This window comes from Scomber japonicus, chromosome 17, assembly GCF_027409825.1.
Source record: "Scomber japonicus isolate fScoJap1 chromosome 17, fScoJap1.pri, whole genome shotgun sequence".
In the NCBI taxonomy this organism is placed as follows: domain Eukaryota; kingdom Metazoa; phylum Chordata; class Actinopteri; order Scombriformes; family Scombridae; genus Scomber; species Scomber japonicus.
This window is the reverse complement of record NC_070594.1, coordinates 21,537,409-21,608,352: the sequence shown is the minus strand read 5'-3', so window position 1 is coordinate 21,608,352 and position 70,944 is coordinate 21,537,409. Positions and strand designations below refer to the sequence as shown.

Genomic DNA, 70,944 nt, shown 5'->3' with positions numbered 1-70,944 from the left:
CCATTATTCTGCATTGTGACAGCTGCTGAGTGCTTGGAGACCGCATGAAAAAAATCGTTCAATGACTGTGTGGCAATCATGACTTTATGAGATGAAGATCAATATGCCTTTCCACAGAGGAACGTGCACTGCCCTGTTCAGTCCATATTAATGCACACTGTGGTCCAATAAAAGCATAACTGGGGGGGATGAGGGAGGTGGGGTCAAAATCATACAAACAGCTGCTTGGTAATTTTTTCTTGTTTTAACTAGATGGCTGAAGATAAAAATCCATATCAGCATCTTAATTCTAGACTGCTGCTGTTTATATCTCAGCCCAGAAAATATGTTTCAGAGATAGAAGAATGCCTCTAAATAACACGACTTATGGTGTGTTTACCTCAAATATGAAGTGAAATTTATGCAGAGCGGGATTACATGTCACTCAATGCAAAGATACAAATAGGTGTGAATTTGCGTCAGTCTACGAAGACGAATCTAAGTTCATTTTGTTGTCGTCTGGAAAATGGGGGAGTTTTGTGACACGAGTTGATGCATTTAATCACAGCAAAACAAGCTGGAAAGAGTTGATGATGCAGTGCTTACAGGTAAGTGTCGGTATGACTGTAGTTAGCAGGAAGACTGAGTCTTCAACACAGGTGGTTCTCCTGAATTGCTGAATTACAATCACATATATTATGGTTCTACATAAAAGCTGTTTCCACAACCACAACAACTGTCCTGTCAGGTCAGCTCCTCTTTCCTCATCTCCTCAAGGTGCATTTAAAGGGACTGGAAGATTCTTGATGATGGTCGGAAGGAAATCAGTTTCCGGGTCACGGTCAGAGGAGAGAGGACGGGAGGAAGCATTAATTAGCTTAATGAAAAGCACCCATGTGTGGGCGTTGGCTTTTCCCTGCAGACAAGATGGCTGGCTGAATCAATGCAGAGTTCAGGAACGGTCAGCATCATGAACACAAATTGCATAAATTTGTCCAAAACATGCGTTCAAGTTAAGTCTGATAAGTTGATTTATCAGCAAGCACACAGGGCTCAAGCTGCCCTCCCGTTGTCCCGGGGAGGATGCAACGTTAAATTCATTTTGGGATGAATGCGGGACGAGAGTTGAACTGAAAAAAAGGACAACCAGGACACTGCGTACAGTACATGCTCCACAACTTTATTTTCCCATCAAGCTGTGCCTTCAGACTATGTCAATAATCTTTTACATGTCTTCAACTCATTCACTGTGATTAGTTAAACCATCTTCCTGTCAAGTAAAAATGTTAACAGAGGGGTTTAATTATCATCTCTGAGGCCCGCTCTAATGATGCATGCTAGCCCTTACAGCCACAAATGAACTGACCACACAGCTCTGGGCCAACAACTCTGGCACGGTAGCTATTAAATGATTAACACTGGGCTTAGAAATCTGAGTGAGGACTGATTTACTGGTAACTGAAACATGTTTTCAAAAACAATGCCCCTGCGGCAGTAACCACAGCGTTCCCACAAACATTGTAGGCCTGGTTTTATTAGTGGATACTGGGGCATATTTCTCATAGTGCACAGGGGAAGCTCTCCTCCTCCTCAGATTCTCTGTGTAGAGGAGACTACTAAGCTCCTCTGTCCCATCAGACATTGGCTGATTACCACGATGTGAATTACACAGCATCTGCACTCAGTCGCCAGTTTATTAGGTACACCTACTGAAAACTGATACAACAGCCCTCAAATCAACCCTGCCTCTGTGAAGGTTATAATGTTCATTTACTTGTTAAAACTGTTATGGAGAAGTGCTGTTTCACCACATTCTGCAGGCTGATTGTGGTCTAGATGAACTGTATGACCTTATGCATTTAAAAGGTTTAATCTAGCTTCAAATGGTATCATTGGGACTGCCAACAGAGCCTAATCAATGGTGAGTTTAGGCATAAAAGCTTTGATAGCAACTTGTTATTACATTTTAAACAGTATTGGAGGGAATCAATACTGCAGGATGAAATGAAACAGGGGTCAAATCAGTGATTGATATAAACATTAACAGCTGATCTCTGAATCTCATAACAAGGACATTATTTTATATTACAGTTATGCCATCATACTCAATGGCAAGGGTACAGCATAACTGACAGAGCAAGATTTCAACCATGTTACTCAGTTTTGAGAAGTAATTAAGTCCTAATCCTTATCTGAACAACCCAACACAGCTTCAATTTCCAGTCATTTAAGTTTTATAATTGGATTGTCACTACAGTATCAGGAATAACAGTTTTAAAGCATTTAGATGTATGAGATGCCCAAGACGATGGCCAAACACTTGTAGGCGTATCAACAAGAAGATTACACTGGATTTCTTAATCAGCATGAATCATTCTTGTATGCGTGTTGGCCAGTAAAAAGGTTAACACTAAATTGACAGTTTTTTAAATAGAGTTTGGCGTGACATTATACTCAAGACTCCAAGAGCGGCATGTTGTTTTTTTTTGGGAGGGGGTGGAAGGGGGGGTGAGTCTGATAATCAGACGGGGGCCCAAATATTCCAATATATTAATAACCATAGCAGTTTTGCACAAGCCCTGGCAGTACATGCAGACTACACCGGCTTGGTTGACGTGTGCCTCAGCGGACATCAAAGCAAAACAGTCTCACGACTTGCAGCGGCTCAAAGTCTTTCACAAAAACTAGCTACCAGCCTTTTACATTTGGATTAAAAGGTAGAAAATCCCGCAGGAAAAAAAAGGCACAACACGAAAAGAGAGCACATGTGGCCCCTGTGTTAGATGTGGACCAGGGGGTATTGCAGGGGAAAGACACAAGGGGCCATATATCTTATCTGGCCAATTAGCTAGCCTGCTTTAGCCAGCAGTGGCCACAACAAAATGAATTTGCCATCTACTCCACTGGCGAACCAATGTTAGCTTCAGCAGCTACTCACCCAGTGGAAAGAGTCCAGGATGTCCAGAGAAAAACGGAGTCACAGCCGCCCGGCAGGTTTGTCAACGCAATAAAAAACCTCGTTGTGCTGAGATTTGACGACTACAGGGTCCGGACAAGCCTGCGGTGTCGCTGCGTTTTCATCTCGCACCTCTCACAGCACCATTAAAAGCTGCATTGTTGGAGCGACAGCAACGCAGCAAAGCATTGTGGGAAACAGTGTTGATTAACTGTGCTATTCAGAAACATTAAAGATTGGTGGAACGCTCCCCCTGGTGGTCAGAGAGGGTACTACTTAGTGACTCATTTAAAGGACAGGTGCGATATTTAAGAATGTCTTAAAACAACTGCCAGGTGTCAATAGAAACAGTGAAAGAGGTTTTCTTCGCTGTAATAATTTTTACACTGACTATTAAAAGATCCCCTTCAAATGTACTTTCAATGTGCACTCGCTGGCCTCTTTATCAGGTAGGTACACCTGTGCAATCTCATTCAATCTAATACAACAGCTCTTTCATAAAATCTACATTTATGAAGTTTATACATTTTCAGTTTTTGTTGACATGGTCAATCAGGTGATGATTCTACTTTATGTTTATCATTGAGGATCATAGTGGGTGGTGGTGGTGGTGTATTAGGGCACCATTAACATAGATGAAGGGGGCAAATATTAGGAACACACCAGTCAATATAATTCATCCCAGTACACAACCACCACCACGTTAGTATGATAATAAACATAAAGTAGAATTATCAACTTTCTGAAAATGTCAACAAAAACTAAAAATGTATGAGCATAAAAATAAGTTTTGATGAAAGAGCTGTTGTATTTGATATAATTAGATTACACAGGTGTAGTGTAAACGATGAGGGCCGAAATCCACAGTCATTTTGTGCAAAAATGCAAACAGATGTTATTTCCAGTAACTTTGTACTTTTTGTGTTTCCATTTGTTTTATTTGTGCTCGTCTCTATTACATATTCAGCACCGTATTACAATGCATATTTCTTTGCCTTCTTGTTAGTATACAATGAACTGCTCATAAAATTAAACATAAACACTACAACAAAGACAATAAACAAAGATACTATAAATGGGAAATATGCACAACCAATTGTTTTTGCAGACATGCTTTGATGAAAAGCATGAACAACTAATTAATTTTTTCTCATCATAGGGATATGGGAAATAACATCACAAGAACTTGAAGAAACAGCCAATTAAATCTACTACTGAAATAATAAGATTAAACTGTACATAACACATTCAGCATGAAACTAGTGGACATTTGATTTTTTTAAAAATAGCCTGAAAATAAAAAATAAAATAAATATAAAACTAGTGAAGTACAGCATAATACAAATAACTCCTCATAACTGAATAAAAAAAATGTGTATAAAATAAAGTTATGTAAAACAATATACAGGCTCTTCCACTTGACACTGAATATTGTAGACTGTGTCCTGGTGTGAGTGTTCTTCTGTTCATTTTATATTGTGTTTGTACACGTATATTTGTATTTATGTCTGTTAACCAGTTTGATCTGTCACTGGCAGTGCATATTATGTAGTATAGTGGTTCTCAGAGTGGTCTCTGAGGACCCCGAGGTGTCCTCGAGAGGGGTTCAAAGGGGGCACAACAAAAAGAGGAATAATTTATTTTCACTATAATTCCATTTATAAGTAACACAATGACAGAATGTATAACTATTTTGTTCATGTGCTTCATACACCTCTATAATAAAATATTTATATACTTAACAAATGGGGGTCTGTGGTCTAATTTGTCTCAGTTTAGGCTTCAGGGGTCCTTGACGTGTCATGGCAGAGTACATCTATAGGCGGCGGTAGTGAGCCTGTTAGAGGGCAGTTTGTACATAATTAACTGTAGAAGAAGAGAGTGTAGCCGGCGCAGGGTGATGATGTATGTGAGGTACCGACTGGAAAATGGAGAGACAACACATGTCTGCGTTTGCTTTGTATAAGACGTTGTCAACAGACCTACCTGCTCCTCCACCTGCTAAAAAGCCTTCACTGCAGGTACACACTGTTAAATATATTATAATATAATATATAATAATGGTAATGACTCAGTCTTAGAGCTGCAGCAGGAGCATATATACTGACACCAGCTCAGCCCTCCTCACACTCTGCTGGCTGCAAACATCCTGCTCACTTCTCCAGTGTACACCTCCTATCTTCACTATGTTCAGCCTCATGTTAACTTGTGTGTGTTTTTTTAGGTGGCAGCCAAGAAGAAAAAGAAAAAGGAGAATGGGGTTGCAGTCTCTAAGACCATCACAGTTAAAGCACAGATAAAGACTGAAAAGAAGAAAATAAGAAAGAAGATGCCAAAGTGTGCAAAAAAAGAAGAGAGCCTCAAGAGAATGACAGATGTAAGTGTGTGTCCACAATCAGCGGTCATTTAAATGTCATGGAGTGCAAAGTCACCATCATCACCATCCATGAAGATTACAGTGTGACATCATACCCTGAAATGAGCATACAGTTACATTTAAGCTTCACTGAGTCTCTCTTTTTTGTTACACAGGAGGAAGAGGAGTGTGTAAATGGAGACGGTGAGTCACTAGATGCTCTGCTGGTCCAGCTGGCGGGAGTCAACAACAGCAGGGAGAGAGCGAGCCAACTTTTCCAGTGGATTATCAGTCCGATCCCTGCCAAGGCCTTCTTCAGGTATTGAACTCTGCGTGTTTGTGATTACATCGTTGTCATTCAGCAAATGATTTTATCCAAAAGTGATTCACGAGCCAGGAGAAACACTCTCAAGTAGTGAACAAGGTATAATTGCAATAAGAAAGAACACAGTTTAACACGTTTGTGGAAGTAGAGAAGTACATAATAAATACCTGAAAACAACTGGAAAATAGTACAGTAATCAAGATTGTGCCAAAAGGTTACTGGTTATTTGATGCTATATGGCTCAAATTCACTTGATCAAACACAAGGATCCTACAGTGACATTGTAACATCATCACACTCTTTTCTTGAAACATTCACTGGCTATAATATTTTTTTCTCCTTTTTAAGGGATACTTGGGAAAAGAAGCCTATTCTCGTTCAGCGTAAAAATCCAGATTACTACAAGGGACTGTTCTCCACAGCAGAGTTTGATCGCATACTCAGACAGGTAATAATCTAAAAACATGACTGATCCGCTCATACATCTCATATTATTAGGTATTTTATCATCTATAAGAAAAATAAATGTCATGCTGATTTACATGTTTGTGGGGCTGATTTTTTTAAGGAGGATGTTCAGTACGGAGTGAACCTGGATGTCACAAGCTACACTAATGGCAAGAGGGAGACGCACAATCCTCCAGGGAGAGCTCTGCCCTTCACTGTGTGGGACTTTTATGAGGTATAATGACCACAACACCATTTTATACATCATTTTTTCATTTTTTTTGTTGTTGTTTTTTTGGTTGGTCCACAGTTGGAATCAAAGCAAGGACTATGTGTTATTTGATATGCACTGTAAGCATTATGCTACCAGGGAGTGATTATTTCTAATGTTAAATTACTGTGACTATGTATTTTTATGGCTCCGATGATATTCCTAATAATTGGGCCCTTTGCAGCAAATTAGCTACACCATATTTGTCCACAGGGGTCATTAAAGTTTCTTCTTCTTTTAAAATTTCCCAGGCGTAACTTTATTAAAATGCAGTTATATGACTGCTTTTATTAAGCAGGATGTTATCTTTAATGTTTTCTATGCTGCAAGCTATAAGGCATTTAACGCTGGGGGGCATTAGCCGCATCATTACACCACCTGAGCGGCAATCTCATTGAAGATTAGTAACTGAAATTATCTCCATATCTCCAGAGTGGCTGCTCCCTCCGTTTGCTGAATCCCCAGGCTTTCTCCTCCACAGTGTGGAACGTGCTGTCCACCCTTCAAGAGCAGTTTGGCAGCATGGCAGGAGCTAATGTGTAAGTACCAGGAGGAGGGTAAAATAATTGCTGGAAGCCTTAAGGTGTAATGTGTCCGTTATTGTTTCAGTATTAAATTATGGTTTTATTCAATCAGATACCTGACGCCTCCTGGAACACAAGGGTTCGCACCACATTATGATGACATTGAGGCATTTGTGGTTCAGCTGGAGGGGAAGAAGCATTGGAGAGTGTACAACCCCAGGTGAGATACAGCAGGTTAAACCCACAGGTCCAGGATGAAACACTTTCTGTAACCTCTACATTTATATAATGTGTGGGTCATAACACACCTTGATTTCATGTAGTTTGGATTTTTTAAAAAGCAACATTTATGGTGATGGCTTTTCATGTTTAATGCTCCCCAGCCTTAGTTTAATAATGAAATTGTTTTGTGACTGTTTTCAGGACAGAAGATGAGGTCCTGCCTGTGCTTTCAAGTCGTGAGTTAAAAAGAATTCATTCATTTTGTAGTTTTGCTTCTCGTAGCGAAAGCAATTTGTCTCAGTTTTGTCGGGAACAGGTTTAAAGTTAATTATTTACGCTCTCAGCTTTAAACACAGCTACTCAGAGACAGGTAACACATTGCTCAGTTGTAACTAACTGCTTTGCATTTCAACCCTCCAGCCAACTTCGATCAGGCAGAGATCGGGAAGCCCATCCTGGAAGTGGTGTTAGAAGCAGGCGATCTCCTCTACTTCCCCAGAGGATTCATCCACCAGGGCGACTGCCTGCCAGACGTTCACTCCCTGCACATCACCATCTCCTCCTTCCAGAAGAACAGCTGGGGGGATCTGCTACATAAGGTAATACAGTGTGATGAAAGCAAAGGCTCGAATCAGAAACCTTTGTGTTGAACAAAAGACAGCAGCATCAGGGTGTGATTTCATTTCATTTCAAGAAGAAATATACTGAATAAGCTTTACAAGTAATAACCAATGGCACAATCAGCTGTGATTAATGTGAAGTAACAGTGATTTTACTTTTTGGTGCTTTATGGAAGCTTTTACATTTGCTCATCTAATAATCAGTCTTTGCTTGGAAAAATACGATAAAATATGCATTTATGCTACTGCAGTTTTTCTCTAGTGGAGCAGTGGTAACACATGTTTTAATAATTAATGAACATACAAACAAATTTAAAGATTATCTAAGGGAAAAAGAATAATTTAGTACCACTCCCACTGGGTTGCTAACTGGTAATCTGCAGGTTGAGCAAGATGTTAAACAAGCACAGCAATGAGATGTTTCACTTTACTAATCATTATGTTAAAGAAATATGTCTGTATCTTTATTCAAGATAAAAAAAAAACTGCAGTATATAAATAGAAAGGTTATATTTTCAGGTGGTTCCAGCAGCACTGGAAATAGCAATGGAGGAGGATGTGGAGTTCAGACAGGGTTTACCTCTGGATTATCTGACATACATGGGAGTACAGAATTCTGACAAGGTAATTTTGTATTTATCACCTTCAGCCAACATTACCATACTTGGCTTTTCACAGTTTAACCACTAATAACCAAACTCTCCATTGCACAGGATGATCCACGCAGGACAAAGTTCTTTTCAAGAATTGAGAACCTGATGAAGAAGCTTACAAATTATGCCCCGATAGACGCCGCCGTGGATCAGAAAGCAAGACACTTCCTCCATGACTGCCTGCCTCCCATGCTCTCTTCAGGTATATGATGATACATCAGGGTTGGGAATTACCACACTATAAAATTCAGAAAGTACAGCTGGTGAGCAGCACCAGAGTACGCACTGATCCCAGCTCTGAGATACAAAATCCATCTGCGTGTAACATATTCATGCCGTCTCCCCACAGAGGAATTAGCCAGCAGTGTGCAAGGAGCCCCTGTTAGGTGGGAGCGTGGGAAGGTTATGGACGCAGGTGCACGTATCACAAGCCAGACCCGAGTCAGACTCATCCGTGCCGGCTGTGCTAGGTAATGCAACTTTTTTTTTTACTGCGTTTCACACCAAGTTTTGGAAAGAACTATTCAAAATGTGGAGCGTAATGTTTTTAGACTGTGTGAGATTTAATGATCCATAAACAGAAATTCTTTTTTAGCTCATAAGTGTTCTCTCCTTTTTAGGTTATGCAGTGATGGAGACACTGTTCATCTTTACTACACCACAGACAACTCCAGAGTTTACCACAAAGAGGAGCTCAAGAGTTTCGAAATAAAGCCAGAGGTAGAGATGGGATCTGCACAAGTCTTATGTTCTCTAGTGTCCTAATGATGTTGTCACCATCTAATATTTGCTTTTTCTTTCCAGCACACAGATGCCATAGAGTCCCTCATCCATTCATATCCCAAATTTGTGAGTGTAGGAAGCTTCCCATGTGATTTGGCAGAGGACAGGGTATGTGTTTTTTATTTCTCTTACCATCCACTTTTTTTATTTTTATTTGAAATGACTTACATTAAAGCCTGTTTTTATGAATTAAGTGCTTTGAGTGTTTCCTTAAATGCTGCCCTTTTTTTCCTCCCCAGATCTCTTTGGCTGAGCTGCTTTTTGAGAGGGGGATTATCCACACCGCAGCGCGTCTGTAGCGGTCTTGCGTGAATGGATTCAAATTGTCTTCGTACATCTTTTCAATGCTTAACACTTCTCGCCCCGTGTTGTCTTCATTGGCTCTACTGGAGTGGATGTGCTGACTGAAGTCATTTATGAATTTTCTTGCCATTCAGCATCTAATAAATCTGTTTTCTAAAAAATGAAAATGATGAATGAATGTTATTTCATCACCCACAAATCACTGACAATGAATTTTGATGAGAAAGAGCATTTTTAATTATTGAATCATACAACTCAAACAACAGGTAACGGGATTCTTCTTAAATATTTATAATTTGAGGAGCACCCATCAGTCATTCACACCCACAGACGACAGGACAAGTTCCAGGGCTGGTTTGTCTACTTCCAGGTCACCTCCTCGCCAGTCTTCAGCTCCCTGTAGAGAAGAGAAGTCAGACAGTTTTCATCACACTGTTCCCATACCTCATCTGTAATTAGATGACCTTCATATCATTCAGTTCAGGAATGAAACTTCTGCTTTAACTTAAAATACTGAGAAGATTCTGATGTGAAAAATGACAAGTTAAACACAAGACTAGAGGCTATATTCAACTTTTTGGTTCTAATCTAAAATGAGTCAAATCTTAAATCATGTTCTAAATATTTGGTTAGGAAAGAAAAGTAAATTGAGTGACTGCATCTGCAACTTCATGTATTCCCTGAGTCAATAAACTATCTTGCAGATTTAAAAACCCCATACATTAAATCAAGTCTGTGGGGTATACAGTCACAAACGTCATCACATGACTTCCTTCATTTACTGAGCTGTTTTACTTTTGATTCTTACCTGCTATATAAAGCACTTTTGTTCCTAAAAGCTGTCAGCTTCTGGTCCTGTTGTTTGTCGAGGTACCATCCAATCACAAAACCCATGGGCACCAAGATGTTCACCCAATGCTCGCGTGCAATGGCTACAAAGTTAACCATGGTTCCTACACATGTAAGCAGAAGACACATTGCAACGTTAATACTGAGGTATTGATGTTTGCTATCAGATATCTATTTAACACACTTAGGGAATCAGTTTCATCTACAATGTGAACACACCAAGTTAGATCATGGTATTGCTGCAGTGGAGATCTGTTTAACACAGTCAAAACAAACCAGTGCAACTATTGCATGGTTAAGAAAACTGAATACATGCATGAGCTTGCATATCATAAGGCCAAGAAAAGGTTTCATGAACAGTATCCCTACAATCATCAGTTCTACAATCATTCCACTTGATACAACTGTAAACACAGGCCTATCTATCAGCTACAGTTTGGTTAAATTTACAGATGATTCAATGATACAGCACGCTCTGCCATCTTATATTTTAATTTTTAGAAAGCCATAATATGCTTGTTTTATCTCTGTAATGCTATTGTTATGGATCATCTTAGTAAACTGCCCCCAAATAAAGCCATTATAAATTGTATTTTTATGGTTTAGTTTGGTTATTGTTTCTTATCTTTTGTTTTTCTTGATCTCTTTCTCCTCCTTCTATATTTGTCCTCCTTTTCTAATTGAATAAGGCATGCAGTGCAGAGTGCCCTGATCAAGCATCCTTGAAGGTTTTTCCACCTGTCACTCACATTTTTCTGTTGTTTCAGTGTGTTTCAATTTGTGTCTTCAGCATAAACACCAACTGTACTGTACTGGATCTGCATTAAATCATTTCTTGATATGTCCAATTGTGAACCTTGTAAACTGTGCTATCACCTGTTTTAGGACAGTCCATCTTGAGGCTGCTACACACATAACACTGATCAACTTTATTTCTGACTGGAAATTAATAGCATTACAGAATTGAAGTACACCTGACAAATCGTGATAACCTCATACCCTTATATTTTCCAACTTATATAATTCCAGAGAAGTAATTGCCAGATGAGAGTCATATCTAAATCTCAAGGTCCATCAATTACACATATATTGCAATCAACAGCGGCTGTAACACAGCGGTCACATGAAGACTATAAATGCAGTGTGTGTTATTTCACTATTTGCACGGTCCTGATATTCTTACTACTCAACAAATAGAGCTAAACACTGAAAATATAGCTATCTTCTTTACTTTTGAGGAACCAACTCATCGCACCAGAGCTAGTAGCACCTGGCTGGCTAATCGACTAGCAAGCTACATTTAGCAAGTATCATTTTTCCTTTGGAAACTGTTTCTCGGGATACAAATTGAAAAGGGTGTTTACCATAACAAATGCTCTATAGTGTGTATACGCCCAATAAGCAGACACAACACGGGAATATGAAAAACATTACCTTATGTTTACACCAAGTCGTGGCCTTCAGCTCTTCATTCAGCAGGCAGAGGACATTGGACTCTACCAACTGGGCAAATACGACGTGGTTACTTAAACGATACAAATACTATTATTAGTGTACATTCTAGATGAATGAGCTAAAACATAATTTACACACGATAAAATTACAATATTAATGTAAAATACGTATTTCTATTTATCTATAGTAGGACAAAATTATTATTGGGTGATTCCACATAAAATTATTTGTATTTGACACCGCCCACACTTGGTACGTTCCTTCACCCATGATGCTGCTCGACAAGTGTGTTCATAAACGCTAGCCAACATGTCTTAAAGCTGGAAATATAGAATAACTTCGTTTGTTGTGTTTCTACTCCCAAGTAGCATACATTTATGCTATTTCATATTTATTGGTATGTTTGTGTGTTCCTTTTGTCGATTCAAGCAGCTTAAATCCGCTAGCTAAACAAATGTAGCTAGCATGCTAAACAGGCAGACTTTGCCGGGTGATTTTCTTACAATATTTAATTGTGCAACCTGCCAACCAACTGTGCTTACTTTAAATGTACTCACTGTTAGACTAGGGGTATATTTCACAAGGCTAACGTGTGTAACATGGTATTAAAATATCGTACTATTTAAACGCACAATTGGACTACAGTTTCCCTTTGTTTTCTTTACTTGTAACATACTTGAATTGGATATGTTGTGGTCGGTCGCTCATATTGTTTTGTTCATTAGGAGGGCTTTAGGTTATAGTCTAGCATAATCTAATAGTAACTCATTTGTATTTGCAGCTTGACAATTTAAGACAATGACGTCCATTATCAAGCTGACAGCCGTGTCGGGGGTCCAGGAGGAGTCGGCCCTCTGTTACCTGCTGCAGGTGGATGAATTCCGCTTCCTCCTGGACTGTGGCTGGGATGAGAACTTCTCAATGGACATTATTGATGCTATGAAACGGTAATTGTGGCATCCATCTGTTGATTACATCTCCTCCTGCTATATGAATTATAACAATATTAATGTGTGATGTCCATTACTCTCCACCCAGATATGTCCATCAGGTTGATGCTGTTCTTCTCTCCCATCCTGACCCCTTACACCTGGGAGCCCTGCCATACGCTGTGGGGAAACTGGGCTTAAACTGCACTATATATGCCACAATACCTGTCTACAAGATGGGGCAAATGTTCATGTATGATCTATACCAGGTAAGAGAGTGCTGTGTGGTGATGTGATGATGTACCGTTTTTAGTCTATACAATCATTTCCATTGCTGTGATTATCATTGATTTCAAATAGGACACAGTAAACCAATAGAGGATCAGGCTCGTGTCTTTCCTGTTCTAGCCACTCTGGCCCGTGACCTTCTTAACATTAGCCATGAGGTGTGCCTGGCTTATGGGTGTCAAAAGATTGCAAGCATCACATTCTATTTGTTAGTAGTGATGTATAGAAGTTTTGTAGAGCAGCAGTCAGTTTAGGTGGCCTTTAAAAGCCCAGGTATAACAGGCCTTGCACTCCAGAAATCAGTCAGTCAATTTCACTGCGAAATATAAATGAAAAAGTAAGACATGGGACACTGAGCTGCTTCAAGAGTGATTTCCAGTCATCTGTCTTAAACTTTGAATAATGCAGAGTCCAATAAAGCTGCAATGTACAGATGACTGCGCAGTAATTATATCCAGAAGTACTTTATCTGTACTGTATTATAGTGCTAAATGTCAGATTTCAGGAAACTTTGATGTTTACCATCATATTTTAACCTATAATAACTGTGGCATGAAACATCTATGTTGCTGCGTGGGTGGGTGCATGCATGTAAAATCATTTATAGATACAGCTTGAATGCATGATTACTATTTTATAATGTTCCTTTTCTTTCCGCTTAGTCTCGAAACAACAGTGAAGATTTCACACTCTTCACCCTCGACGATGTGGATTGTGCATTTGACAAAATCCAGCAACTGAAATACTCTCAGATTGTCAATCTGAAAGGTGAGTTACAGTCAGGAGTCAGCCTTGTGTATGTCTCGTAGGCACGAAAGTGTATTTATATGATTTGTATTTGATTTGTACCTCACAGGGAAAGGGCACGGTCTTTCCATTACACCACTCCCGGCTGGTCACATGATCGGAGGGACTATTTGGAAAATTGTGAAGGACGGGGAGGAGGAGGTTGTTTATGCTGTGGACTTCAACCACAAGAGAGAGATGTGAGAACAAAGACAACACGCATGTAAAGAAGAATATTGTTTTTAGTTTGACTCTGAGTTCATGCCTGTTTTTACTCTGTTTTCTTTCAATTCCAGCCACTTGAACGGATGCATGTTGGAGAGCATCAGTCGTCCTTCTTTGCTTATCACAGACTCCTTCAATGCTACATATGTACAACCACGTCGCAAACAAAGGGATGAGCAGCTCCTTAGTAAGTCATCTTCACAGGTCTCTATAGTAATAGTATTTAAATTACATATTAGAGTATTCAGTCAAGGTAAGTAATTATGACTTTCCTGACTTGATTCCAACATCACAATTGAAAACTTAGAACCATTTTCTTCTTCTCTATCAGAAAGTGTTTGTCTTGCTTTATATCCTTTCATCTTAAACCCTTTGTACCTCTATTGGTCAGAGAATAGCCTGTACTCCTCCTTCTATGTCTGTAACACTGAGAAATGTAATATAATGGGTGAATAATGCATCTTATTCTTCTTTTTTCTTTCCTCACAGCCAATGTCATGGAGACTCTTCGTGGTGACGGTAATGTCCTTATTTCCGTGGATACAGCTGGTCGCGTGTTAGAGCTGGCTCAGCTCCTGGACCAAATTTGGAGGACAAAGGATGCTGGACTCGGAGCTTACCCGCTCGCCTTGCTTAACAACGTCAGCTACAATGTAGTGGAGTTCTCCAAATCCCAGGTATCAGTCACAGAGATTCACCGTGACAGCATATTATAATTTCATAGCACATTTAAAGAATATCTGTACAAGTCATCGCTTTTACCCGCTGTGTGTAGGTGGAGTGGATGAGTGACAAGCTCATGAGGTGCTTTGAGGACAAGAGAAACAACCCCTTCCAGTTCCGTCACTTGACTCTGTGCCACAGTCTGGCAGACCTGGCCCGGGTGCCCAGCCCGAAGGTGGTGCTGTGCAGCCAGCCAGACCTGGAATCTGGCTTTTCTCGAGAACTCTTCATCCAGTGGTGTCAAGACACCAAAAACTCCATCATCCTGACCTATCGCACCACACCCGGAACCCTGGCCCGCTACCTCATCGACAACCCTGGAGAGAAGATGCTGGATCTGGAGGTGACACCGGCAGTCATGATGCTGATTTGCTTTGATGGGGGAGGGGGGGGTGTAGATTAATCTCTTCTTTTGTCCCGAGGGGGGGGGCTTCTGTCCCCCACATTCAGACCTAGCTGAGGAAACAACAATATGTGTCATTCTGTCATTTTCACCATCATGTACTATCTTTCATACTCTTCTCATCGTGACAGGTGAGGAAAAGAGTGAAGCTGGAAGGCAAGGAACTGGAAGAATTCCTTGAAAATGATAAAATAAAGAAAGAAGCTGCTAAAAAACTTGAACAAGCAAAAGAGTAAGTCCCAGAAGAGATACACATGGGTGCATAAGGGGTGCACGTCTCTTATTGCTGATGCTTATGTTTGCATGCTTTATTCACTTGATTTATATAATTTTACAGTCTGTTAGTTTATTTAAATGAAACATGGGACCAGAGTCATGACGTGTGTTCATGCAGTAACATTTATAGTCAAAAAAATATACAGCAAAAATACGTTGAAAAAATGTAAATATGTGGACTACTAATGTTTATTTTGATGCACTCGCAGGGTGGATGTGGACTCCAGTGACGAGAGCGATATGGACGACGACCTGGATCAGCCAGCCGTCGTGAAAACCAAACACCACGACTTGATGATGAAGGGCGAGGGGAGCCGCAAAGGCAGTTTCTTCAAACAAGCCAAGAAGTCCTACCCGATGTTCCCCACACACGAGGAGAGAATCAAATGGGACGAGTACGGAGAAGTCATCAGGTACGGAGAGATGGACGTAGACATGGGAAGCCTTACACCTGATGTGTATGAATTAGCAGTTAGTCCGTTAACCAACATGTTTTTTCACAGGTTAGAAGACTTTCTTGTTCCCGAACTGCAAGCCACAGAGGAGGAGAAAAGCAAATTGGAGTCAGGGATGACCAATGGTGATGAGCCCATGGACCAGGACCTCTCTGTCGTCCCCACAAAATGCATCTCCAGTGTAGAAAATCTTGAAATCAGGTCAGTGATCATCTTGCTAGTACTCTGTAGGAAATGCTCTCCTCTTGCTCATAAAACGCCTGTTAGAGTTGATCAGTGGCCAACAGTTCAGTGTGGCGTTGCACTGTGCTGGATGGCCTCCAAATATGAATGAGCATAACTGTTTGAGTGTGTCGCTGAAAAAGGACGATGTCAAGTCAGCAAACTCCTCTTCCATAAATTACAACTCCGTCAAGAAATCCTGTCTCGGCTCGTGTTAAAGTAATGCTCGACAAATCAGCAGTATTAAAAGTATTTTATCCTGTCTTCACCTTCCTTCCCCTCCACCTCGACAGAGCCAGAGTTACATATATAGACTATGAAGGTCGCTCCGACGGTGACTCCATAAAGAAGATTATTAATCAGATGAAGCCCAGACAGCTGGTGATCGTTCACGGGCCGCCAGAAGCCAGCCTGGACCTGGCCGAATCCTGCAAGGCCTTCAGCAAGGACATTAAAGTCTACACGCCCAAACTTCAAGAGACGATAGACGCCACCAGTGAGACGCACATCTACCAGGTCAGCCAGTTCAGCTTGGTTTCCATTTAAATTCCACAGCCTCATTTGTGATTGGCTGTTGAGTTTACATCTTATCCCTTAAATGTGTTTATTAGATTCATAAATTGAACATATTCTGCTTTGAAGTTGTAAAATCTTATAAATCTGTCATTATCAGGGCTTTTATTTGTGTTTTAATCCTTTTGGTGAACTGCTGCAAGGTTGATTTCTTTAGCAACGCCCACGCTAGAGTATAAAAGCAACCTCTTCACCCTCTATTATCTATTTGTGGTGAAGGTGCGGTTGAAAGACTCCTTGGTGAGCTCCCTGCAGTTCTGCAAGGCCAAAGACACAGAGCTGGCGTGGATCGACGGCGTGCTGGACATGCGCGTGGTGAAAGTGGACACTGGCGTGATGCTGGAGGAGGGAGTGAAAGAGGAGGCGGAGGACGGCGACCTGGCCATGGACATCGCCCCTGATCTCAGCGTGGACCACAGCTCCACCGTGGTGGCAGCCCAGCGGGCCATAAAGAACCTGTTCGGAGAGGATGAGAAGGAGGTGTCGGAGGAGAGCGACGTCATCCCCACGCTGGAGCCGCTGCCTTCGAATGAGGTGAGGGAACAGGGAACATGTGCTGATTAGTCACAGTCCAGCAGAGCTCGGCACTGACGGGATTAATTCTTGGTATGAGTTTGGGGGGGAAATGTGTGGAAAATAAATTTGTGGTCATTAAGCTTTTAAAATTATCACTTTGGAACAAGTTTAACATTTTGTTATTGCGCTATTAACTGGGACATACTGTAGGTCAATAGTATTGAATCAGTGAAGCGTCCCACCCCAAACTGATGGGATCATATAAAAAAAGAGGGAAGAAAGCCAAAGATGGTGCATTGCTTTAATTAAGCATCGAGAGATTTTCTTTCGAGTGGAAGCATTGCCGACTTTTCCACTCATATCATGGAGGTAACCTCATTTTGAGGCACTTTGCGTTCATTTTACATTCATGCAAATGACTTCTGCTGGTGGAAAAAGATACGAGCAGCAGAGGACTTTTCGGAGACAGTGGACCAAAACTCTTATTTTCATGCCCTAAGAAAGACTCAGTGTTGTGAGGAAAAGGGTTCAGACACAATTTGCCCAAGGTGAGTCGCAGATAAGAGGTTATCCCAAAGCAGACACACATGGGACTCATAACTGCAGATGGTCCAAACTTTTTTCTTGATGCTTGTATATAATTGTGGTTGTCCACAAGGGCGGACAAGCAATTCAGACAGCCTCTTTTTAAGCAACTGTCTCCCACTCTCCCTCCAGATTCCAGGGCATCAGTCGGTGTTCATCAACGAGCCTCGCCTGTCTGACTTCAAGCAGGTCCTGCTGAGAGAGGGCATCCAGGCCGAGTTTGTGGGAGGAGTACTGGTATGCAACAACATGGTGGCCGTCCGCAGGGTGAGTGTCCTTCCCCCCGGCTCAGTGAGCGTGCTATCCATCAGCTCCCTGCAGCGCAACTCGCCACTCGCACTAAACAGGGAAAGTGGCCAGCACAGAAGACATATGGCACCAGCTCGTTTTACGCCAGAAAATATAACATTGAACTTTTTGGTTTTATTCCATATTGATTCATATGAAGGCTTAGTCACATGAGTAATGGTATACTGCATAGCCAATCAAGAATTAAAAACTCTTCTAAGAACTACACACTAGAGGAGTAAAAAAAAAAAACATCCTTTCATATCCTGTCTCTTGTTCCTAACACTCTTACATTATTCCCTTTTAAGGCATTAGATTCAGCTTGCAGAGTTTGCTTGAGGACAATAATGCATCACTGCAGCAAACAGAAAAAACAACTAACACATTTCCAGTGACACGAGTATTCATTGCCACACAATCTGTCGAGTGAGCCATCAGAAGTAGCGATGCACAGCTGAAAGTTGTCACCATAAGACACGCTAATATCGTTGCAAAGATAGTACGACACGTTCGGCTTCTCACATTGTTTGATGATGGATCGCACATCTCGAGCAAGCAGTGCTTTTCGATGCAGTGGGAAGGTTCTTTTCAGTGCTGCAGGGAATACAGCAGCTCAGCCTGGAGTCTAGAGACTCCAGCTATACTGTGTGTGTGTGTCTGTGTGTGTGTCTGTATGTGTCTGTGTGTGTGTGTGTGTGTGTGTTATCAGATGATGGCTGTCAGCCAAAATCAGACAATTGACTTGGCAGAGATATGTTGTAGTTTAATATTTAAAACCTTTTAGTTTGGCCAGCAAGATTATTCTTATTTACCAACAACATCAGATATAATGTCATCTGAAAAGAGATGATGAAACACAATTGGTCAGAATTTCGCAGAACATTATAAGTAAACAGTGTCTGAGTGTGTTTTGTGATGGTTGGGAAATAGAGTTTATTTATTTACACACTATTAAATAATAATATAATAATACCACAGAGAGAAACAAATACAGACTGTGTAAGTAGGATAAAACATTAAAAAAAAAAAGGCATTTGAAAAGATCTCAACTCCAAAAAAAAGCATAAAAAAGAATCACAAGCAGAAGTTAACAACTCTCAACTAAAGGGGAAAAGTAGGAATGAGCCAGGATACCAACAACAAAATGCATAATTGACAAGAACTTAAAATAGATGTAACCCAGAAAATGAAATCAAAGAGAACTGAGACTGTTGAAGGAGCACGTATGTCTGTGTGGGTGTTCTATTTAACTGTGAAAAACTTGATTCATTAGACACTTTTGATCCCAAGCACACAGGAGCAGATAGAGAAAATGTTAATTTTAGAGTTGTGCAGTGTTCAGGCCTGTGTATCTACCATTTTAAAGGTGAAAGCGTGTCATACAAAGTGTTAATGAATGTTATGCCAGGACCCTGATGAGCTGTGCATCTTTGTTCTCTCCTTGTCCAGACGGAGGCCGGACGCATTGGGCTGGAAGGCTGCCTGTGTGACGACTACTATAAGATCCGGGAGCTGCTGTATCAGCAGTACGCTGTAGTATAACAGCAGCAGGACACGCCGCAACGGAGCTCACCGTGGCAATACAGAGACAATGCTTTATGAGGACTCTACCCAGAGGAGAAGAGCCTAACACACTCAGGCTACCTCTGCCCCCATGGGCGACTCCAGCTGTTTCACTGCAAACATCGGTGTACATTTTCCCCTTTTTTATATGTATTTTTTCCAGATAACATTTTTTTTATTGTTAGTTTACCTCTGCAAAGTGAGAGGCAGATGCTTTACCCGGACTGACCTTTATATGTGAAGACTTTACAAATCAGAAGTTCTCATATTCCTAAACCAGCCCTCCCTCTGTACAGTAACATCCCCATGCACTGGATGAACCGAAGAATGCTTCCCTCCTCTTATTCATTAAAAACAGTCTGTTTTTTTTTTTTCAAATATGCATTGCTGTGAAAGGTTTGTCCCAGATGTTCATGCTAGAGTTAGCACTGGGTATTCAACCTGAGTGCTTTCTGGATACTGACAAGAACTCAAAGCTTGTCAAGTGCTGATAGATGGTATCGAATGCTTTCCCATATTTTTAGCCTTGTTTTGGTACACTTGGATCAAATATTCCTTGTTCAATCTGGACATTTTTGCAAATTTTATACACTAGTTAATTCAGGTAAGTTCTTGTGTGGCCACTTATCTTAAAATGGCATAACAAATGTATTATTACACTTCCATAAAGATGGAGGACTTGCAAGAAGTGGACTTAAAAAAATAATGGTCAAAATTGAATCTGCAGAGGCTGAGAATTTCACTCCTTTGTATAAACAAATTTCCTATACTTCTCAAAATGCAACTTGATAGATTGATACACTTTGACCAGACTTTACCTTGTAAATGCTTCCAGCTACCATTTGTAATTTGCAGAATTTCTGCTATAAATCCAAAGCGGCAATAACAGTGAACATAACCTTGTTAACACAGGCTGAGTAGTACTCCTCATGACAAGTAAACAGATTAGTAAAATTGGTTGAATTCCCCTTTAAATGCTGTAAAAGTGTAGAAGTTTGGTATATTTGTTACATGAAAATGTTTTTGTGTATTGCTCAATTTATGACATTGAAAAATATAATTTTGGTATCTATACTAAAAGTTTGATATCATATTGGCATCATTATTGAAACATTTCAAACCATACCCAGGCCATTCCATAGCTGATGTGGTGTTTTTCATTTGGCATCTGCACCATAACAGCACATCACTGCCTACTAGGTCAACTAGTTACTGCAGTAACACCAGATGGAGACATTTTTCAGCTGTATCTAACCAGCCTTTGAATACCCATATCAAATCTGCCCATGCAGCAGGACCATCTGTATTATAGTGGTGAGATGACATTGTCCCCGAAGTGATAACTGGGATTGAATATAACTCAACCTGCTATGTAGTGAGCTCGGATTAACACTCTTTATATTTCAGGCAACTGTCTCTCGCAGCAGAAAATGTTTACCTCCCTGGCTGTTTGTGACAGGGTGAAAAAAAATAATGAAATGGTTGAGCAGTTTGTTTTCTTATCTTTTTCAGGCACATGGATATACAGCCTCACCTCTGCTGTGCCCCAGCGAGGTGGAACCAATGTATTAGAAAGTTAGGCGATAAGGGGGAAGGGGAGGGGGGGTGTTGCTGGCGTGAGGATGGAGGGTGTCATCGCCAGAGCAGTGTGTTCCAGTTTGCCGTGGTGGCACATTGACTCGGTTGATTACATTTGCACCACTGTGTGAATCCCCGGGGTAGATCCTTAACGTAGGCAGCTGTGGAATGCCACTTATATGGATATACCAAAACAAAACAGCCCGCCTCCACACCTCTTCATCACCCCCAACTCTCCCATCTCACACGTGCCGATAGTGGTGGAGACTCCTCCTACACTGATAGCCTGTTAAGCAATCACAGGGGGGCACACACAAGTAGGACAGTGAAAGTGAGCAGTGTTAAGGTGTGTGCGTGTGTGTATGTGTGTGGGTGAACATGCACATGGTTGGAGGAGTTAGACACTTGAGCACGGATGGCTGGCTGGCGTGCAGGCCTGTTTTTATACAGTTGCATAACATACAGTTTTGCACTTTAGAAACATTAAAATTTAAATGCTCTTTTTTAATCCATGGCTCACACAGACACACACACAAAAAAACTTCAGAAATGCATCAATGATGCCTTTATTTATTTTTTTATTTTTTTCCTCTCCCTGAACCTCGGTAACCTGTGACAGACTGAGGCTGAGTGAGAGATAGAGAGTTAAAGTGGAGGAGAGGGAGAGAAGCTCTTCTGTGCCACAGAGCATGCCAGCCCTGCCCAGTCACTGCTTTTCATTTTGATAATTGACCGGCAACGCCAGAAATGTCCATCAGCTAATCCTCTTAGCTTTCATAATGCTGACTCTGTCACAGAAGCCCCTGTTTTAATGTAACGAGCAGCTAAGCCCAGAGCACAGGGCAGAGTCGCCCTGGGCCACTGAGGCCACTCTGCCCTCTGGAGGCCGGCGAGAGACCTGCTCTCAGCTCAACAAGTGCCCTGCCAATCTGTCAGACCTCGATAAATTACAGATTCATAACCTGGCTTCAAGGTGAACAACCCTCTGCCTTTCACACTCTACTCACTGGCGCAATGTGGCAAAAGCTACAACGAGAGAAAAAAAGGAGCATCTTGGTGGTGTATATCCATTCATCTGTGTGGATTGGAGGATGAATGAATATAATCCCTTTTGAATTCCCGGTCTCCTCACTAAGCAGACCACTTAATGCCAATGACATCAATGTAATAATGTGAAAGGGGATGCATTTCTATGAAACCACACAATATTCAAACATAGCATAAGGCACAAAAATCCTATGATACCCCATGCTAAAAATGGAACTTGATCTTTTCACTCTGGCCAAATGGACATCATGCTAAATTTCTTGTGTGTTTGCAAAGTAGTCCTTTGAGATCAGAATGATTACTAAATGTTTTATAAAATTGTGGAGTCTAGGCTTCCATGCCTTTATCTCAGCTTTTGAGAAAATGCAAAATAATTAAATTATGAGGCACGATTTTCCAAGATCTTGCAATATTTAAATACTCAAATTAACAGAGAGAATTACTTATTGGAGACTGTATTTATTTTGCAGATGGAAAGCTTAAAGAATTATGCCTTCCTTACTAACAAGTTGTTTATAGTTTAATTTGGTATGCAAACTAAGACGTAACAAACATATTTTGTGGTTTTATGGGGAATTACGTGCATGGATTCAAAGAATTTCTTGAGTACCAGGGAGACGCTGTGCTTGGCTCAACAAGGAGTAGGAGTCCACCTCCTTAAAAACCACAACAGCTACTAAGCTAGACTAGCTCTGTCCTTGATGCTAAGCTATTATTCTCACTCTAGCTTCATGGATAGCACACAATCTACCCCTCCACAAGAAAATGAACAAGTGTATTTCCCAAAACATTCAACTGTTCCTTTAAAAATGTGATTGCATTGCATTTAACAATATTTTAGTTAAAATTATTTAGGTCCTTGGATACTTCTTGGGAGTGAGTTTACTGTTCTTGTTTTCAATCTCTTCATTTTCTCCCCCTCCACTTTTGCCCAATCAACATTTCATAATTCCCCTCAAGGCCTATCGCTTTCTTTTGTCCTCCATCTCTTCCCCAATTCTTCTCTCTATGGGTAATCCCTCTGTGCCAGCGTCTTCCAGTGGTAATTGTCCTTTAGTAAAAGGAACCATTTATGCCCACTCACTCTTTAAGACACATAGAGAGGCTGTGTTGAGTAGGAATCCTGAATTACACCAGCACAGAGGTGATCCTCTTATGCAACCTGCTCTTCACACCCATCCGCAAAGCAGGAATTGCTCACGAGCACAAATCCACGAAAGGCACTTGCTGCCAGATTATCCACAGTCCACAATACCGCAGCTGCCATGTTGCCTTTTTGATGAAACAATGCGTTTTGTTGGGCGCATTCATGGCTGGGACTGATCCTGGCAGGCTTTCTGGCAGAGACATGTGGATGACTTAGCGATCATGTGTATGTGACTGGATATTTAGGACAGATCACATGAGATTGTTTTGCTTGGCCGAAGTACAAACAGTGCATTCTTCTTCTCTCGGAGCAAAACAAACCCGACCAGCTGGTTGTCCGTAACTTGAGGAGATGCAGGCAATAGGATCAGGGAAACACGTTCTTGGATGAGGGCAGTAGCAGCAGCAGCAGCAGCAGCAGCCTCTTAGCAAACTGCATTCAGGCTGACATGTGGTTCCAGCCAGTCAGCAGAATGCAACCTGGCCGGCCTCCTCTTTCCGCTCAGCACATCAGAGGGAAGCAGCCCTATCTGATGTGACATGGCTGACATCACCTTGAGAGCTGTGAGGAGACCCAGCCGATGATTAATTCAAGCTCAGAAAAACATGAAGAGGGTTAGCTCTTTGTTTACCCCTGAAGACGTCTCTCCTAAACACAGGTCGACTCTCTGGCATGACACAGGGCCATGCAAGAAGGCTGAATCATCTGCAGGGAACTATGTCGATGTGAAAACATGCAGAGGCCAAACCGAGCAGTGTGAATCCAGAGAAGTGACTCAGCATTACAAGCGTTTATCTGCGTGCCGTTCAGTTTAGATGCCGGTGCTGTGAATGGTGGCCTGCAGACCTCGGTTAAACAGAAATCTCCAAATTATTCTGCTTTCCTTAACTTGCTTTAGGGTTTAGTGTCACCCGGGAGGAGAGGTGTCACCCATAGCGCCCCAAATCGCAGTACTAAATACAAAAATGTCTTTTAAACAGTCTTTTAAAACTGTCACTCACATGTTTTTGTTTGGCATTTTCTGGCTGTGTGATGTTGAGGACTGAATATAAATGAGTTTCCAGAGTCGGGCCAGATTTAGGTCACGAAAATAGTGACTTGAAACTTAACTCAGACTGCTGTGAGACCTGTCTTGACTTGAGATGTAAAAGTAAAAACATTCAAGTATCAAGTTTTTATCTCATTAAATCTGGTAGGCTATAGTATAAAATACAACAAACCCTGAGTTGTAATTATTAGGCTCTGAAATGAACTTAAGAAAAAAAAACATTATTAAAGCCTTGAAACTAAATTTTTTAAATCAGCTTTGTACATGGAGCACTTAAACAATTGTTGCCAAATTTTAAATTAAGTTTCAGTTGTTTCATATTAGAGATTTCTCCCTGTGACTCAATTGGAAAATGATGACATCACACCTCTGTGCACCAATTAGAACAACACACTAAGAACAATATTTGCATTAAAATCCGATGACAGTTCTGACTGCTGCCGGCACTGTTAATAAAATCTGATCGAATCACACCTAATTATTCAATATGAAGCAGATTAGCTGAGTTGTTGAGAATTAAAAATAATAATAATTCAGTACTCTTACACAATTGGAATGTTGAAGCCTCACATATACTGAGAATGGACTGAAATAGTGAACATTTTGAGGATTTTAACAGTAATTATTGTGATTAGTCTACCTTTTCATATTTTTTTGATTCTCTACAGCTCAGGATGCTACAGTGACTTGTTCATATAGTGTCTTATTGGGTGATACAGATGTTTCCTGGCAACCAATGTACACGCTACTAAAGAAATGAAGTTAACTAGATGAGACAGTTTGTTTAAATCTTAATAGTGCAACCTGATTTATTAAATCATAGGTTGAAACTAGCTGGTAGTTATAAGAACTTAGGAGGAATTTATGGAATAGAATAATGGGTTTACAGCTGGTGCAACTGGCTTCTGATCTATATGTGTAAAATTGATGGAGTTCCCCATTAAAAACATTTCGGTAAGTTCTCCTTGAAAAGGCACATTCCAAACCTCGTGCCTGCTTATGAATAATAACACCATGACATTAACAACTCCTACTCCAGTATGGAGGTGTGCAGGGTGGTGAAATCACACAGCAGGGAAATCTACCAGCTCATTGACTTTATTGCACACCCTTCCACCCCCGGCTCTAAATGAATAAAGCAAAAAGACCTCATCTTCGCTTGTCCTCTGTTTCAGAGTACTGTTGGCAGTATTAACACAGACTTTGCAGCCTGTCTCTGCAACTCTGGTGCTATCTTCCTGGAATGAATGAGCTGCATGCTTCTGCTGGCATAACCTCTGTGGTAAGTCTGAATGGGTCTCTCCACTGTTCTTTGCAAGGGGAAAAGGTTGCTCTTTACAGTGCCTGCCTAGCCTTCCTTTTCTGCTCTGCAGACAAAAGAATAATGAAGCTATTTATGTGCAGCTCATTACAAAAGACTTTCTCAGACATAGCCAACCTTTTTCCTTTAGCCACTGTCCATCGTCAGTCTGCATAGCACCCCAAACAGTCAAACCTTCATCCAATTTCACGCAGTTCTGATGCTGAAATGAATAAAACTGTTCTAAAATGTTGTATTGATGTCTTTGGCCCAAGCAGTCAGGGCAATATTTTGATAGATGAACTTTAGTTTCTGTGAGGGTAGTAAGCAAAGTGAAAAATAAGGTTTGGTGGCACCAGAATAATAAGTGAAAGCTTGGAGGAGTAATTAACATAAAGGTAAATCAAAAACTGGCGTGTTATTGATTAAATCAGAAGTGTTAATGAGATGTTTATTCTAAAGAAACAAAAGCACATATTAGGTGTAAAGATTATTCATGTACAGGAGATGGGCAAAATATGAACACCACACCATATAATGCAACTCTAATGCAACACTATAAACTACAGCCTTGAAATTAGCACAAATTCACTCTTGACCTTGAAATTGGCAATTTTAACTTAAAGGACCAGCATGTAGGATTTAGTGGCACCTAGTGAACGGGTTGAAAATTGCAATCACCTTAATAACCCTATCCCTATGTAGGAGAACTTAGTGTCCAGGCAGTTTAAATAAAACATGAAAGACCCTCTCTAGAGCCAGTGTTTGGTTTGTCCACTCTTCACTACTGTAGAAACATGGCAGTGCAACATGGCGGCATCCATGGAAGGACACCCACTGGCCTCCGTAGATATGAAGGGCTCATTCGAAAAGGTAACAAAAAATCCAATTATTCTTATTTTCAATTTCAAGTGATTATGATAATATTATATTCCATTTCTGCCAAGTTCATTCTGCTAGATGCAACTAAATTCTACACATTGCACCTTTAAACCACCAATTTTACAAATTAAAGTGTTATGGAAGTAGCAGATATCCGAGAATAACTCTTTCTTCCAAAAAATGTAGCTGGAGAAGCAGAACAAGACTAATCAAACGGATAAGGGCAGAACAAAAGATCCAACAAAGAGTGAACTGAAAAGCGGGGCTAAAATACAACTGAACTAATGAGGGAAATATGGTGCAGATGGGGAGATCCTCAGGAGAGGGGAGTGAGGTGATGAAACAAGAGAACAAGCAGGAAGTCGATTGGCTGGGGGGAAACATAGGGAGCAAGGCAGGGCTAACGAGGCTGATGCAGGGCAGGTGTCTAGATAGGCAAAGGGGGGAAATCAGTAAAGGAACACGGGAAGGAAAACACAAAACTTCTTATTAATAACAAACCAGTACACATAAATGTCCAAGAATATGACTTTAAACTCAAGTACACAACACTATAAGCTAAATATCATGCAGATAAGCCAAACATATGAATGAGCAAAAGGACTGGACAACACAAGTGTACCACAGTAACCCAAAAAGAACAAAAACACAAAAAATCCCCCAAAACCATGAGTCTATGACACAAAGCCTTGGGTAGTACTACATTTTTTTGTGGCTCTAAAGGAACTGCACAAAATCTGATAAATTGGCTGGACTTATATAACTCCAGTTAGTGTCAGTTAGTGTTGAAGACTACAAGATAGAAAATGAAGGAAAAATCTGGGGGTGGTGGGAGTATGGGGGTAGTTATTAAGAAGTAATGTTACCTCTGCAGCCTGTGCCTCATATTTGCTGAAGGCTAGCAGCTCAAGGCTACATTAGTCACCACTATCATGTGGATAATGAACGAGCCTGGAGCCACCTCATGTGTTTCATTAATACAATGAACATTCAAGAGAAAGTTTTCATTGCTAGTCAGAAGGAGCCTACTGTACACTGCTCTGGCAATTATTATCCGTTATGTAACAGATTTGTTTGGAGAGATAAAGAAATGAATCATACTCGGCAGAAATGAAACCCATGTAAATGACTGACTTTTTGTTTTCTTGTGGCACTTATTACCCTGTATTTCATGCAGTTACAGTAGCAGACGCTGCATGAATCATTATGTTTGGTGCTGCTTTTGGCTGTTGGCTATCTTGGGTTGACTAAGTTGTCTTACATTGTCGACAGCTGTATGGGTGAGTTTTCATGTCCTGGAGATGAAGATAGCAGTGCAGGAGATGACTGCCGCCTCTAGAATACACAGATTAGACTCCTCTCTGCCCTGTTTACTCTTCACACCTGAGCGGGCATACAAATAAACCTGTGGTGCTGCTACAGAATGCTCAAAACTCATGATGAATATTTCATTTTTCTTTGCAGCTGACTGACGAGCTTTCTCGAGGAGTAAAATCAGCAGCTCTCCAGAGACTTTTCCAGTGTGTGTGCGTTTTGTGTATGAGGCCATTGGCTAAAGAAGGCTGTGCAATAATTTGGCAGGTTGAAGACAAAGGGTTCAGAGCTTAAGATGTTTCTCCCTCCATCTGTTTACTTCCCTTCAGATAATTAGTGAAATATTGCAATGCCAGCAGTGCATTAATGGAAGGTGTCACAATTCTTTTTTTGGCTCAGTGTCACCTGGTCATCTCTCCACACCGCACAAACACACCTCAGCAAAATCTGCTCCACATATACATATATCCCAGCACAATGTTACCTCTCTAAAAGGGACATATTGTATTCCAACTGCCCTTTTCTCCCTTTGTGTCTTATAAACACTGAAACAGAGAGAATTTAAAGGCATACTCAGAGTTACATCAATTTCTTGGGATAAATTTGTAAATACATTTTTTTTATTTTTTTATTTCTTACAATAGACAAGACAAAAACAGGACTTCAGAAAACAAGTTCTACTTTTGATCATATCATAAGATTTCCATTGGCAGATGGAGTTTGCACGACTATCAAGGAATTGTAGATGATCAAATCTCCTCTCTAGCACTCAGAGAAATGTAAATTTGAACATCTTGCTGCAGGTAATATGATTGAAAGCTCTTGAAGAAGCGGCTAAATGGACTGTGTGGTGCCATTCTCAGAAGCCGTTTTCTATTGTTGTTTCAGTGCTGGTTCTCACAGCTTGCATAGTTCCCCTTACTTTGCATAAGTAACCTGATGTGACTTTTTGATGCAACTTGTACCTCACCATCTTGTAGTTATTTATATGTTATCAGTAAATACCAGCAGTTGATAATCATTCACTGTTTTCTCACATACACTGCATTTAGCTTCATTACCATTACCATTGAATAGACACCTCTGACCGCTATAGTAACTATACATCCAGCCACTACATTTAAAACAATATCTCCACAGTAACAAAAACATTATGTGCCATGGTTCTAACATACTGCCCTTAAAGGCTTAATCTTAATCACTGTATTAAACCAGTGAATAAATCACATGAATCATCACAGCGATAATGGAGTTGGAAGCTGAAATGAGCAACTCTGAGTCAAATGGCAATTGTTGTGCAACACTCACGCAGCTCATTGTTAACACCCTTGACATGAAGTCATTAGTGATCTGCGGTGCAGGGACATGACACATGCTTGGCATTTATATCAAACAACACATTTTCATTGCGCTCCTTCCAGACTGCTCCTTTTGACATCTGCCCACATGAAAACACTCCTACAAAGCTAACCTTTTGACGTCTCCTTCAGCAAAACCTGCGGTTCACACGCATTATCATCTTTGCCGCAGATCAGCGGCCATTCAACAGGTCCTGGAGAAGGCAAACGAGGCCATGTGTGTATGTTTGACCAAGCCGGGGAGTGTAAAGCAGTGGCTAAATCTCTGTAAGCAGGCCCCTGGCATTGCTCCCCGATTGCCTGCCTGCTGTGTGGGCAGGGGCCTGAAGGGGACTAATCCCCTGGGATGGGTACGAGTCACAAATGTTGATGTTTATGTGCATGTTTTTGTATGTGCTTGCAGGAGACCCAAGTTGCAGGATAAAGAAAAGACCTGCTGACAGATTGAGAGAATCCTGACTAGTAACCTGTGACGCCTTCCACGCCTACCTAGCAGCCTTCACACAACGTCTTGGAAGTTTCTTGGAGATGATGGGTAGTGTTTTTGGAAGTTTGCCTCATACCGCTCTGATCTGCATCTTACATAAGCTTGGTCTGTAGGAGATTGCGTCCGAGTGAGAGGCCTTTGACCCGTACATGCTGCTCGGTTTTTGCTAAAGTGGGCAGCAGTGGTGCTGGTGGTGGTGAATGTTGACATGCTGTTTCAGCCTTGTCAACCTGTGTGTGTGTAGATTGGCTATGAGGGCAAGACAGCTCTCCTGTCTGTTATCTTGGCAGCAAAGGTGACCCGCCGCTGGCCCGGAGGCAGTGAGAACAGCCTCCGCTCTGCAGCCTCACAAGTCCCCCCTCCCGACAAATATGTGAACGCAAGATAAGTTTGAACTCAAAAGTAAAAGACATAGTTCAACATTATTTGGGAGATACACCTATTCACCATCACTTTCCTGCCAGCTTTATTAATAGACTGCTCCTAAAAGAATTTAATCAGTCCCATTCCCAAGTTGATAATGTTTCCATTTACAAAAGCTTAAAAGGAAAAGTTCTTCTGTGTGAAATAAGTTTATCCGCTTTCTTGCCAAGAGTTAGATGAGAAGATTGGATGCCACTCACAGCAAGCAAATAAAGCATATTATCAAAAATCTTGAACTATTCCTTTAAAGTTTTTGTAAGCAGAATCATTGTCAGCTAACCAACAGTGATGGAAAGCTTGAAATTATTACTGAGATTTTAATACAACCTTCAGTCATACTCTTCTTTGCTTTGAGGGAGGAAAAAATGATGCAAGAGACATTATCAGGAATAACTCTGACTCTCTGTGGTGCAATTTCCATTATTCCTATGTTACACTTGATCTCGATGTCATAACAACACCCGCTGATATCAAAGTATACCATCTTCTCCACATATTGATTTTTTATATAATGTACATTTTGAAGTCCAAGGAGTGAGTCCACCAAGTGACAGCTCCAGGTGACAACAGCTAACACCAAATAATAGAGATGCAATGACACCTGACCTTCACCAATCACCAGCAGCTCAACCTGCAAGTCCAACACTAATTAGGGGTGTAGCTGATGCTTAATCCACTTCAGCTGAGCATTTCAAGCTGACATATACATTTGTGGAAAATTCACACTATACATCAAAGTGATATTAGCAATGCTTTCCTGAATATAGTTTTTTTTCTTCTTATAATGGTAATTGTTTTCTTTATAATGATCGATAACTGCAGAACATATTTTACCCACATTAAATTTACTGCTGCCACACTGACAGAAAGGTCCCCTTTACACGAGTCATTTCTAGTATATACAGGTCTGTTTGTGTGAAGCAATTTTCTCAAGAGCAAAACGTACAAGCCATTATAATCTTGGCACAAAAAACCTTTAGGCATACAGAAATTATTTCATGGTTGTAAATCTGGGAGGGGGTGAGGATAGATGCCCATGAGCTGGAAGATCTATAACCTCAATTATTCAGCTTGATATCAAAATGAGGATAGCAGGTAACTTGTAGGCCGGTTATTAAAGGGGCTGTGCTCGGGACCCAGAAAGATATTGGATTTGGTTTCATAACCCAGCATTGGGATACGGGTGTTGTGTGTTGGGCTTGTTGTGAGTGGCATGATAGGGCTTGCCTCGGCGCACAAATCCTGTACGTTTGATCTCACGGCGACACGCAAATAAACGTGAAAGATTTCCACACTCCCGAGTCCAGAGTTGATCCATGAGCAGCTGTCTGGAGGGGTTTTTAAAGGTGGTCAGTCGAGAGATATAGAGAAAGGGGAAAACATGATATTTTACTGTCTCTTTGCACATGCAGTCCTCGGGAAAGTTAAAGGAGCCCGGTCTCATTGAGGGAGGATGAAGGGCGCAGAGTAGCAGCTGGAAGCAAAAGAGAGCTGATGGTCCTCTCTCTCATCAGCGCGGCTTTTCTGCACTGAGGAGGAATTCATGTGGAGGGGGAGGCGCCCGAGCGAGGCGAGCAGCACGACTGCTGCCCGAATTTAACAATTAACCTTGATGAACACAGATTGGTTTCACTTAACAGGCGCAGGTGCGTGGAGTTTGCGATACAGCGCAGCTGAGCGATTCCGCGTTTTTGACTGGACACTGACGCATTTTATGCCAAACACAGAAACTATAGGGATAGAAGGATATTGCAGCTGATGTTTTTCTTTTTTCCTCCACGGGACAGGATGCAGGTTGAAACGCGAGTCCGTCCGACACTTATCTTCTTGCAGAAGCCGAATTCTGGAGCATTGCTGAATTGATTTTGGAGACCTATATCGGAATTTGACCGCCGTGTCATTGCCCAGTCTACCAGTCCCAGCAGTTGAAAGGCATCTTCTCATCGGCGGAGGCGAGAAGGAAAGAGAGAGAGAGCGAGAGAGAGAGAGAGAGAGAAGGGGAAAAAAACTATCCGCCTCACTACTCTCCATCTGCGCCCTGGACGGCTTGAAATGAGGACCACATCCCGGCTCTGTTCCGTGTAAAGAGGGGCGGCAGTTTTTTCGGCTTTTCAAGGACGCAAAAAAAAAGTGGCCGCCGGCCGAGCTGTGAAGCATGGAGCGGGACGACACAGCGAGCGTGTCAAAAAAGACAATAATTGCAAAGATATTTAAAGTTCGCAAGAGGAGGGAGATGCTTTTCGTACAGGTGTGCTTTATCTGCAGTGTCCTCTTCGTGGCGTGGAGCATGTCGGCGCTGTTGACCAAGACAGGTGAGTGGGGGGGAGGAAGAGTCTTGGTGAGATACGCGGGGGCATATAGAGCCGAGGATGGAGCGAAACGGCTCAGAAATCTGCAGTGTAATCATGCACCTACAATGTTAGTCTCACATGCACATCAATTAGATATAATCATAGAGCTATCTCCCATCGATTACCTAAACAAATGGGCTGTAATGTCAAGGGCATGGCACCAGAACACATTATTCCCATCTTAGCCAAAACACGTATGTGATGCCTTTGGTTGTGGTTTTCTTCCACGTAGGTGAAATATGTAGTGTGCGATAAAATGCAGTAAAAAGACACGGATGCGTTTGGTGTTTATGGCCCATCACACTCAACGCAAAACTCAGCTGCACATGTTACTGTCAGATCGCCGTTTTTTTGCTTTTTCCCCCCCAATATTGGAGTATGTGTGTGCGCCTGTTTGTTCGTATATGCCGCAGTGTGCGCGCCGTGGCAGTGGCACGTTTTTTAATTTGAGAGGCATGCTCATAATCACGGCACACGCACACCTCATTCTTCACACGCACATAATAATCGTAACCGAACCCCACAACGCTGTTTGGTGGTTGTGGCTTGTTTGCATCTCGCCTCTTTTTTTCTGCCCCCCCCCCCTTTTTTTGATACCAAATTGGGCTTTTTTTGGCGCCAGGCGCATCGTCGGTCACACTACGATGAAGCTCAGGATCGTGGTTACTGGCATCATCTTGTGTGTGCCCCGGAGCTTCACACATCATTGCGCGCGCACACATACACACACGCACACAGTGGATCACCTCAATCACTCTCGAGCATCATCACTCCAGGTTCCGCATGACGATCAAGGGATGCCGATTTTTACGCAGAGGCCACCGATGCTCGTTTTAAAAGAGGAGGGGGGGGGGGTGTAAACACAGAGATGCTCTTGCTCTGCTGTATGTTGCAATATTCATAGCTGGTGTGCGCTGAACAAACGATTCAGATGACTGATCATGCGTGATGCGTATGATGCCCCATGCCCCATGCATGCAGGCACACACACACACACACACACCCACACACACACACTCCAAGCAGCATGCTCCCTTATGCACACGTCAAAACTCCTACCTCAGGCCCGTGCCAACACTGACACGCAGAGCATCCCCCACACCTCACATAAGGTTATGTAATCTAACGACCAACCTTGACATTTTTGCGGGTGAAAAATGGTATCTGACACACCGTTGGGATCAGAGGTTAACTAGCCGAAACACACTCCAAGGAGAGAACTGTTAATAGACAGGGGACATTAAAACCATACCCTTGTTCCGACATGAATGTTGCATTGTTTAGTTGAGCCCACACTGCAGGAAATGCACTCTGCTGCGTTTAAACCATCTTTATTATTTTGCATGTGTGCCTCCCTCAAAGTCCACCCAACCCTAAGCTCACCCTCCAGACCTTTTGTGGGATGTGTCCATCTGCAACCACTTAGGCCCCAGGGTCCCAGGGCTGAAAGCGGCTGTAAATTTGCCACAACTGCCTGACTGTAGATCGGATATATCGGGAGTTTTATTAATTACATTAAAAACAACAAGAGGCTTAAAAGATTATTCTGGAATGATATCATACAGGCGAGTGCAAATCTCTTATCTCCAAAGGCAGGCTCTGGGAGACAAAGTATGCCCCCCCCCTCCTCCCACTTTGCCCCCCTCACTGGTTACTAATGGCTTTCCTTCTTTCATTTTAATCAAGTTTTTCTGACCCTCGCAATGATTGTCATGTAGGGGTATGTGACAGAAGGCAGTTCTCATGCATTCCAGTTGTGGTTGACCATCAGCAGCAGCCTTGGTGGTGGTGGGATTCTCAAGGTGACATGCATGAGAAGTGTTGTGTTCTTTTTTTTTTTTTTTAACGTGAGAGAAAGCAGAAATCCCCCCCTGAACCGATGAGACCCAAAGCTCACCATAATCAGATCTGTCTAATTGAATAGTTGTGGCCCCGCTCATCTTTCAGCCATCACAACAAGCATTTGTCATGTCACAGTAAAACCTGTGCCCTGTGCTTGCCACCCATTTTGATTGATAGTAGTGGGGGGGGTGTCGATGTGCTGAATGGTCCAGATGGATGGGATTTGATGTACTACTCCAGGGTTACATCTCCATAAAGAGGGGTGGGGCACAACATGCTGTCGTGCATGCTGATCCCGCTGCGTGTGTGTGTATGTGTGATGGAGCTCTGCATGGTAGAACAGGTGCTTTTTGAGAGGCAGGGCTCTGACAGGAGGGTGCAGCGGGCTGACGGTGATGGCTGAAGTGGGAGTATGCTGTGCTTGAGATGTTTTGGCGGCAGGAGGCGAATTCTCATATAAGAGAGCATGCCCATATAGCAGAGGGAGATTGATGGATGGCTGTCCTTGGTCCATCTCCTTCCTGAGTTGATTGAACAGAGCTGGGAGATGACATTATCACATTGCTATTGTCGCCCACTCTTGCTCCCACTGTTTCCCATTACAGTGTTTTGGATGTGCACACTCTTGCTTTTTCAAAATCCCATTTTACCTCATTTTGTCGTTTTTTATTTTTTTTGCTCCAATAGCCGTGAAGCTTTTGTCTGTTTTTAATATAATCTTTTTATACTGTATTTGTCAGAAATTCAGGTGGGCTTTGTGTATACACATATTGTGGCAAATGTGCCAGTCTATAAAGCAACTTGAAGGCAGAACTTAATGCTAAAGCTGTCATTTTAAACCTTGTGTTTGCACCTTATCAGACTCTAAAGATGAGTTGATCTCTTGACCCTGAGGAAATTTGAATCAAATGTTGTTTTTTATAGGACCTAAACTAACCAATTGCTTATTTTCAGTCAATCTTTTCCCAGATGTTAAAATAAATAAAACCTTAACCTTTAGTATGACCCATATCCACAGCAAAAGTACAGTAGCATTAGCCAGAAACATCATACCCGCAAGAGACTATAGCCTTATTTTACCCCCAGTCTGCCTAGAAGGACTGACAGAATTACATCTTCATTCTTTTTTCTTTTCAGAAGCTGGGCAGGGAGAGTGCTGTACACTGAATAGCTTGCACACATACACACGCACACATACGTCCTGCCTTGTCTATCTCTCTAGGAAACATAATAATTGTTTGTTTTTGTTGTTGTGGTCAAGTGATTCCACACATAACTACCCAGAGAAATTGCATTTAGATGAAGAGCAATGCACAATTTTCCTTTATAATTAAAATGTTCCACTTTGTCACAAAGCTGTTGTAAATGTAAGACTTCACAGTGTGAATCCTACATATAATGATTTTATTGTGAGGTGTGATAAGTCATTAAAAAAAAACATTATTTGTCACAAACTGTCCACATGTTTGTACACTGGTCCTGACATTCTCCTTTTGAGCCCTGTTTCCCAAAACCATCTTTGAGAGTATTGATCTTAGTCCATAGACTTAGAATCTGACAAAGATGTTAGCTTTTTAAGATGTTTTTGGGAAAGGCTGCCCTGGTCAGTGAGGAGGAGCAGATTTGAGCGATGACCGAAGGGTTTGCTCTTTTGGGTTGGAGAGCTGTGGGAAGCAGCTGCAGTCGCCTTGTGTACAATCTGTTTGTCCAGTGCCTGCTGATCTTCAGGCTGTCTAACTTTAAACTGGATTGAAAGGTGTCTAATGAAGACATTTCTGTGTCAGTACGTTAAAAAAAGAAAAGTGAGTGCCCAAAAAATAAAAATGTAATCCTCATGTGGAAATGCACTTTGAAATCCACAAAGATTGATCTTTATTTTTCACACAGTATCTTCTGTAGCCCGACCAATACTGAATTCTTTTTTTGGAAAATCATCCCTTTTAAAGTTCACAAGCACTAATCAATATTGTTATCTCAAAACATTGATCAGATGTTCATGTGCAATGTAGAAGTTGATGTTTATCACCAGACCAGCTTTTTAGCATCTTTCAACTGTGTAGTGTATTGTATTGTATTGTATTATATTGTATTATATTGTATTGCAGTCTTTGACAAATTCCATTATACAGTGCAACATGTTACAGGAAGGTCTATACAACATGTAGATATGGCAATTTAGGTCAATGTTCTACAATTTGTTGTTTAAACTATTACCTCCTGATAGAAGGGGAAATTACCCTGTGGAGACATTCACATGGTCTGAGACATTTACACACACTCATGTGAGTGTGCTGCTAAATAGGCTGTCTGCCACAGCCATTGTGTAACCTGCTGCTAAAATCCAGACAGATTTAGTCTGTTTTTAAAGAGCAACTTGCACATGAATTAAACACAGACCACCTCTCCTCAGAGTATTCCCTAGCAATCGGCTCATAATTGTTGAAATTGCAATATTATATTATCTTCCTGCAGCAAGTTGCTGCTTTGTCGACTCCAAATTGTGTCTGCATGGCGACGTTTTATGAAAATTAGAAGTTTTAAAATGTTGCTCGGCTCGTTGGCGTGTTTTTACATAATAGATTTGGGATTGCAGTCTTTTATGTCCTCATTAAAGAGGCTTAAGAGCAGTTTAATGAAAAATGAAACTTCTGCGCTCCTCCTCCCACTCTCACCCCAAAAAACATAAATGGCACAGCAGCTGCATTTTGATGTGTTATTGCCGCCGTCTGATGAAAATGGCATATCTAAACTTTTTAAGGGATTAGGAAAAGCAACCTTGTTTGGATTAATGATCTTGATGATGGATGAAAACTACTCTGTGTGTTCTTTTGCAGTTTTAAGTGTGCAAAATGGAGTCACTCGAGGAAACTAAAACAAACAAAACAACAACAACTTTGTCCTAGATATCTTTTAATGTTAACCCCAAATATGTTGTGAGCTGTAGACTTGCACATTTGGCTACACGTTTAGATACTGTGTGTATGTAAATGCATGATAAGCTGTTGAACGCTGTTTTTTTGTGTTCTGTTTACAGGCCATGGAATGATAGTGGAGGGCCATCCAAGTGTTGAACACTGGGGAAGACGGCTAATGGCTTCAACACTGGACAATGAGACGGAGCAGAAGAACTGTTCAGAGCCAGGTACGCTGTTCCATGAAATGAAAGCTTCACTAATCAGTTTTAAAAAATATATTAATAATGAATTAAATGTGTGAAAGAGGTGCTTGTAGTGACAAATGCTCAGCCCTACACAGTATTTTAATATCTACTGCTTTGATTCACTCTCACTGCTGTTACATTCATCATTTGACCTGAAACAGAACTCCAAATGAATGCTAATGTGTAAATGTGCAATTTGTTTTCTAACACATTTGTCATAGCAACCTATTATGAAAATATTGTGTGTGTACAGCTGGATCTGCTGTTCCCAAAGGGCCCCAAAAGAAATCAATTAATACTTCTAGATGAGCAATTTCCTGCCTTGGATGTAATCAAGATTCCTCACTGAGTCAAAAAAGCAAGATCAAATCAAGCCAAGAGCACATTTTTTATACCATTTAAGCCATGAAAGTTCTTTTCAAATGTTAAAATGTGTAAGACATTGATGCCGTAGCTTAGAATTGAACAATTAATGCATAGGGCGTGACTAATATGAACCTTTTTGAATATCCATCTATCGATAAGTGAACTCTGCAGAATGTAGTGTTCAGGAAATAGAAAAATATCAATAAATTGGTTGGAGGATCCGATACTTAGACTTCTTTTGTGTTTTATACGCTGTCGTAATTCTCCTCCTCATCGGGTATATATTGTTCTGACTCAGTTTAGATCACTCGTGCTGCAATAAGCACTGAAAGGGCTATTAGAGGGGTCAGGTATTGATTATGTTACAGAATCTTTGGTACACTTAAAGGAAGCAGCATTCTCTATAATTAGTTATACTGTTCTGTATGCTGACACTTCCACTGACACTGCTGACATTCGCATCAGGCCACGGAAAACATGAAAGTTTTCCATGATATTATTGATGGAAACATTGCACAAGTAGTGGCAGCAATGACAGGGAGTGCAATTTGTTTGTCATTTCCATTTCATTTGAATTGGCTCAGTGTGACTGTTTTGTTTACAGGAGAAGCGTGGCAGTAATGCTGCTGAGGTTAAAGGTTTAGTCCCATTTTGGCCGTTTTGTGAGGAATGTATGTAGCTCTTGTAATGTGAAATTGGGTGTTTACAGAATTTGGGGATTACCTAACAAAAACCTCCTAAATCTCACATAAGCGGTCAAGTCACAAAGAGTGAATGTAGATGGAAGAGACCTGTCAAAAGAAGGATTTTTAAGCTCCATGAAGAATCCTCTCACTAAATAGGGTGCAACTCAATTTTGGGGTTTGTTTTACAGTTTGTATTTTACTAGCATAGAGAGGATGACACCAGGGCACAGACAATTTGGAGGTAATTTGAAGTGTTAAATTTTACCCTTGGCTGTGGAAGCACTGTGGGTACTAACTGGCTATTACTTCATTACTGGTCACAGCGGGCAGAATCCCTCAGGGATTAGTGAACTCAGTGGTGCTGAAACCAGCTATTTTATATATAACAAAAAACCAAAACAAATACTGTTTTTGCTCCCCTGACGTTGCAGTATTCAGTATTCTGACCATTTGAATGTGAACTTTTTTTCAGAGTCACAGCGGGGTCCTATTGAAATGAGCGCCAAATGACAAGATTATGTGCTGGAAGTTTTCCTCCTAATCCTGAAGGATTACCCTTTTTTTCCCCTTTTTAAATGTCTTCTGCACCGGAGGCACCAGACTGTACTTACATTCCACGCATTTCTCATCGGCTCCGGTCCTACTTCCTCTTATCCCACCACTGTTCTGCCTTGTCAGTGTGAGCTGATCATATGACTGTTGTTGAGTCTTGGTCTTGTGAATAAGCCTGTCATAGACGCTCAGTGTGGGCAGGTTAGCTGGTTGCTCTTTTCTGACCAGTATGAGTGGTTCTGATTGTGTGGTGCATGACTAATTTATCCATACTTCAGTATTGTGTTTGTAATATATTGCACTACAAAACCAGCATTTCATCAAGTCATTGAGCCATTTAATGTGTTTGTTCCTGTGGCTATAATTAGCGTTTTCACACATGACTATGCATGTATCACTCGTGACTAGTGACAAAGCCACAGACAATTATCACCCCACTCCGCAATTCCCCTCAGCTCTACAGAGTGTGTTTAGCATCTTTGAGCTCCTTGTTTTGGTTTTGTTCAGCAAAAAGAGCAGTAAAGCTCACTGTATGCTGCTGTCCAGCACCGTACAACAGACTGAAAAAGCTGGTCACTGGCTGACAGATATTTCCCTCCAGCCTTTAGCAACCAAAAACAGAGCTAAAAGTAAAAGTATTGGTATTATATTTACCAGGTGGACAAAAACACAATTCCAAATAAATGTTAATATTGCTCTGTATCTGTTGGATGTGTTACAGTAACACACAGTTGGAAAAGTTACTGTATTAACTTAATAGTTTTATAGGTTAGTGTGGTGTTTACAGCTTCTTGTCCTCCAAGTGGCCAAAAAATCAATCCGTCAGTCAATCACAGTTAAGGAAGTTTAAGTAGAAATGAGTCTAAGTATTTTAAACAAGAGGGAATAAATCAGTGCACAAGTATCAAGAAATTAACACTTAATGTTAGAAAAGTCTCAAGAAAACAAGTCGGAAAAAAAGATGAATAAAATGAGTCATTATAGTGCCAATATTTTTGCGGTGTACATGACCGTGAGCTAACATAGGTCTCTAACATAAACAGAGAGGCCTGATCAAGCAACTGCAGCTCTTTTAATCAGTGCCAACAATTTTCAGCCCTCGTGAACAATTAAGTTGCATTCTTTCCTAACAGTGGGTGAAACTAGTCTTTTTATGCGAGGACGGTTGAGAAGAGCTACGCGTTGAATGACTGCAATTAACTCGTTCATGTTGCACTTGTCTGGGGGAAATTTGTGATATTGAAACAAAATCCCATCAGAGACAAGGGGAGTATAAATCATACTGGTCTCTGAAAGAATCCAAAATCTTTTATTGGATGACAAACTTGTTAACTATTTATTGACTTTGTTAGATCTGAAGGTTTGTTCACAGCGTGGGACCTATTCTGTCAAACAGAACTGATGCTATACTCTGTGAGGCTCATATCTGTGTGTTTCAGATTCTCTGTGCAGTTGTTTGTCTCGAGCTGATGATCCAGCAGTGGACCAGTTATAGCACTGGTCTGCTTCTCTCCAGGGGAAAAGCACTGGCTGTGGATTAGATGAGAATTATTATTGGAGGCTTTCGGTTTTTATGCTGAGTGTGTGTGTGTGTGTGTGTGTGTGTGTGCAACATCTGAAGCTCCGATTTTAATTAGACTGCTGTTTGTGGGCTGCATAGATTACACTCAGCCGGTTTTGGGCCCTCCTCTTCTTCTTCATCATTATTTATTTCTTTGATCGGTGAGGGAGTCTTTCTGGGTTCATGGGGTGCTAATATTGTTTTGCTTGTCCTGAGACTAGGCTTTCAATAAGGCTAAGACATTCATCATAAGTGCTTCTTTTATTGGTCATTCTGCAGTGGTGGAAAGCAGCGGAGTACATTTACTCAAGTGCTGTGCTTAAGGTACTTATTGAGGTACTTATATTTGCTTATTTCCATTTGATATTACTTTATACTTACAATCTAAATTTCAGAGGGAAATATTGCATTTTGTAATCGACTACATTTATTTGACAAAGTTTTTTGTCTTTTACATCTTACAAAAAGCAGTGGTTATGTCAGGGTCACATTTCAGATGTCTGAGTTGTTAACAGTTCCCACCTGTCAGTGATTGTATCCCTCCAAAACCTCTCACATGGTTGCATTTCAAGAAAAGTTAAAATGATCCAATATTTAATCAAAAACTAAAGACAAAAAATCTTCTTTCCTCTCCCATTAAATCATCTCACCACCCCTCAGCTAGTTTAGTCCAGTGGTTCTCAACCTAGGGGTCGGGCCCTTCCAACAGGGTCAACCAGATAAATCTAACTGTATATAAAGTAATTCAAATTAGCTCCACCTCCAGCAGCTACAACAGTAACATACTGCTTACACACTAATGCTTCAGTATTAATAATGCAATAATTATACTACATTTTGCTGTTAATATGTATGTACTTATAATATGTACTTTTACTTTAAAATGGAGTATTTACATTGCTGCATTGGTACTTTTACTTAAGTAAAGGATCTGAATAGTTCTTCCATTACTGCCATTCAGTAATAAGTCCTTTTTTTAAAATACAAGATGCTGTTCAGACTGTTTGGTGAGCTCCTGCTTGAATACAGTGCATGCTTGTAATCTACAAAGAATTAAATCGGTCTGCAAGGGGCTGATGGACTCTTTTAAATATCTTTTTTTTTTTTTTTTAAGAGTCACATGCAGACCTTGAGTCATGCCACCCCTTGATGTGTTTCCCCCTGTAGCAATCCTATGACATTTTTCACCTACATTTGAAGCTGCAGTAACTCTGAAGCCAAAAACAAATGACTGATTTATTTCATAATTAAAATGTTTTATGTGCAGTTCCAGGCTGTGTGACCTCATGAGGAAGACATGAGGTTTACTTGGGGACACGGAATATTACAAAGAATAAGAGCAGAGCATACGCAATTGGAGAGTGGGCATAGCACCGTGGCTAATATTCTGTGGGAGGAATAATTTGTCTTTAATAAAGATGCTGCTAATACCATATATTGAAAAATTCCATTTGAGTGCAATAATTGGCCTTGTAGAAGTCGAGGGCAATGTGAAAAGTTGAAGTGAACAGCAAAGCAAGTAAGCCTATGAATTAATCTCACACGATTTGATTGAGTTTTTAGGTATGGCACTAGTTTGCTCTATGGACAGGGGGTATGAGATATGGTGTGGGTGAGGAGGAACTGTGGTTAACTCTGGCCTGCAGGTGCTGCAGTGTGTTGGTGTAAATGTTTGTCAGTGATTAGTGAGTTCAAAAGCAGGATTTTTTTCTTTTTAGGCAAACAAGGGCATGGGCGATACAGAGTTTTATTCGAGGGGAACAGGCAAGAAACTTGGCGGTGACACGAGGGCGAAGCTGCCAGTGAGTAGCAGCCAGTCCATGTTGGAATGCAGGTTCGTCAACTCCAGGGAAACACCAGAAGGAGGCTTTTTAAAAGGGAATTACACAAGCGGGGATTATGCTGCTGTGCATAATGGAAACTGACCTCGCTTTGCTTCTCGCTCGCATGCCAGTGGTGGAACAATGGAGAGAGAGGGAGAGCGAGAGAGGGAGAGGGGAGCGCAGGCACGAGCACCTGCACAGAGCACTTTCCGCGCTGTGCAGTTCAAACACGCCTGACCTCTTTCTGTATTTATTCATTCACATGCTGTCCTGCTTCAGATTTGCTGCCTTTTTGTTATTTATACATTTCCGCTCTGTTCTGCTTTTGGCTAGCATAGAGTACTATTTTTAATTAACACCAAGACTAGAAAGCACATTTCACCCGGTTTAAAAGCAGCAAGGTAGAGTTGTGTTGTGCCTTTTCATTGTGGATCCATACCTCACCCTGAGGGAGTTGTTTACCTATTTCTCCTGAGCGCAATGAATGCATACGTTTCGCAGCGGCGTCCCCTTTAGGTTATTGAACCTTCTGGTCCACCAACTTAGCCTCTTTCAACCACTCACACACACACACAAACACAGACGCATAAAGGCTGAAGGGAATTCATGCTAAAAGTAGAAGTGTAATAGGTAGGCTATGTGAGTGTGTTCATGCAGGCAACATTGCATGTGTTTAAGTGCTTATATGACCATGTGAGAGCAGCTGTACATGTGATGTTTGAGCATGTGAAAGTATTGACCTAACAAGAGGATAATGGTGCGTGGGGGTGTATGTGTTTTGGGTGAACCATGCTCCACACTTCTAATAACTTACTGTTTGTTTGTGACTGAGAATTTCCAGTCGTGATGGTGTCGTCATGTTAACAAGAACGGAGCAAGCCAATAATCTTTGTGCTTATTATGACCCAGACTTGTCATTCTCCTCTGAAGACGGTAAATGGACTGCACATATATAGCGCCTTTTCTAGTCCTCGCCCACTCAAACCACTTTTACACTACAACCCACATTTCACCCATTCACACACACATTCATATGCTGGTAGCAGGGGCTACTAATGCAAGGGGCCAACCTGCTCATCAGGATGATCTAATCAGTCTCACACACTTTAGGGTTCAGTGTCTTGCCCAAGGCACGTGGACTGCGGAGTCCGGGAATGAACCGCTGATCTTCCGATTTAGTGGATGACCTCCTCTATCTCCTGAGCCACAGCCGCCCTTCGAGTCTCTTGAATACTGTACTGAAATGTCAGTTGTGTTTTGTTAAAGACCTCGCTGGTCTGTGGGTCAGTGAGCAGGCTGTGACAGAAGGTAGCACCAGGCACTCTGCCAAAACATCTTGCTCACATCATAATATTTTTATTCGGCCGTGTAATATGCGGTGGCATAGTATTTTTTTTCAAAAACGAAAAGTCCTGTTTTAAGATTCCGTAGTTGTAGATCACTAAATTGTACAAAATGTATTCTTTCACATGGCTCTATCCCAGTAATAAGTGGTTGTTCTGCACAGGCCACCACAGTAGTGTTTTTGAAGACTGGCCCAGGCCATGTGTACTGTCCTGCCAGTCCTCCCCTCTCTGGGACAACAGACGGCACCCGATACTGAGCTCCATTATATAACAGCGCCATAATATCTAGAATATTACCAGATTATGGAATAATAATTGCACAAATGTAAAGGATGGCTGGCATGCTCTGGCTTTAATACGTCAATAAATTAAGGCTATCTGAGGGGATTTCTGCATATTAAGCGAGACATAAAGAGGTTAGACTTAAAGGGATAGTTTGACATCATGGGAAATATGCTTTTAGTTTTTCTTATTGTGAGTTTAATAAAAAAAACATTGATACTACACATGTGTATGGTAAATATTAAGCTACAACCAGCAGCCAGTTAGCCTAGCTTACCACAGGAACTGGAAACAAGAACAAAATCCACCTACTAGCATCTCGAAAGCTCACTAATGAACTTACTGTAACTCCATTTTTTAAAAATCTTCCAAAAAACGTGCCAGAGCTGGGCTAGCCTTGTCCCTGTTTCTAATATTTTACTAGCTGCAGGCTAAAGTGGTGACAGTCTTCTCATTTAAAGGTGCAGTGTTTCAGAATTTAGTAGCATCTAGTGAAACAAACATTCTTATTATATTCCATATCTGCTGAGTCTAACTAGTGTGTAATGCCATGAAACTAAGATCTGTTTTCTTTATCTTAGAATGAGCCCTTTATATCTACATTAGGAACAGGTGCTCTTCCTGATTGATTTTAAAAAAATATTTTGCCAACTCTATAGCAATGCAGCAACACCAACATTAAAGAAACTAAGAGCGCACCCTGGCTTGTGCCACATGGAGTGGCCATCATAGCCTTAATGTGGACTGTGGCAGCACTGTGTCTTAAAGTCCTCCAACACTTCTTGTGAAGACTCTGTGTGGACTTGTAATTACTTCTGGGGTTGATGAGATGAGGGGATGGGGGTTGGACACACACGAACAAAAGTGTTGCCAGTAATTTCTTGCATAAGCGGCACAGTCAGGTGTCCAAACAGAGAATCCAGGGTTTATTTATAGATTTGTAGCTTAGCTTCTGAAGAGGACTTGTTCTTGTTTTTGCCTCCTTCTGTGCCAGTCCAGGCGTTCCTCTTTCACACTCTCCCTCTCTCACCCCCCCCCCCCAAAAAGGACAGCAGGTTTATGCAAACACAAGAACATGAACTTTTTTTTTCTCCCCTCAAGACTTTTATAACCACCAAACCTTTCTCCAGCAGAGTAGATTTGTTCTGAAAGTAGTTTGTTTGGTGCCGTTCATATTCACATGATTTTAAATTTCTGAAGTGTGAACAAACTAAGTTTATTAAAAGTGTTTCAAAAAATGGCTTACATTTTGTTTCAAGATGCCAAATATGTACCAGTTATACCTCCTAGTTACTTTCTATTTTCATTATAGATTATTGTAATCATTATTTTGAAGTGATTATCAATGATGTATGAAGTGTTAAAAATGACACATACACAGGTTATTACCACTTCATAGTGATGACTGATCATGTAACAAAAAGTTATGTATTCAAGCAGACTCGCCAAATTCATGGTGCTCCAATCAGCAAATAGATGGCCATTTGTGCTCAATAAATTTTAAAGATAAAAATTTGTAATTCATTTTGTCACTTTAGTTATTTTGCAGAGTAAATTTCTCCAATTTAGTTTCTCAAAAAATGCTACTTCCCTGCTTCCATGAAATGACATATATACATCACTCCAGCAGTTTATCTGTTGTCCTCCTGTGTGTACATATTGTCTGTCCTTGTGTGGGAAATGGCTGTGGAAGCATGTTCATGTCTGGTTTGACCTCCACAGTGAGGAGATATGCAGACCAACCCTGCAGACGCTGTCTGATTGAATGTTTACAGGGACGGGGTGGTGACCTCTGCCTGCCTGTCATCTCCCTGCCTTCACAGTGCTGGCGTCCTTTAAACACCTTTTGTGATCACCTATTTTTAACAAGCTCCCAGTCAGAGCTGATAGTGAGGGGGCTAAACAAGTAACTAAAGAAGACAGATGTCTTTGCCATTTAATTATTGATCAATGACAGACCTGCAGGTTTGGTGGCTACACATGGAAGCAGGGTGTGAATGTTAAACTTGCTTTACTAAAATACTTTTCCACTGGACTTTTCTCAGGACAGGTAACCTTCTGCAGCCAGAATAATGTATGTGTTCGGGGTTGTTTTGTCCATGAAGTATCAGTAGGAGTTTAGCCTTCTGTATTGGCATCAGTTTGCTTTCAGTCACCTCTGAGGCCACAGCTGACAAATCCTGTAATTGATTGCGCCTTTGCTTGAGGCAGTCGGCTTTCCAACACGTTACATTCAGCACATAAACCTGTCAGAAATGAAATGAGCTAAAGCCGTCTGATACAGTCAATGTTGCTGTAAGATTCCAATGTCAGCCAGGTGTTCTCCAGTTTCTCATTTTATATTAAGGTCATCTACATCAACATTACACACATATTGAAGTTTTTATTATTTTTATTATTTTGTCCTTTAATCAGTTGCATCTACTGTTATGCAGTGTTGCCAGTGAGATACCAGAAGTCTTGCAAATCAAGGTTGGACTAATTTGTGCCAGAAATAGTACTCTAGCTTTGTGTGTTGTGTCTCATTGCTCTTTTGTTCAGTTGCAAATGTAATGTGTTAAATGATACATGGGCTTAACGGAGATATAAAAAGGTACTACATTTCCATATGTGTGATGTAATTGAATGAAATCCAGGAGGCATGCAGATGATCAAGACTTCATCCTGAGGATATTTGGTTTGCCTGTGCAGTGTTCCAAATGCTGCGCTGATTCAGTCATGTGTGCACACCATCAAATATCATAAAAACAGACAACAGAGAGGGTTGGGACAGATGCAGTGATATGTCTCAGGTGAGCACTGTTCCATTTCACAAGTCCATATGTGACAAGGGCCCAAATCCTCCTTTCTGTTGTATACTGTATTGTTATCCTATAGATCAGTACAGCAGTAAAGCAGTCCTATATATTTGTTTTATTGTTTTCTTTTTAGCCACAATAACCAAAAAAAGCATGGTTCTAGAGATGTTAAGGTCAGGTATGGATTGTCACGAAAATAAAGGCATCTGCATTTTCTCCAGAAGATGATGCCTACTTTACTCATCACCTGAACCACCAGACAGTCAAAGTTGTGGTTTGGAGTGAAATGTCTCAGCAATTTCTGAATGGTTCGCCATAAAATTTAGTACAGACATTTATGATCCTCACAGGATGAATCTCAATCAATTTTAATGACATATACATTTTAGTCAACATGTTTGCGAATGACTCTAGATGTGTTGCTATGATTAACATTTCACTCAAAGCAAAAAATGGAGCTGCTGCATGGATCAAAACTCAGCTGGATAGTTTATTCAGCCTGCTGTATGAGGCTAACTGTAGCTTTATAGATAGCTGTAGCGTGGGTAAGCAATATGCTAATAATATTGCAGGCTGTTTATAAGGCAAGACAAGATGTGAGACTGAAGCCCGGGTCCAACAGGAACAGGTCAAACAGAGGCCATTCCCTACAGATGCAGGGTCCCGTCAGGGAGACGGCCAGCTTCTGTCTCCAGCCAGGTGCACTGCGGAGTGTCTGTGCTCCCAGAGATCTGAGCCGTATGGTGGTACCACGATCACACTGTGTTCCAGCTGGAGCTCTGGATGATGAATGATGAGTCCTCAGCATGGGAGGTTTTTCTGCCTGCTTGCTTTAATCCTGTATGACTTCAGACTCTTAATATAGCCAGAGCTTTAACATTTGTTTTTGAAATGTGCTGGTTGACTGTTGTGTTTTTTCTCACCCCCCACCCCCCCCCCCCCCCCCCCCCAAAAAAAAAATCAACTTGGGCATGAATAGATATGAAGTCATTGGTTACTGGGTGGTGTGACATACTGCAGGCTGAGGATGATTTACAAAGTGTTTTGAGCCATTTCAGTCCTTTTTGAAAATTCAAAGCCCTTGATGTTTTCTTCCAGCTTTTTTTTTGGACGGTGATCACAGGCTTCTAATTTAATTTGCATTTAACCCCTTCTGGCAGTGATGGCCTGTTTTTTCTTTTTTTTTTTTTTTTAGGTAAACAAGATAATTTCGCTGTATTAGATAATCCAGTGGAAAGAGATATGAGAACAAGAGAAGGAAAAATGCTTCCATACGTGCCATGAGTTCAGTATAAGCCTGCTGAGCCAAGAGGGCATCTCAGGCCTGCTCCTCTGAGACCGATACCCATCAGGAAGTTGTACAGTCCTCTCAGAGCAGGGCAGGGAAATGTACCTTGATTTTTATGCTGCTGATGTGTGGTGACTGTCACATTTTCTCTCTCCTCAGCAATACACGAGTTCCCTCAAGACTATTTCACCAACAATGAACGGAAGAGTGGGGCTGTTCTGCTGCACATTGCGGCGGTAAGAAGAGTGTCCGTCTCTCTCTCTTTGTTTTTTGGGTTTTTTTTAATAGCCTGCACCTGCATCTCAGTCCCCAGTCAGCATTCAGCTTAGCTGGTTGTAGATGGATTTGGAAGCTTTTCACATAACCTAACTTTTCCAGTTCACAAAGCCTGCATGGTTAGGTGAGGTTGCAGTAGCAGGTTTTGCTGAGCTATACTTTTAAAAATGCCACAAAGGATGTTTTTATCACTCAAATGATGATGCAGGGATGGTACAGACATTACCATTTAAAATGAGGAAGCATACAGTTTTGCACAATAACTCAGACCATCAGAAACAGACCATCATGTATTTACTCCAGACAGGGGGGGAAAAAGAAGAGGTACATTTCAGTGGTACTAAAAGAAATCTTGCAGCTGCATTTGGGATTTTCAGACCATGAGAGCAGACACAGAAGTGTCAAAACATCTAAATTATTTAAGGCACATCCACATTTAACTTTTAATAGTAAACAAACAAACAAAAATGATAAGCTTGCTGGTTAAGAAACACAAGGTAGAACTACATTTAAACCAACTGCACTGCATTAAACATATTATTATATATACTATGTAGTCTTAAATATTTCTGAATGTATTCAATGCACATTGTCACAACTTGCATACCACCAATTTAATGTTATGGTTCCAAGTGTTGTAAAGCAATGTCTTTCTATGCAGAACTTCTACTCCCTTTGAGTGTCTGTAAAAAGCTTCATAAATATGGTAGTGCTTCTCTGAGGTCGGGGTATTTTTAGTTCAAATGTTGGCATGATTTGTAAGAATAACACAAGAAAAATAAAGGCACGGGTCAGGAGTTCAGGAGCGGGCACATGTCTTTTTCTTTTCTTTTTCTTTCTTTTTGTTGGTGTGAGCTGCTTCTCCTCGTTAGAAACCATTATTGCCTACATTCAGCCACGTCGAGCTCCACTGACTTGACGTAAAACCATCAATGGATTTCAATGGGGGAACCCAGTCAATCATATTGTTCATTTTAGTGCATCAGTTGAATGAACTCTTCATGCTGGATTTAACTGGCTTTAAAAAGTTTCTCTTTATCAAATACACCCAAGGCTGCAGCTAGGATTATAGAAACACTGAACTCATGAATCCCCTCAAACACACTCCCCCACCGTGCTTAGAAGATTTTGACCAGAAACCAAAAAGATTAAAGGTATAGTTCAACACACAACCCCCTATAAATGTCCAATTGCTATTGTTTTACTCTGTGGTTTTGTACAAATTAAACAAACAGATATGTTAAATTTATGAGCTTCAGAGGAGGGATTTGGTGGATTTTGCTTGAGCAAGACTAGCGAACTTGTCTCCAGTCTTCACAGTTTGGCGTCAGTAGCTTCAAATTTACCACAGATACATCAGAGTGGTCTCAATCTTCTCATCTACCTCCCCACCAGAAAGCGAATAAGCACATTTCCCAAAATGTTAAATTACTCCTTCAAATGCAAATGAAATTTTATTTCCCAGCATGACAGTCTAAATGTTTTATCAAAGTGGCCTCTACACTGTGAGGAACTAAATTCTGGGGGAGAAATGCTGAGGCTTTTAATAATGTATTGTTTTGATGGCTTAAAAGTGGTCCCATGTAAGATTCATTGAGCCAAACTATATTAGGAGAAGCTGATAAAGATGCTAAAGATGCTTTTTTAATTGTAGAAATTGCTTAAACCCTCAAAGTCACGAATGAGAAAGGAAAATAAGGATGTGACTTCACTGTTATCATGGTAGCAGTGGTCCTGAGCACACCATGTCATTTGACCTTTTTTGTTTTTACACACTGAGAGCCTGTTTGAGCCAAGGTGTGGGCGTAAAAACTGTTACCTTGCCTTCACTGCATGGTCGAGCACTGATGTGCAGAAGCAGGGGAGTGACCTGTGAATGCATTGTTCTGTCTCCTGCTAAACTGACAGCACCAGAGATGCTGAAATAAACCAACAAACAATGTTAGGCATTTGTATCATGATCCCTTTTGGGGTATGCGTTTCATTTTAAAAGTTAGGAAGATGTTATCCTCTAACACATGTTCACGATCAGTATATGAAGGGTTTAATTTCAGATATGAAATTAAACCAGCGGTCTAATTTCAGATATGAAATTAAACTCATCCAAAATTGAGATCTGATCCACAATCCAATATACTGCTCCGTTAACTGTCCCCAGCTCTACTGTATATGACTTAAATTGTCCTGGATTCAACACTAAGAGGAGGATAAATGTGTTGGGATCTTATCATACTGCAGTCCTGCACTGCCCCCTGTGGATAGCATAGAGCAGAGCACAACTACAAGAGCTGCCGGGCCATGATGTCACACCTGATCTATAATTTATAGATCTCGCCTCAGCTACTGAAATAGGCTGCCTCCCCCTCCTCTCTCACAGCGGTGGGAGTATGCAGATCCTGTAGATTTTTCACATTGTAAGGAAAACAGCTCGTCACTGAATTGACATTTGAATTTAATGCAGGCCCTGTTTTTTAATTGGGTGCTGTGCTGTGAGATTCTCCTTCACCCGTCCTCTAGCGGCAGAATATCTTTACTCTGCCAAGGCTCTATTAACTCATCTAATTTCTGCTGATAAGATGTGTCCATGGAGGCATGCACTGCCACACATGCACACACACTTGTATTCTCACTTTTTATCCTTGACACACACACGCACACGCACACGCACACGCACACAATCTTCAAACTTTACTGTTTCTGTCCATAGGCACTCTACATGTTTCTGGCCCTCGCCATAACATGTGACGAGTATTTTGTGACGTCGCTGGAGAAGATCTGTGAGGTACTGAAATTAATGTAGCTTTTTATCATTCAGAATGAGTTACAGTGATGTTTTGTTTGTTTAAACCACCCACCTTTATTTTATTTATGCAGAAACTCGATCTGAGTGAAGACGTTGCCGGAGCCACCTTCATGGCAGCTGGCAGCTCTGCACCGGAGCTGTTTGCATCTGTCATTGGTAGAGACACACACACACACACACACACACACACACACGTTCATACACAAAGCTATTCCCAGATGGTTGGTGTCACGGCTGATTCTGATTGGCTACCTTCCTGTGTGCAGGTGTCTTCATCACCCACGGAGATGTTGGGGTGGGGACGATCGTGGGCTCAGCGGTCTTCAACATCCTGTGCATCATTGGAGTCTGCGGGATCTTCGCTGGACAGGTGTGTGTGTGTGTGACAGGCAGTGACTTACTGCTGCAGCTGCATCTTCTGTTTATTTATAGACTGCAGTAAAGCACATGTGTGGCAGAAGTGTTTTTGCTGAAGGGAAACAAAGTACCAGAACTGGTTTATGTGGGAATGGAGAAGTAAACTCTTGAAGGCAAACATAGATCAGAAGTGTTTCTTCTAACTTCTCACCTTCAATTTACATATTAAGTACTTTTGGTCTACATGAGCAAATACTTATATAATATCTCGAATATGGCTGCACCTTTTCCCTTTGTATTCTTAGGTAGTGATGCTGACCTGGTGGGCGGTTTTCAGAGACTCCTTCTACTACATCTTGTCTGTTCTGGCTCTAATCGCAGTAAGTTGGACAGGACATCTGCTCATTAAATGCATTTGTGTATGTATCATTTTAACCCTCATAAATATTTATTTTCCAGTTCATCTACGATGAGAAGATAGTGTGGTGAGTTTTTCATCGTTATTTTATAATATTTTTTTAAAAGTCCAATTTACTACAGTGTGAGGTTTGACAGAACTTCAGGGATTCAGTTACTAATGATCCTCCTAATGGTAAAAAAAGGGGAATTTTTTCTTAAATCTACAGTTTTTGAATCTCTTACTCGGGTCATTATCCCAAATAATGGTTGTATTAGGCAGATATAAAATAAGGGGACATTCATATAAGCTATCCTGGATAAGTGTACATAAATGATTTTAACAGTCACCTGTATCTTCTTTGTTTGTAGGTGGGAGAGTTTAATCCTAGTTCTGATGTATGCGGGTTACATCCTCGTCATGAAGTGAGTTCTGCACTTTCTTAAAACACTTTATTTGCTCCTTTTTGTTCTAACCAGGCAAGTAGGCGGACAGATTTCCGCCGCAACAACCTGAGTGTGCACATGGGGAGAGACACTTCCGCTCCTACACACTAATACCTGTGAGCAGTCGAGTATATCCAACTGTGCGCTCAGCAGTTTCACAAGAGATGAGCGGGGCTTCCAGCTGGAGCGGAGTGTCTCATTCTCGTCCCCTGCTCAGATATTGGCATCAGACTGTGCTCAAGAGCCCTCTGGTGAAAACTTTGCACCTCAAATGAATTAAGCTACAGCAAAAGGAAATTTCATGACGCATTTTATTCAGTTAGGACACAGTTTTATAGCTCATCATAACGGCATGTTGGCTTGTCTGACAATTATAGCAGGTATCAAGATTAGACTGTGTGTTTGTGTAGAAATCTAAGAAAATATTGCACATAGCATCTTCAAGTTTCATATGTTTAGTGGCTTTTTTAACAGCTAATTACCTCTAAATCCTTATTTCAGATGCAACACATCTACTGTTCCATGAAACCTGCATGAATCTATAGCCTATGAGCATTGTAGCTATTTGAGAAAAGCAAGGATGTTTTAGTTTTAGTCAGCTGGCCGGCTACTCTTGTCTCTTTACAGTATCTGTCAACTTTTAGCTTGTATGAACAAACATAAGATACAGATTCAATCTATTACGCTAAAACTGTCTTCATAGTCCAAACTGCATAATGCCATCACAGTGCCTGTGCTGCTGTCTCTGTCCAGCTGATAATCTGTGTTACACTCAGCAGCAGCCTGCTCTCTCCCTGCCATAAGAGTTTAATCTTTCCCCCTCTGCAGTGGCTAAGAGCACAGGCTTAACCGGATCACTCCTCTCCTTTCTCATTTGGAGGAAAGAAGTGCTTACAGTAGGATATGCTGTCATATGTCTCCCCTCTCCCAAAATATCCAGCTGACCATTTTGGGCTATTCAGTCAAAATGGAGTAGAGAGCAATCGGTGCCCTGATGATGACCTTCCAGCTTTGGACAGTGATATTTTTTTCTTAAATAGCATGTGTACTACAATTTAAAAAAATGATAACAACTTAATGAAAAATATAACGGTGCAAAATGTTAAAATTAGAATACTCCTCTAGTATTGTATCTCAGATCAGGAGCAGTTGAGTTTGGATGTGATAAGTCAAATATACTTTATATAGCTTTACTATGGAGCCCCAAAACGGACTAAATGTGCTGTAGAAAATATAATTAATATGATTGTTTTCATAAAGGACTACAGTGGAAATCAATTGTAGACTTTATAATTTCATCCTTGCCCATGACATGTATGATGCATGTAATTCAATGTCTCTTTTCTCATAATGTCAAAAAACTAAACATAAAACTTCTAAGTAGGATTAGTGGGAGTGTGTCTATGTTCCCACTGCCCTATGTTCCCTCAGTTTTAATAATAAAATAAAGAATTTCACCTGTCTTTCAAGCATTTTCATAGATGAAAAACAACAACACATTATGTGCATAAGGGAATGGTCATACCTGTGCTGTGGGAATGTAAGCCTGAGGAAACATATGGCCTAATTTTGATGAGAAGAAAAGGGCTAACCCTGGATTGAGCTAGCTAACTTTCTTATTGTTTTTGGCTGCTGAAATGCTTCATTTTAGCTACTGTGTAGGGGTTTGTTGTTTTTTTTTCTTACAGTGATGCTACATCAGTACACTGTACTGTACATGAATGATTAATGTTATGTGCACTGTCTAGTTGTTATGACAGTTAGCTTCAGCAAGCTCGCTATCTTGCTAAAAAAGCTAGTGTTCAATGTGTTGTCAGTTAAGCTACAGATTCTTTAATCACACATTGGATGCTGAAGGAAAAGTATAAAGCTTTAAATTTGTTTTACACTTCATTTTATTTATTTAGCTGAAAGTATTATTTGGCGTAATCTATTGTAGCTGATTTTTGATTCATCTAATCTTTTGTCAATTTAGGCACTCTACTTTACAATCTATACAAAACAATTTCTATTCTTTAACACTCAATGTCACACAAAGTAACACAATCCTGAATTGAAATGCTTGTACTGCATTCTGATTGAAGACATTTTAAGTTTTAAGGTTAGATGAAACTTGACTGATAATGTTGGTCTCTGAAAGTGTAGAGGCTCTCACAGGGATAGAGCATCTCTTCAGATTTTGTCAGTATAACCTCTGCACACATTATGTTGGAAGGCAGCACCAGTGTGTTCAGCATTTGTGAAGCATTTTAAAGTAATGGTCCTCATATGGACTTGTGGCTGATGAAATCATTGGGTCTTGGAATAATTCCTTTGAGTTTTCTTTCTTCTCTATTCCAATGCCAAGAAGCACATTTCAGATTTTTTTTGCGTGTGTGATGTAATGCTGGTGCTGTTCTTTAGAAAGTAGGGCATCTTACTGTAACTCACAGTATAGAAGTTTGCAGCGTAAACAGGTTATTTTAGCTAATTAATACTTTATTTCAAACAAGTTGGAGGCTTTCATCTAGCCGGTAAACCCTATTTGCAAATATGAATCTTGACACTTAATGTCCTATATTGTTTGTTTTTTTATTTTTTTGGGGGCTGAACTATTTCAGTATCTCTAATTTAGGTATAATGTTACATCTTTTTACTAGATTCAACTCCAGCATGCAGAATTTTTTCATGGGGAAGTCCAAGAAGAACGTGGCCAATGGTAACGCTGTGGCCAGCAGTGAGATGGAGGACGGTAATACTAGTTATGACTATGTTTTGGATGACGACCCGTCATTGCCTTTACTCATACCAGGTAAGGTTAATCAGACAGGCTGGATCCCATAGACTAGTAGACATAGTTGAAATAAGAATGGGGTAATTGCGTTTAGAAGTGTGACTTTGGCAGACTGTGGTTGATACCTCTGAGCTAGAGACTCTGTGGCTTTAACCTTTCCTCTTTTCTGCTGAACTAACTTGAATTCCTTTAGCCAACATTCACTCTGCTACAGTATAATTCTGCAAAGGCACACTTTTCTAAATTTGCCAAAGATCAATAAAAAAATCAGTCCTATGACCTCAATGAACTGCATTACCTGTAGAGACAGTTTGTAAAATTGTTTTTTTTCCTTTTATCTTTTGGCAATTTATAAAGTTATACATGTCCTTCCATTAATTTTCCTCTCAGCTTGCTTAGTCCTTTGGAGGATAAGCAACTGAGGCTTATCTGAGCATACAGGAGGCACGAAATGAAATGTGTTTAAAGCGGGAGGTGCATAATGAAGATATTAATCTCTTCTGTAGTGCAGTTTAATGTCATGGGAATGCTTTTTTTTGAGTTTCACTTTTAGAAAAAAACTTAAAGAAAAACCAAATTTCCTAAATTACATCTTTTAATGCAATCTTGGCGTGAAAGCTTCCTTTTAGCCACAGTTCTCCACTTCTTCTTTTTCTGCCTTTTTAACCTTTTTTAGAAGCTTCTGATCAGTGACCTTTAACCCCACTTTGACTGCATAAGTGTTAACATGCCTGTCTGTTTAGCCTTACTAAACTTATTCTTGCTTATTGTCAACAGTGTTGTGCTGCTGTGTGCCAATTCTTTCTGCTTGCATACTACTTTTCTTCTGCTGGTCTCTGGGGCGTAGACCCACTCACTCCTGAAGTGGTAATGAATTTCACAAGAGGAAATGTTTATGCCGGCTCTGTTTACATAGTTAATTTATGTGCATTCTTGCATGCATAATAAGTCAAATTAAGGCTGAGTTAAACTAATAAGTGTACTGTGGAACTTTTTTTATTCCCCATATACCACATCTTATAGCCAAGTGAGGGCAAAGAGCAAATGAGAAGTTATAGGATGCCAATAAAACATTTCTTACAGTCAGAGCATCATAAAAAAAAAATCTGAAGAGGCACCATTATGTGTTTTCAAGTGTCCGCCACCTGCATTACAGTCTGAGTTTCAGCTCTAAGATGCCAGAGGTTACATCGCTCATGTCACAGAATCTGAAATCAATCTTGGTCACCCTATAAATATTCACCACTGGTAGGCAAACTTCAAAGCTACATGAGGCAATTTGGAAAAGCTATTTGAAGTTCAGTGCTCCGAAATCATGTGATGTGTCGATAACTGCACACAAACACACTAATTTCAACCAACCCAGCCGGTGTTTTTTGCCCCCTTAAAGGGATTTAAGGGGGCAAAAGATTTAACATTGGTGAATCCAGACAGTGAACGCTTAAGTTTTAAACCCCTTTTTATCCACGACTTGTTTACCAGCATGTGGCTCAGAGGCGATGGAGGATAGATTTAAGTGGAAGAAAGACTGTTTATTTGCAGTTGCTTATTAAACTAGATGATTGATTGAAGTGATCCCATCATAACTGAATTTGCTCAAGCCCAATAAAAGTGTCATAACCACTCTAGGTTATTCTGCACATATGTGAGTGCCGCATTAGTATTTACATGCGTACCCCTGCTACAGCTTGCAAATATATGCATGTTTATGAAGTCTGAACACGTCGTCACTAGTGAATCTTTTTCCACATCAATGTCGCCCAGGGACAACAGTGTATCTACAAATTTGATTTTGAATCTTTTCAGATGAACTGAAGGAGTAAGTGAAATTCCCCTACTGGTCTAACATAATTAGACCAGCTGGATTACCTGGAAAAATACATTGTAACAATGCTAAGGAAAACAGGGCAGCGTTTCCTTTTTAAAAATCATTTTTTTCTGGACAGTGACGACATGTTAAATGCCCTCATTCGACTAATTGTCAATACATTTGAGTAGACACACTATTTTGTAAGACATAATAAAAACAGGACAGATATTGATACGGTGTGATGATCCCCTCGAGTACAATATTTCCTGGAAAGACAGCGTGTGTGGATGTCTTCAATCAAATAACACTACCAAACCCTCATCTCTGAGAAAATAAGCAATATAAAAGGCACGAACATCAATTTCCAGGCCACAGTTTGTAAAAAAAAAAAAATAAGAGGGTGTGATATTCAGAGCTTTGCCTCACTAAGTTGTCAGGACAGATGGTTCGCTCTGTTAAAGAGACATTTTTGCACTTAGGTTTGATTTGTGTCTGCATTGAAACTGTCACATCCAGCCCACATTGTGAGTTAGTGTGATAGGGATGGTGCACGTTGACATAAAAACTTCCCTGGTGCAGCTTTAACTCTGACATGGTGACAAAATGTTTCTGGCTCAGTGCATCCATTAATAATCCTAAGTAACTTGGCTCTGTAGCACGTAAAGATAAGAAAATGACACCGGAAATATTTATAGGACACTACATAGGTCTTCACAGCCTTTAAAGATGATCTCTGTTCAGTTTCAATGCTTGGAATAATTTGGACTTAAGGAAGTTCCAGTCAAGTGTAGTTGGTTAATTATAAACTCCATTTGTAAAGGACTATGATAACACATGGCAGAACACTTCAGTGTCAGTAAGGTGTCAAGTATATGCACTTAAAATGATAATTGAAACTATAAATATATTCTAATAGAAATGAAAATGCATGTGCGGTGGTCTTGTAGGCGTATATGTTGAGTGCACATAGTCTGTAAACTCATTTAAGATTATTTTTCATCTTTCTATCTTATCCCTCCACAACTTCAGTCAAGCCCAGCAAGGCTTACAGCCGTGGCTCTGTGGTGATGGTGGATGAGATCATAAACGCCAGCCCTTCAAAGTTCAGGTTTCCAGAAGCTGGCCTGCGTGTCATGGTCACCAGCCACTTTGGACCCAAGACGCGCCTGCGCATGGCGAGTCGCCTCATCATTACAGAGGTACAGATGGGAGTTGTTGCTCCAGCGAGTTAATGTCGCTGCTGTTGCTGTCCTCAGTTTCTTTATCTCACTCCAAATTGCACAGCAGCGCAGCAGTGAAAGTTAGCAGCGTGTCTGCTCAAGTGCTCTTTGACTTAGTGTCTTTTTTCTGAAAGCGCCAGAAGTTGGTCCAAGCTGCCAATGGAGTGGAGACACAAGTGATCGACGGGAAGGTTGAAATAGAGAACGGAAACGTACCAGAGGACAAAACCACCAAGGAGGCAGAGGAAAACGAGACCATCTCCCCGTTTCATGTTCCACGTACGTGATTCATGTATTCACTCGATGAATGTGTGTAATTTGGCATGCACGGGTGGATACTTTGCTTGGGGGTGAAAGAGAAACCCATCTTTTAGATTTCAATCATGTTCACAAATCTGTTTTATTTCTTCTGATGGATGTGCTTTATTTTAAGAAGTCGAGGTCTCATTCGGGTTACAAGTAGTTTTTAGTTGGGCAGCTGCACTTGATATGCTTCAGAGTTTCTTTCTGTTTCAGAAATGATTGACATCCTCACTCTTAATTAGTCAGTGGCTTCATAACATACTGACTAATGATCATCCTCCTTGACAGCTCTGAACATGGCTGCCCTTTTTATTAGTCAGTGACTGCTGATGTGAAAAGAATCTGAATTTGGGTAATGTGATTTATGATGAAAGCAGTTCATCTGAGTGTATTAAGTGTTGCATTGTATTGGCTTAAAGGGCATGAAAAGGAGAGGAAGAGCAGGGGATAAAGTTTTGGTGTAGACAGTCACTTTTAGCATCAGTATTTTCCACATTGATCAGGCCTCAAAAAGAAAATCACTGAGAGGATCAGCAGTCTTTAACAGCCATTAAGGTTGGCTTTCATGGAATATAAAGTATGCTGAAGTTGCTCATATCACTAAACAGGAAAAAAGCTTTCAGTGTTTTGTGGTAATGACAGATGGAGGGACGTGTTTATCCATTTCACTTAAGCCAGGGAGGACAGAAATGCAGATGGTTTTGGCATAAACAGAGGTGTCTTGCAACCTGAAGTGAAAATATTATTTATTCATTTATCACATTCCAACAAAACAATAACAGCACAGACAACAACAACAGTGAAAAGAAAGGAGAACAAAAATGGGTGACTCTCCGTATTTACAGTGTAGGTTTAACACAAAGCCTATTCATACATTTTAATGACTACATTAGCCCAAAATCCTTTTATATCATAAATGCATAGATGCAGGAGACTGCATGATTCAGGGATCAAGGCAAAAAAAAGAACAATATCCTAAAGCAAAAATAATATGTAAGATGTGTGTATGCGCTTGGCTCTTAAAATTGAATGTCTGCTCAAGGATGACATTAGCAATCAGGTTGCTGGAATGATAGACTCTCCACATAATGAATAGGAACCGGGTTTTTGGTTTTTTCAAAGTGCAAAGATTGACAGAACAAACGAGGCTACTGTTTATAATAATACTTCTCATACAGAGCATAAACCTAAAATGTGTTTTCCCAAAATTCACTATTCAGAAACCCGAAGACAATGATCTTATTGCTAACGTATGTTTCTGCTGCAGGCGGTATTGGCAGCAAGGTGAAGTGGCTCATCTCGTGGCCTCTGCTCCTGTTGTTGTTCTTTACCGTCCCGAACAGTGCCAAGCCTCGCTGGGAGAAATTCTTCATGGTGTCCTTCATCCTGTCCACTGTCTGGATTGCTGTCTTCTCCTACTTTATGGTCTGGATGGTGAGTCTAACAGGAAACCTATTTACTTGAGTATAATGCTGACATAATTAGTCTTTCAAAAATTAGTTACTTTTCTGTTTGATATAATTGTTAATTGAATATTGCTTGGATTTTGGACTTTTGGTTGAACACAACAAGCTATCTAAAGTTGTCATTGTGGGCTTTAGGAAAATATGAATGGCATTTTAGACAATTTATGGACAAAGCAAGCAATCAATCTGAGAAAATACCAATTTTAAGATGTTTGTTGGAGCCATCTTGCATTGCTTTCACAAAAAAAAATTGTTTTAGAATAAGCAGTAGATACTTACTGTCTAAATCTGTCTGGTTAAGTGTGTGACTTTTTCCACTAAGTTAGGGAATATTTAAAGTTGGATATTTGATATGAAGGTTGACATTTACTTCCTGGCACAGACCGAAGACCATTTGTGAGCTCTGACAGTCTGTGTGCTTTCAGGTGACTATAATTGGCTACACTCTGGGAATCCCTGATGTCATCATGGGCATCACTTTCCTGGCAGCAGGCACCAGTGTCCCAGACTGCATAGCCAGTCTCATTGTTGCTAGACAAGGTACAGTATACCTTTCCCTCTGAGATGTGTCTAATTCTTTGACTATATTTAACTCTTGTAATCCCTGCAAGATCTTAAAATAAACTAAGAATAACGCCACAAATACTGTATAGATATAGTGTCTTCATGAGTAATTTGCATCTCATGTGCATACTGAATCCAGTTTTGTAAAGATTTGCGCTTTGTTAGTTTTTTGAAATGTAGTGTAGCATACAGAAATCTCTATTGTCTCTTTTGTGCACAGAACCCAGTTAATCAAGCAGGGATGTACAAATTAGCTCAGAGCTCAGGAACAAGAGGAAATAGTGCAGTACTGCTTATAGACATGACAGTGCAGTCATGCATCACAACCCTCCTATCTGGATAAGACCAGGGCCCTTGTGAATATCAGAAAGTACAGAATAGCAATAAATGGTGACCTGCAGTTGGATGTGGAAGAAAAACTTTTTGCTCAATATGAAAGTTTCTTGTTTTACTGTAATTACTTGAGTTGGTCATTCTGTTTTAGGTTTGGGAGACATGGCAGTGTCCAACACTATTGGCAGTAACGTGTTTGATATCCTGGTGGGTCTGGGGGTTCCCTGGGCCATACAGACCATTTGTGTCAGCTATGGATCAGAGGTAATTAACTAGTTTGCTTTACAAGTGCTCGTGTGTGTGTGTGTGTGTGTGTGTGTGTCAGATTCTTCCTTCTCATATTGCATAATGAGTTTGTAGATCTGCAGTTTGGCTGATCTCCCTTCGCTGTCTTGCCTGTTGCAGGTGATGATTAATAGTCGGGGGCTGGTGTACTCAGTGGTGCTTCTGCTGGGCTCTGTGGCCCTCACGGTGAGCATTCATTAATAATGTTTGTTCACGCTAAACTGGTGTCACAGTGTTGCCAGATATATTCCTGGAATGATGACCATTTCCAGGAATATATTTGGTTTACTACTTTATACTTTTTTTGTGCAAGTATAATCAGAACATAAAAAGTATTTTTTACTTCAAGTAACCATAGTCACATTTTCTTAAACCTACATCATGATGTGACATCAACATTTTTTGGTTATATATTGTATGTACAGGAACATTGCCCACATTTTCCCACCTTGGCAGCTCAAACGCATTCAGATCAGTAATGGCTCATTTCCCACCTCTGATCCAGATCCAGCTATAAACAAACACATCATTAGCATGAGTAGCAGTAGTCAAAGAGGCTGAACAAAGAGGGCAAGCTACAGAAAATCTAACTTCATCAACAGAACATTGGACACGCTGCTATGATGTAATTACAACCAAAGATGGATATTAAGGCATCGTTTGGGTTACCATTTGATTATTACATGGATTGGCTGTACAGTAGGTCTGGGCAATATATTGAAATGATATCTCATGATATGAGACAAGATATGTCATCAGAGTTGTCTTTTCCTGGTTTTAAATGCTGCATCACAGTAAAATATGAATTTTCTGAACTTACCAGACTGTTCTAGCTGTTCTGTAATTTACTTTTTACCCACTTTTTCATTATATCTACATTACTGATGATTTCATAGTGTAAATATTTTGTGAAAGCATCGGCAGTCATCTCTACAGTATTCTTGTAATATCGATATCGAGGTATTTGGTCTAAAATATCATGATATTATTTTATATTATATTTTGTCCATATCGCCCATATCGCCCAGCCCTACTGTACAGTTGTAATTTGATATGAACACCCAGCCTTAAATCCTGCTTTTTGGTACAATTTATCGTTCATTTGAATTTAAACCAGTACTTGAGCCTTACACAAGCATGTCTGATGTTTGTGTGTGCAGGTGCTGGGGATTCACCTGAATAAGTGGAGGCTGGACTTCAAGCTGGGCATTTACGTCCTCATCCTGTATGCCATCTTCCTCTGCTTCTCCGTCATGATCGAGTACAACGTCTTCACCTTCGTCAACCTGCCCATGTGCATGGAGGACTAAAGCACAGCAGCATGCCTCGGATACCAAAACCTCAGCACTCCCACTGCAACCCAAAACATTTCTTTTTTTTTTCTCTCTCTCAATAATACTGGACCTATCTGCAGACTTTTTCTTCTCCCCCGCGTTCTCTCCCTTGTAATCCTTTTAGTCCCAAATATGAATTTAATTTTCTCATGAGGCAGTACGCTGTGAGATTGGACTCCGTTCTGTGTCTCTGATTTGTCCTCTTGTCACACAGTGCCGGTCCTTAATGCTCATGTTTTTGGGCATTTGCCTGTTACTGCAGTAAAGGCTTTAGTTCCTCTGTGCACCTGTTAACTTTCTACCCATCTAGCATGCCTTTTAGATGTCGGGGACCTCCAGAATCATAAGTGCCCCTGTTGATTGTTGGTGTGTGTTTTCAGTGTTCACATTGTAGATTTTCCACACACCATCCTAAAGCCTTTCCACAAACCAAACCAGAGTCTGTGTAGAGGAAAAAAAAATCCTGATTCCAACCAAAACCCCCTACGTAGATATAATTCTCCTTGATACTCCAGCACCCAAAGAGAAAAAAAAAGTACACTCCTTTTTTTTGTCCTTCTTGACCCCTGGAGGAGGGCCTTGTCCTTGGCAGCTCCCCTCCTCCAGCCTGGACCTGACTCTCCTGGCATGGCCTTTGGCATCAGGGAGCAGATACTGTTATCACTTCACTCACTCTCTGCAACCTTCCCTGACCCTCATCTGCTTGATCAAATCTGCTTTGTTTTCTTACAAAAAAAAGACATTTTTGTCTGGACTCAAAATGTATCACGGTCCAAATCAGTTGACTGTGAGGGTGTTATGCATATGCAGCACTGCACAATGTAAACTTGTAAACACTTTTTTTTATTTTTTATTTTTATTTATTATTTTCCAAACAAGGTTTTGTCTAGTATGAAATATGGAGGAGAGCTTGTTGCAAATATAGGACATTGCCTGTTTTTCACTGAAACAAATTGCACATGGAAACGCTTTTCTCGCTTTGTGCTGTAAGGAGATTTGACCACTCGAGACGGGGGATCTGGCTGGCGGTGGTGGCGACTCCACTCCAGTGTTATTTTCATTCAGTAATGAGAGTCGTTCCACGTTTCCCACTGCACAACTTCAGAAAAAAAAAACTGGCTCCGGGTCTGTGGGACGTTTCTGGTTTTTGTCATCAGGTGACTTTCTCTCATCTGGAGACAGCAGGAGCATGGAGGTTGTTCATCTAAACAAACAAATGCAAAGAAACCAGACGGTTCTCAACACTGACTGTCTGCTATAACACCTTCTGGCCAATGGGGGGTGCTGCAACCCCTCTACCAAGGGTGCCAACCACAGCCGTCAGTTATCAGGGAAACTGAAAGGAGGTGGTGATGGTCTTGATATTGAGTTACATGTAGATATTGCACTTTAACAGCCATCCTCCCATTCTGAATCAACTAGTGCTTCCTTCTGTGTGTGTGTATTTTCAGTGTATGTTTCTGTATGTATGTGTGAGTGTGACAGATCATTGTGTGTATGTGTGTGAGTGTGAGAGATCAGTGTGTGAGTGTGAGAGATCATTGTGTGTGTGTGTGTGTGTGTGTGTGTGTGTGTGTGTGTGCGAGTGTGCCTGCGCTCAGTGCGGGCCCACATTAGGTTTCTCACACCGGGCTCTCGACTCTTGAACACACCGGAACCTCGTTAACGCCATGAGCACACCCGCCTCTGTCTGCAGTGCATGCTGGGACATTAAACGCAGCTCCTCCACAGCACAGTGAAAAAGGCTGAGGGCTTCTGGGCATCTCCATGGAAACCGCCCGACCCACTTTACAAAAATCGGCAGCTACGAGCTACACTGCAATCCAGACATTTTGACATCATGCAAAAATGCCTGTGAGGAGTCCACAAGTGAGGCGCAGAGACTTAAACACTCAAAAGCGTGCAGGGTGGGAAAGTGGGGTGTTAAGTGTTGAAAATATTCCTCTGCTGCTGTTAGCAGCAGACACTTGTATATGCAATCTCAATGTAAAGAATTCTATGTGACACAAGGCCCCTGCAAGGTTGCTACATTGATGGGGGGATCCCGTGGAGATGTGATGTCAGTTTGTCTAGTAGTACTTGATGTGTGAGCTCACAGATGTGTTTTGTGACAACTGAGGAACTCAGCTAAAAGTGTACATTCCTGGAACAGTGGCTTTTTGGGAAGTCTGTTTTTTTGTTTAAACCCCTCCCCCTACACCACACTCCCCTTTTCCTCAATTTTCGGTCCCTCTTGCACAAGGGCATTAAATCTCCAGCAACCCAAGTTGAAGGAGCAGAGGGGCAGCAGGGAACACTTTGACTGACGGACGGCTTTCCTCCACTGCTCTCGGGACTTTTGTCACTTTTCAAAGTACCTGGATGAGAGCACATTTAAGGAAAAAAAACAATTGGACCCCCCTTATGCTGCTTCTCTATCAGTTGTGTTTACTGGACAGAGGTGACCACACAGGGCCTAGACTCCTCCACACACACTGACACCCTTGTACACCCCCTCCCCAAACACACACTTTTCAACCTTTTTCAGTGGGTCGTCTGTTCATACAGGACCTTTTTTTTTGTTAGTTTGTTTAAACAATGCTTTTTGTGTGGAAGAGACATCTCTACTGTATTTGCGTTGATTCAGAATGTGCAGTATTATGGGTTTTTTTTGTTTATGTATACTTTTAACTTTGCACTGTGTGGTCATGTCCCGGTTGCCATGTTCCAGTGTACTACCACTACAGCAGGAGGGAAAAAAAACTGTTCCTCTTTTTGTCCTCATCTGACACACAGCGTACCAGTTGTCTGACTCGCATCTTTGTTACCAAGTCACTTTTTTTGGAAGAGGAAAAACAAAAGTAGAATTAAGATGCCATACTTGTCGTAGCTCAGCGTAAATCCAGATTGTATGGAAAATCCTGTGTAAAATAAGCGCACACACTTTTAGAACACACACATGGTAGAAATGGCAATTGAACACAAGAGAGGACCGGTATGTAATTCTTGATTGAATGCGACCTGATGCACTGTGAGCTCAATGTGATGTGGGAGTTGTTTGTCAAGAATAATGATTAAAAATATATTTAATGTAAAGTTAGTTACTATAAAACATTACTGAGGACATCTGTATAACTTATATGAATGTATTGTCTTGCTATACTGGACATATCCAACCAATGCATTTTACTGTAAAGCAATAATGTGAAGAAAAAAAATAAAATGGCAAACTAATTCCTGTACATTTGTCTCATAAATTCTTGGATTGTTTGTGAAATACATAAATTAAATGAAGCCATTTGTACATGTATTTGTTGCTTGTTCTATTTTATTTCTCACAGCATGTACTGATATGATGTTGAAGGTTAAAAGATAATTGTGTCTTTTTTCTTTGTTCTAATTTGGATAAAATCAGTTGTGGACATTCACTCAAGAGCTGCACGTGAGTATATTCTGAGGTATTTTTGCATTTTCTCACACTTTGTACTTTTACTCCACAACATCTGAGAAGAAATATATATTATATTGCATTTCTCTGCCTCTACAATTATTTCACCAGATACTTATCTGGTTAAGATGTTATATTTAAACATAGGATACATTTATAAATATGCAAAGGAGTTTCTAGTTGGGGCTCCTTGTCACATTTGAAGCCTAAAGAGCTAAATCTGCCCAATAAAGTAGTTAAAACTAGCTTCACCCTCCACTTCCAGCAGTTAAAAAATAAAAATGCTAATGTGCTAATGCTGCATTGATTAATACCTATCTAATGAGGTGATATATAATGCATGATTTATTGAGACTTTTTTTTCAGAATCAGCACTTTTACTTTTTATTTTGCCGATATTACATTGATACTTTCACTTAAAGGGTAGTCCAGTAATTTAGTATTGCACTTTAATACTGTTAGGGGGCCTGAGAGAAACAAATAAAAAGGAAAAGTTCAAATTGATGAAGCAGATATCCTAACTTTATAAGGCACGGCCCAACAACTCAGGATCTCACTTTTCCCAATATGCTACTTCAGACTTAATAAGCTGCATCGGTAAATATAACGTGTGTAAAAAATGGTACAGTTTTTTACCTGCATAAGAGTATTTTTACATTGTAGTATTGGTACTTACTGAATATTTCTTCCATCACTGGATAAAGTTGATTCTTCCTCTCACTTATTGCTCACATTTGTTTTAATCAGTGCCTAACAGAACAACTGATAAAATCAAACACTGCATCACTCCAGATGTATCTTAGATTAGATTAGATGTTCTTTATTGTCCACAAGGGACATTCATTTTGTTCAGATCAGTATCATCCTAACAGACAAGACAATAAATAGATAAAATAAAGAAATGACATCACAATAAAAGACCCCACAGTAAAATAGAGGAGGAACAATTCTCATAGTTCTTACCACAACAGGGGCAATTTTTCCAGGCCAAGGGGGTGTGATACTGCCAGCGGGTAATGTTTGTTAAGAAGCGTATGGCAAAGAGGATGAAGCTGGCCAGGCCTCTGTTTGCTTTAACTCATTGGCTGCCAACCATTTTCAGAGCAGAGCCCCATACTGCCAGCATTTTGACCGATCTTTCAAGACCCACAGAATATTGAATGCTATGACTATGTAAACACCGAAGGTACCAAAAGAAAGAGAGAAAAACATAATTGACGTCAATGGCAGTGAACGGTTGTAATCAGATTGACGTCTATAGATGTCAATGGCAGCCAATGAGGGGCAGCCTATCTTGTACAAAAGGGCAGGATCTGAAAGCAGGTGCTGAGTTTATGTGTTGAGTCCCTCACAATATTACTTGCTTTCTTCACTGTCCTCTGGTCACAGAGCCACTCGAGATGGAATTGGAGATGCTAATACATGCTTTTATCTCTTCGTGTCTTGGCTACTGTAATTATCTTTTTACCTACCTTAATAAATCTTCCTTGGATCGCTTACACAAAGTCCAAAATGCTGTTGCTAGGCTTTTAACATAATCCAACAGATGGTCACACATTATATCTATTTTAACCTCTCTACATTAACTTTATATGTCTATATTAACTTTATAATCCATTTAAAAATCTTAGTGCTCACATGGCCAGGCTCCACATTATATTGCAGACCTTCTGCACCCCATGTCATGAACTGAGGTTAGAGGACCTAACCAGGGTCTTCTAAATGTCCTTTGAACACGTTTTAAGACTAGGAAAAATTGTGCATTCCAGTTGGCAGCACCTAAACTTTGGAATAATCTCTCTGAAAGTCTGAGGTCTCTGGACTCTGGGGGGGGGGGGGGCAGTTAAAAACCCATCTGTTCAGTTTTTATATTTTATGTTTTAACTTGTGTTTATGCCTGTTTTTCTCCTGTGTTTTTTATTTGTTGTTCTGAAATCTTTGATTTATGTATTTATAGCTTTTTGTGTGTCTGTGAAGCACTTTAGGACTGGTGTCTGTGAAAACAGGCTATATAAATAAACTGCTCCCTACAGAGTTTGGACCCCAAGGTGATCACCATCCGCAGTTTGGCCTTGTTGGTTTCTGAGAGCCCCACATACCAAGCCAGAAAAAAAAGTGAGGATGCTCTCTAATGGCAGATGTGAACGCTGTGGATAATGGCGTTTGCTACATCCAAATGACTCAGCTTCTGTGCTGCTGGCACTTTTTAAAGATGGTTTGTGTCTTGTTGTTGAAGGTCAGCCTGCTGTCGATGGTGATCCTGAAGTACTTATAGCTACTAACCCTTTCTGCAGTCTCTACATTGAGTGTAAGATGAGGGGCAGGGTCAGCCTCTATAAATCTATAGGAGGTCCTTTGTCTTCCTCACTTTTACCTGGAGAAAGTGCTCCTGGTACTACCGCTGCAGCGTCTTCTTTCTTTCTTCTTCCTTCTCAAAATCGGGGAATCTGTTGGAGGTGTTGACCAATGCAGTGTCATCCGCAAACTTTAAAGCTATGCTCACGCTGTGTGAGCCCCTAAGGTTGTTGGTATATAGTGAAAACAGGACTGGTGAAATCACTATTCCTCGGGGGCTGCTGGTGGATGTGAGCATGTCATGAGAGGTGAAGCTGTTGAACCTGACAAAAGTCTGGAGGGTCATGTGGGGAAGTGGGGGTGCATGCAGTTAAAGGCCAAGGAAAAATTCACAAACAGGATCATGGCATATGTGCTCAGTGACTGTAGGTGGTACATAATGCAGTCATCACCGTGTCCTCCACTGAGCGGTTTTGCCTGTAGACAAACTGCAGCAGATCGAGGGTTGGGCTTACTTGTGAAAGGAGGCTTGATAGCACTAGTCTCTCCAGGCACTTTACAAAACGTGAGGGCCACAGTCTTGGGAATAGGTCTTATCACAGAATGTTTCCACAGTGTAGGGATGATCTTGTGCTGAAACTAGTCTTTTATATAATTAATTCTAATTCATTACTGTAAAATTTAATTAACAGAAAGGGGACAGCACTGGAGGACAACTTCAGCCTCAGCTGGTTCTATTTTCTTTCTTCCTTAAATCAGAAGTCAAATGAAATGATGCATCTCTCAGAGTTTTGAGAACATATGTAATAAATCTTTCCTTGTAAAATGACCCTCAGGGAAAAGTTAATGAGTTTATGTATTCCTAATGGCTACTTTGTTGCACCATCACTGGCTAAAGCTTTGTATGAACCCTCAGAAACTCTTTAATATATCCCGACCATATCATGATGGGTTGATTGCATCCCTTCTCTTTTTCCATTCTGCCGGCCATATTTTTCTTCAGCACAAAATCCAGTGATTTTTAATTAAAGTTCCCACATCTACCAATCACATCCGCTGTGGATAAATTTGCACTTAGCCAACACTCACAGTAATGCCATGCAACAATACTTTTAATTTTGGGATATGTATGAGAGTAGATGGCAAATAAATCATCTGCTATTTGGTTGAAGCATCCCTGAGAAGAATATCGAAAGATTCGAAACTAATGAATTCCACTTATGATTTAGATGTTGCTGCAACAGCCTGCATTTCACCCTGAATGAATGATGAATAATGATTTATTGCTCCTTACTGGAAACTTGTCTTGTGCAGTAATCAAGCTGTGGAGTGCTGTTCTTAGCCAGATCAGATGATTGCAAACAATTTGTTATTTATGGTGATGGCTGGCGACATTTGAAGAGTCTATTGAGAGGCAAGTGATGGGAAAATTCATGTCTGATTGTATCTTGACTCCATCAGTCTGGAGTCATTAGCACCAGTAGGGGGCAATGTTGCAACAGGATTTATTTCTCAGTGACACAGACAAACTTTGTTGCAGCTCAGAGTTACATAAAATCAAAGCTCCTTTGCCCAAGTGAATAAAACTCTGGTACTCTATTATATAAAGTTTCAGACATCAACTGTGACAAAGCCAAACCATGAAATTAATGCTTTCTATGATTTCCTGTAGAAAAAACATACTGCACATAATTTGCTAATGATGGATGTCCATCCTTCATCAGCCAGACAGGCAGCCATCTGGTGAGACCAGCATGGCTTGTGCAGAGTACTGGTGCCTCCCCCTAATGAGCCACCCTCTTGGCTACCGTGCTGCTGTTAACAAGCTTTTCTGTCAGCCGTGATCTTGTGCACTGATGAGTTCCCTCTCTGCCCCCTAACAAGCCCGTTTGGGCAGCTACTGCATCTCCCGTTAACTCCGGCTTAGCTCCCCTCCACCATTTGTTGTGCCACATTTAGACACAAGGCCCACGCATCCTGGCCTCGACACATACAGCACCGTAATCTGACTTTGAAAAGTTGTTTATCTGTTCACCCACCGCCCACGCAGTTACAGTTTGGGGATATTTTCTCTCCTTGTTTGTGCCTTGCCAAGTATTTTTGACACCACTTTTCTGTTCGGGTAAATTGTTGTGCTCCAGTGATGGATGGTGAACAAACTAGGTTGTTGCTGCCTGCTGCAGTCCCTCATAAGGCACATGGGCACATAAGGGCATCCCGCTGCAGATGAACATGAGGTGTTACAGGTCACCCCTGTGTCCTTAACTACTGGTTTTGTTGAGCTTTAACTACAGTATAGTCTACTGACACTGGCTGATGAACTTTGACCCTTTGTATTTACTAAAATGATTGATAAAAAAAATAAAAAAAGAAGAAAAACATACCAAATTTTGCATCAAGTCCAGGTTTTGAGATATTAATTCAATAAAATGCTGTTGCATGGCTTTGCTTCTCTTACTGTTGAAACATTTAACACTACACAACATTTAAAGAATTCAGTAGCAACACCTCTTCCCAGAAACAATGTGCAAGTAAAAAGATAATCCACAGACCTTACTGTTAACACTATAATTGTTATTTATTTGCAAATTCTTTGGATTATCCAGAATAGCTGTAATCTTTGTTGTCTTAAATATAGATG

The 70,944-nt window shown here is 40.8% G+C and overlaps 5 protein-coding genes across 5 annotated transcripts in view; 3 read left to right on the top strand and 2 right to left on the bottom strand.

Moving 5' to 3' along the window:
• The window catches only part of extl3 (exostosin-like glycosyltransferase 3), a 30,545-nt gene extending 27,487 nt beyond the window's left edge, over positions 1-3,058 (bottom strand). Inside the window, exon 1 of the mRNA XM_053336962.1 lies at positions 2,918-3,058. The gene's annotated coding sequence lies outside the window, so the exon portion shown is untranslated. The remainder of the gene's footprint in view (positions 1-2,917) is intronic.
• Positions 3,059-4,850: 1,792 nt separating this feature from the next.
• riox1 (ribosomal oxygenase 1) lies at positions 4,851-9,606 on the top strand. Its single transcript, XM_053336968.1, has 15 exons — positions 4,851-4,956; positions 5,160-5,312; positions 5,468-5,610; positions 5,965-6,064; positions 6,185-6,298; positions 6,767-6,873; positions 6,971-7,078; positions 7,282-7,316; positions 7,501-7,679; positions 8,220-8,324; positions 8,414-8,555; positions 8,703-8,823; positions 8,974-9,073; positions 9,158-9,244; positions 9,376-9,606. The coding sequence occupies exons 1-15, from the start codon at positions 4,864-4,866 to the stop codon at positions 9,433-9,435; spliced, it is 1,647 nt and encodes a 548-aa protein (XP_053192943.1). The 5' UTR covers positions 4,851-4,863; the 3' UTR covers positions 9,436-9,606.
• Positions 9,607-9,652: 46 nt separating this feature from the next.
• On the bottom strand, positions 9,653-11,816 carry LOC128377090 (NADH dehydrogenase [ubiquinone] 1 beta subcomplex subunit 1-like). Its single transcript, XM_053336980.1, has 3 exons — positions 11,723-11,816; positions 10,248-10,392; positions 9,653-9,836 (listed from the first exon to the last, which is right to left on the bottom strand). The coding sequence occupies exons 2-3, from the start codon at positions 10,385-10,387 to the stop codon at positions 9,800-9,802; spliced, it is 177 nt and encodes a 58-aa protein (XP_053192955.1). The 5' UTR covers positions 10,388-10,392; positions 11,723-11,816; the 3' UTR covers positions 9,653-9,799.
• A 193-nt stretch (positions 11,817-12,009) lies between these two features.
• On the top strand, positions 12,010-20,649 carry cpsf2 (cleavage and polyadenylation specific factor 2). Its single transcript, XM_053336644.1, has 15 exons — positions 12,010-12,140; positions 12,525-12,690; positions 12,782-12,941; positions 13,623-13,728; positions 13,817-13,946; positions 14,043-14,158; positions 14,461-14,648; positions 14,747-15,037; positions 15,229-15,329; positions 15,583-15,786; positions 15,877-16,029; positions 16,344-16,566; positions 16,843-17,157; positions 17,857-17,991; positions 19,462-20,649. The coding sequence occupies exons 2-15, from the start codon at positions 12,542-12,544 to the stop codon at positions 19,552-19,554; spliced, it is 2,364 nt and encodes a 787-aa protein (XP_053192619.1). The 5' UTR covers positions 12,010-12,140; positions 12,525-12,541; the 3' UTR covers positions 19,555-20,649.
• Positions 20,650-32,314: 11,665 nt separating this feature from the next.
• Positions 32,315-62,670, top strand: slc24a4b (solute carrier family 24 member 4b). Its single transcript, XM_053336846.1, has 17 exons — positions 32,315-32,471; positions 37,387-37,494; positions 48,374-48,450; positions 51,198-51,272; positions 51,365-51,449; positions 51,560-51,663; positions 51,956-52,030; positions 52,110-52,135; positions 52,419-52,472; positions 55,133-55,224; positions 58,106-58,275; positions 58,431-58,575; positions 59,867-60,033; positions 60,491-60,605; positions 61,114-61,226; positions 61,368-61,433; positions 62,408-62,670. The coding sequence occupies exons 1-17, from the start codon at positions 32,315-32,317 to the stop codon at positions 62,555-62,557; spliced, it is 1,779 nt and encodes a 592-aa protein (XP_053192821.1). The 3' UTR covers positions 62,558-62,670.
• Positions 62,671-70,944: the final 8,274 nt, after the last annotated feature.

What these genes read in the sequence shown, in the direction of transcription:
- riox1 (XM_053336968.1), top strand. Translation starts at nt 4,864, where the DNA reads ATGGAGAGACAACACATGTCTGCGTTTGCTTTGTATAAGACGTTGTCA. An exon ending in CCTGCCAAGGCCTTCTTCAG is followed by an intron (nt 5,611 to 5,964) that starts GTATTGAACTCT and finishes CTCCTTTTTAAG; the next exon opens with GGATACTTGGGAAAAGAAGC. An exon ending in TTGATCGCATACTCAGACAG is followed by an intron (nt 6,065 to 6,184) that starts GTAATAATCTAA and finishes GATTTTTTTAAG; the next exon opens with GAGGATGTTCAGTACGGAGT.
- LOC128377090 (XM_053336980.1), bottom strand. Translation starts at nt 10,387, where the DNA reads ATGGTTAACTTTGTAGCCATTGCACGCGAGCATTGGGTGAACATCTTG. An exon ending in AAAAGTGCTTTATATAGCAG is followed by an intron (nt 9,837 to 10,247) that starts GTAAGAATCAAA and finishes TCTTCTCTACAG; the next exon opens with GGAGCTGAAGACTGGCGAGG.
- cpsf2 (XM_053336644.1), top strand. Translation starts at nt 12,542, where the DNA reads ATGACGTCCATTATCAAGCTGACAGCCGTGTCGGGGGTCCAGGAGGAG. An exon ending in AGCCGCTGCCTTCGAATGAG is followed by an intron (nt 17,158 to 17,856) that starts GTGAGGGAACAG and finishes CTCTCCCTCCAG; the next exon opens with ATTCCAGGGCATCAGTCGGT. An exon ending in ACATGGTGGCCGTCCGCAGG is followed by an intron (nt 17,992 to 19,461) that starts GTGAGTGTCCTT and finishes CTCCTTGTCCAG; the next exon opens with ACGGAGGCCGGACGCATTGG.
- slc24a4b (XM_053336846.1), top strand. Translation starts at nt 32,315, where the DNA reads ATGGAGCGGGACGACACAGCGAGCGTGTCAAAAAAGACAATAATTGCA. An exon ending in GGCGCTGTTGACCAAGACAG is followed by an intron (nt 32,472 to 37,386) that starts GTGAGTGGGGGG and finishes TTCTGTTTACAG; the next exon opens with GCCATGGAATGATAGTGGAG. An exon ending in GCGGGATCTTCGCTGGACAG is followed by an intron (nt 51,664 to 51,955) that starts GTGTGTGTGTGT and finishes TTGTATTCTTAG; the next exon opens with GTAGTGATGCTGACCTGGTG.